The sequence below is a fragment of the Cydia pomonella genome, chromosome 3, assembly GCF_033807575.1.
Source record: "Cydia pomonella isolate Wapato2018A chromosome 3, ilCydPomo1, whole genome shotgun sequence".
Lineage (NCBI taxonomy): Eukaryota > Metazoa > Arthropoda > Insecta > Lepidoptera > Tortricidae > Cydia > Cydia pomonella.
Window position 1 is genome coordinate 12,606,236 of NC_084705.1, and position 72,089 is coordinate 12,678,324.

The 72,089-nt window shown below is 34.7% G+C and overlaps 2 protein-coding genes across 2 annotated transcripts; one reads left to right on the forward strand and one right to left on the reverse strand.

Moving 5' to 3' along the window:
• Positions 1 to 13,786: 13,786 nt before the first annotated feature.
• LOC133516073 (protogenin-like) lies at positions 13,787 to 37,312 on the reverse strand. The gene is made up of 15 exons (XM_061848786.1): positions 36,687 to 37,312; positions 25,483 to 25,675; positions 24,862 to 24,965; positions 24,612 to 24,765; positions 24,213 to 24,417; positions 23,672 to 23,855; positions 22,893 to 23,341; positions 22,417 to 22,708; positions 20,812 to 20,927; positions 18,535 to 18,746; positions 17,359 to 17,513; positions 15,971 to 16,102; positions 15,660 to 15,814; positions 15,099 to 15,527; positions 13,787 to 14,839 (listed from the first exon to the last, which is right to left on the reverse strand). Exons 1-15 carry the CDS (start codon positions 36,793 to 36,795, stop codon positions 14,819 to 14,821), a joined length of 2,910 nt encoding a protein of 969 aa, XP_061704770.1. The 5' UTR covers positions 36,796 to 37,312; the 3' UTR covers positions 13,787 to 14,818.
• A 15,715-nt stretch (positions 37,313 to 53,027) lies between these two features.
• Positions 53,028 to 67,990, forward strand: LOC133516075 (uncharacterized). Its single transcript, XM_061848787.1, has 9 exons — positions 53,028 to 53,435; positions 53,685 to 53,892; positions 54,446 to 54,761; positions 56,075 to 56,234; positions 56,314 to 56,459; positions 57,491 to 57,620; positions 59,943 to 60,164; positions 60,718 to 60,894; positions 63,572 to 67,990. The coding sequence occupies exons 1-9, from the start codon at positions 53,331 to 53,333 to the stop codon at positions 63,686 to 63,688; spliced, it is 1,581 nt and encodes a 526-aa protein (XP_061704771.1). The 5' UTR covers positions 53,028 to 53,330; the 3' UTR covers positions 63,689 to 67,990.
• Positions 67,991 to 72,089: the final 4,099 nt, after the last annotated feature.

Consider the following 72,089-nt stretch of genomic DNA (forward strand, 5'->3'; position numbering starts at 1 on the left):
AATTAAAGGGACAATAGGTGGTTTGATATTACATTTTATTTATGTCTATGTCGGCAAGTGATAAACCAATGCACCGTATCTGTTTGTCTGATTTCTGCGAATGAGTGCAATTAATTATGACCGATGTAGTCCGTGCTGGCGACCGAGACGCCTTTTTGCTTTTTGCGTGCCATTTGTAGAACAATGCCGGCGAGTGCGAGTTTTATCTCGAAACAAACAAACGACGACGCTTGTCCACTTTTTGTTCCACCGGCCTGTGTTCTCGCACTTTTATCTCCAATTTATAAGAACATTTTCAGAAATGTCTTTTGAACTTAATCGCCTCTAGTCCAGAAAGTCGAGTACTCAAAGTCTCAAAATGACAAATTACGGACAAATAGCTACGAGTATTTAGTGTTTATGTTTCTCTAAGTGACGGAATATCTAGTCGATGCATGCTTTATATTTCAGTGAATGTAAAACAGCAATAATGATTGACTCATTACTTATACCTACTTTTTTTGATCTTTAGATATTTATAGTGGTGCCTTAATGGAAAGATCAAAAGCGTCGGCAGTTAATTTTAATGTCTCGGTGTAAACGGCATCGGTGTAGTGCGTTAGATATAATTAGAAGTAGAGCCTGCTTTGCACCGCCGCTGGCGGAGCGTGCCGCAGTAGTTTGATCTGGCTGACATTTATTACGTCACCTATTTTCCACGAATTTTTGCGCTGAGCTGCCATGAATCAAAGTTCATCATTCCTGGGCCATTAAGTTCCAAACCTATTATTTATATTTGGAAACAGTCAACATTACTGTTCAGTAATTTGACATATTATTTATACAACTGCTTATAACGCATAGATAGACTTCACAGTATTTAAAAACCTCAACGCAATTCTCCAAGTATTCACGATTCTGGAAGAGCTTTTTAATGACTATGACATTTTACACCGTCTTTCCATGAATTGCCATTGCCATTCGTGTCTAGTTAGTACCTACCTACATGTATAGTTATAGTGAAGGTTGTATTATTAACTAGGCACTTTATTTTATATCCACAGGAAACTTCTGCGACGCGCTAGGGCAAGTCCCATCAACCTTAACGATCCATTACGGCTCACACTCGTCTACCGACCAAGGCTCGAGCCTTAGGGGGCGACGGGGGCTACGGGGCTATATGGGGGTTCAAGTAACATTCGGAAGTCGCGTAACGTGTAATTATTTCGGAGAGGGAGCCGATAACGAAACCGCAGTACATTTGTATGCTAAGGGTTTGTTACGTTAAGTAAAATTAAACTGTTAGAATCCTTTGATAGTAGGCTCTCATTTTATAAACTTATTTATTTATTTTAATACAGTAACAATAAATGGCTCAGAATCGATTTATTTTTGCCAACAAAACAAAATCGGTGAGAGATTTCGATGTCACCATTATGAATGGGGGTAATGAACGAATTTACACAGCCAACTGTTCAGCGCAGTGAGTTATTATTAGGGTAAAGCACAGACAGAGTGAAAATGTTTACTGAAGCGAAGCGTAACAAGTCCATCTGAAATAATTCACAGTTGATTCGACATGGACATTCTTAGCTATAGCGCCGTGGGCGACTGCAGGCATGTCTTAAGCGACGGCAGCTCACTAGCTACCCTGCTAACTAGAATAGGTACCTACCAACAGTTGGTGTAACTGACTACCGCGGTTATTTCTAAACCGTATCACGTCTCGACCGGATCGCGCGAACACTTTGATGTCGCATTCTCTTTTTGCTAACCACATTTCACTCGGCTAAAACTGACCGAATATTTTCAGGAACAATGTCTAACGACTACTTCGGCTACTTCGCGCATATCTTTTCCGCGTAAGTAGTTTTGATTGCGTTCGTCACCGTTATAAATTACTTATTGGGACTTAATTATATTCGTCTCATATCTCGTAAACAGTCATGAGTACTTAGAAGATGTGTGAAACCATAATTTGTAAATAATTGTGTTCCAATCATAAGTAAAGGATGGAAGTTTTGGTTCAGTATCGTTAATTAAACAGATTGGCCATGATTTCTATAATTGATTATTATTGTTTCCACAACTTATACTTTTTGTAATTATACTTTCTTATACTCGTAGTCGGTACCTACTCGCTTCTTTACAGGCTTGTAAAAACATTGTCTATTACTTATGCCTATAATGGAATATTTCCTGTAAATTACCTAAGTAAGAACAACTTATTTACGGATTGATAAACTTATACACAATTAATCCCCACATATAAACAACCCATGGGAACAACGTGAAACTATTAAGATGATTGATTTATTATTTGCTCCCTGCAAAATCGCCTCCATTTCAAATCCTTATGAGGCTTGCTTTAATTACGAGTGTATTTTTCTGTGCCACTACCTGTGAACATGGCTATGCTCAAGGCCAGGGCAACTTCTTTAGCGGCCTATTGTTTCATGGATTGCATGAGTGGAGGCCACGAATAACTCCATGTCGGCGCCCGCAGACGTACCCGCGCGACGCGAGATTATTCGTAAAAATTTAAAGTGTCGATAACATGGTGAACGTAGGGGTTGAAGCAGTTTATTTTCAGCCAAACCAATGTGGTAACAGATAATAGAACGCCGTAAAGCTGGGTCCCTCGTGGGCGCCGCGTAGATAACGGCTCGCGAGTCGCGACCGTATCTCTTAAAGCGGTAATTTGTTACCGTTCTTGCTGAGCGGACCTGATAACAGGAATAAAAACCTTAAATAAAACCCTGTTAGCAGTTGAACTTGTCTAAGCTATCAGGTATTTTTTAAAGTAATAACAGTGGTTTAAAATTATCGTTATAGTGGTTATTGTTTGACTCAACTGAATTGAACTGCAGAGCTTTATATAATTCACATAAGCCAGAAAAAATATCATGAGTAAAAAAGCACTAGGGCAGACTGACACATCAACGAACAAACGACTGACAGCCCAGCAAGCGGCATCACGCCCTATGTTTTATGATGAGGGGAGGCGAATCGAAATAAAAAGAGGAAATTCTACCAACGCACAAAAGTACGAAGAGCGAATGCCTTCGACAAAATTAAAATGCAATGATTTATTGCGAGCGTTTTTAAAGTGACACTTCTTTCAGCCTCAAAATTGCGTAGTGTCGAGTTCTTTTCGCATAAATAAACGCACTCACGTTTGCCTGTAAAACAACAAAATTATATTATTGTAATCAATTAATAACGAAGTTGGAGGTTTTAGGTTTGAATACAGGTAAGTGATTTTATAAATGCCCTCGAGATTCTTTATGGATATTTTCTATGTAAGTATTTATTTTATAACATAATACTGATAGACTTTTGGGATAATAGCGCGGCAGCGTCTATTAGAAAACTTAAACTTAAGTATAATATTTTTTATTTTAAACAGAAAATTGCATTATAATCAAATTTACATATTATAAGAATACGACTTAAATATTTAGGAGTAACTTGAAATTGACACGTATTAAAATATCAACTTAATCCAACAAAAACAACGCTAGCTAGTTTGGAAAATGTAATGTCTCTTGAACATGTTTAACTAATATTAGACTCGTTTAAAGTTACCTTTACACTACCCTCTATAATTGTCTTGAATTTGTCAACCCTCTGTTCTGCCAACGCGTGTTTTTGTGAAAGGTAATTAAAACATATTATTTTAAGCCCAGTCCAGTGCCATTTTAGAACAAACATGTTCTGCACATTGTAACCACTTGGAAATAGGTAATAACCGGAATTTTATAGTCCCAAATCAAATTTTATAAATTGTATACAAGTGAATGTTAGTATGTTTGGATGTTTATTTCTCCTCTCAAAAACGGATTTATTTTCTGAATTAATCAAAAATCCTAAGTTGTGTAAAAACACGTAGGTACTTTGACTTTCAATCATTTATATATTGTTTGACTATTATAGTAACAATGCAATTTTAGATACTTACATAATATCATTATTCTGTAACTCAATTACAGACACGTATCAAGTATACAATTTCAGTGTAATGTACCCAGACCCTTCACTTAATAGTGCTTAACCTTTGTTAGCCGACACAGGCTCTTCACGTAACAATTTAGATTGATAATACTCGAGGATCAGGTTACGACAACCCTAGCTTGAGTGCTGGAATATGGTAATAAGAGAAAAGCGGTTTTTATCAAATCCTACTAGTTACTCAAGTAGGTTCTATAAAAATAGATAGGTAGGTTGTTGTTACTTTATTTGTATATCGCTGGTTCAAGCAATTAATTTAGGATCGGTTACATCGAACTGCCTGTGTACCCGTAATCACTTATTGTTCCCAATATCAATATTTTTATGCAGTACAACTTACTAAGCCCGTATAACTATTAGGTAACTGTTAAATAGCGCTTATTTTAAATGTTTTTGCAGACATCAAATGTAAATATTGTATGTTATAAATATATTTCAAGAGGTATATTGTATTTTGAAAACATAAAGTGTGATTTGTTAATATGTGCAACGATATCATATATTTTTATAAATCAGTCCGCTGTCGCTTGTGAAAAATAAGCATTAAACCGCCATTCTTCCTACAGTAAAGCCAGACCCTCCAATAAGAATCCCGTAAAAGACAAGGGGAAGTGAAGCCTCATTGTAACCGTGAATTTTGTAATTAAACGCCTCGTCTAATTGCGACCTTCGCCGCGACTTCACAGAACGTTTCACGCTCCCTTCTACAAAATGGTCGTCATGCTGCGCCCTTCCTCCCAATTTTACCAAATGACTGGCAGGTTGTCTTATCTAGGTTACTCAAAGTAATAAAAAACGTGTAGGTACTACTTATTTCTATAGGTATGCCACACTTACAAAAATTTGTCAAGTGCGAGTCCGTTTAACTCGCGCACCGAGGGTTCCGTACGAACTTTCAATTATCTCATGTCAAAATAAACACGAAAGGCTTTTGAACTAAAGTTACTAAGGGCCTGTTTCTAAATGTCCAAGTAAAGTCCTGAATAAGCTACTTGCCACTTATCTGACGAATAAAGTCATCGTTGACGTTTCACAATTTTCAAATAAGCTTAACTGGTAGATAAATACCTTTAAAACTTCAGGTAATTTTATCTGGCAGTTAATTTATTTTTTTAATTAGCTATCCAATACTTGGACATTGTAAAAAAGGTCCTTAGCATAAGTATAACAGTGATCAGCGCCAACTATCGGTAAATTGGCGAACTAATTTGCGCGACCTGTATATTGTATGTTGTTTTTTTATGGGATTATTCTTTATTATGTAAACTGGACCGATTTAATTTTTTTTAGTTTTATGTGAAAGGTGTTTTTAATGTAATCTAGTAGAAATTTCAAGTATAATTCCAAGCAAAAGAAGGTTAAATTGAAAATATTTACAAATACAAAAGTTATCAAGTTAGGGGTGTGATTATAATTTTTTCCTGTTATATTTATAATAATGTTAAATGTTATGTAAAAAATTGATAAGTTTTCGTTGGTAAACTTCAAAGATAAGGCGGGAACGGTATTTTTTTCACATTTACCTTCAAAAATATTTGTTTTTCCACTATGAAAAAAAAATGTTTCGGAATGTTCAATTGGAGTTCTTTCAAACGATACTACAATTGACCTAGTAACTTTAAAATTTTGTTCCCTCTTTATATTAGGCATTTTCCATACATAAAAAAAAAACCTTTAAGGTTAGCGTTGTTTATAACTATCCCAAATTTCAAATCGATATATCTATTTAGCAATGCGAGAAACAGGCAGACGGCCGAACGGACGGACGGACAGAGTCGCACCCTAAAGTTTCCTTTTGTACCTTTTTGGTATGGACCTCTAAAAACGCAACTAGGTAATCTCCAAAGTGTGTCCTTGTTTTACAAATCTGTCCACACTTAAGTAAAATATGAGTAGATATGTTATTGATATGACCTGGACGTGACACAACTTGTAGTTAATTTCTCGCTAACTAATAAGCTCATAAATCTATATTTATACCTATGTATATCATACATTTTAAGCTTCGAATAGACTTCCAGCGTAATTACAGTTATGCGCTGTTGTTTCAAATACTAGATCATATCCTTGGATTGTTTACGTTTTGCTTTATGTGTAGATAGGTTAGCATTGTACGAAGACGAGATAGCGAGCGGCATTTATGTAAATTGCTTCCGCCTGGATTTCAAGAACAAGAACAATTAAATTCAAGCTACGAGCTCGTCGAATAAATTACCTGTACTTTAGTCACGACCGTCAGTCATCAAAAATCGTTTTGTATCCGGTGTTTAAAATAATCGATAAAATTCTAAGAAAAGTATAAAGCAATCAAAAATAATGACAGCTATATGTAGAAATATTATTGTTACGTAGTATTTATCAAATACTTTCCTTTTATCATAATTTGTTCACACTATGTTGAAAATCCTAATGGGATGGCTAAAAGAAAAATGTTAGTAACATCGTTAACACATCGTTGATTAGATTTGATATCAAAGCGGTCATTAATATAGTTTCACTGTTGTTGGAAATAGAAAACAGGTACAGGCGAGGCGGCTGATCTTTATTTCTGTCAAAATGTATTTATATAATTTGTTATATTTATAACCTATTGCCTAAATATAATATTTTTAGAAAAAGGGTAAAAGCAGTTTTTAATTGTACTTATTGGCAACCGGCAATGAGTTAATACGCTATGTCATTGTACCTTATGTCATGTTTTTTTCATTTTCAATTGGTTTATTAAAAATGCGGCCAAGTGCGAGTCGGACTCGCCCATAAAGGGTTCCGTACCATTTATGACGTATTAAAAAAAACTACTTACTAGATCTCGTTCAAACCAATTTTCGGTGGAAGTTTGCATGGTAATGTATATCATATATTTTTTTTTGTTTTATCATTCTGTTATTTTAGAAGTTACAGGGGGGAGGGGACACATTTTACCACTTTGGAAGTGTCTCTCGCGCAAACTATTCAGTTTAGAAAAAAATGATATTAGAAACCTCAATATCATTTTTGAAGACCTATCCATAGATACCCCACACGTATGGGTTTGATGACAAAAATTTTTTTGAGTTTCAGTTCTAAATATGGGGAACGCCCAAAATTTTTTTTTTCTATTTTTGTGTAAAAATCTTAATGCGGTTCATAGAATACATTTACTTATCAAGTTTGAACAGTATAGCCCTTATAGTTTCGGAAAAAGCGGCTGTGACATAAACGGACAGACATGACGAATCTATAAGGGTTCCGTTTTTTGCCATTTGGCTACGGAACCCTAAAAACCGATCAAGTGAGAGTCGGGCTCGCGCAACGAGATTTCCGTACAAACTAACATATGTAAATAATTCGATTACCGATCCTCTAACGACAAACGGTTGAAAAACGGTTGTCACCATACGTCGACATCGGTCGCGGTTAATTTACCATCAAACTAAATCACCGAAAATAATTTTTTTGATGTAATCTGCAAGTTTATGTTTTTATGACTTTTTTCATTATTAGTGCTACGTGGCATTGCGTATTGCCAAATTTCATGATTTTAGATCAACGGGTTTAGAATCCCTTGCGATCATTAAAATATACGCACTAAACGTTGTTATCTTTAGATTGCGTTTACTTAGAAGTTTGATCTTTTCGCTTCTACAGGGAGATCGGACTTGATATTAATTTTACCTTGATACCACCATGCCTCACTAAGGAAAATGGGCTTGACAGATGGACGACAAAATGATCCTATAAGAGTTTCGTTCTTACCGAATGAGGTACGGGACCCTAAAAATGGTTACACATGTTTTACAGGCCAGTTCAAGTTTTAGTCATTAAATTGGAATACCAATATGATTCTGATATGATATCTAAAGGAGATTGGAACCATCCATATGTTAGATCAGTATCACATGATATTGTTGAAATTGGCCTGGTAGTTTAAGAGCTGTTTTTTTCAGGATATATTTCTTTATTAACACCAATCGAAATAGAGCGAAATTCTGAACAAAGTCGATAAGTACACGTAGTCGTTTTACACGTTTTGTCCCTTTTCTCACCAACCGGCTGACCTGCCGCCTACCTAATCATAGTTTTGAACTTTTTATCATTGTACTTATTGACATTGCTGGAAAAATATATGCAGCTTAAAAATAATCTCAAAGGAGCAAATAAAAGTCCAAGGCTTCCACCCTAGAGCAGGAAGGTTACCTGTCCAGTTTTTATTGGCATTTATATTAACTTTTCATGTTGCCCTAATGGATTAGAGCGGGAAGGGGAATTCAGATCCCGGTTATAAATATGTCAGCTGAATTCTAGACTTGGGGAGGGTTTATGTTTGGAGCGGTTTGCTTATGTGCTACGAGTATAAAATATTGATTGTACCATCGAACTTATCATTTCACTTTGCATGTTTTACGATAACATGCTAGCCCAGAAAACGATTGGTCAAAAATTTTGTCAGAGTTAAATTGTCTATAGTATTTAATTTAAGACGAAAAATACTTCAAATATTAACATTTTATCTGTGATTTGTATCGTTGTATCATGTGTGTCAAAGAAATTTAAATAACAATACAACAACATGTAATCTTTTTGTCCAAATGTATTCAAATGAAATGTATAAAGGTATCTGTTGAACGCAACGAGATGTCGCATAATTTGCAGACTCGGCTTATTCTGATCACCGTCTTATGATAAATGTTTTCCCCACGGAAATAGCCCAGAAGCCGATAACTATTTACATAAATTATACTAACAGATTAGCTGAAGCTGAAATATTTATGATCCCGGTTGCGTCGCTAACAACGGTAGCAAAAGGTCGCGCATATTGCTCTGGTTAGGCAAATTCTTTGTAAAATCAAGCTTGTAATCTTCGACCAATTTTTATCCTGAAGCTATCGGAATAATGAAGATTGTACAGATTTAACCATAAAACATGAACATTAATATGCAGGATGAAAGTTAAGGAGTTCGTTATCATACTTATATTAAACGGTGTTATAAGAAATGTAGGTGCTAGGTACATTGCAATTTTTCTTCAAAGTAAATGCTGCCAATTCGTACCTAACTTAAGTTACTCCAAAAACTACGAAGAAACCCCTACGTCTTGTCAGGTTAATACAGATAGATACTTCAATTTTGTTTCCATTTATCGTTTTAACGTTTTAATAGGCAAAACGTTAGTTTAGTTGTATTTTTATGCAGGTATCTTAACAATGTTTATCTTATGTTCGACTTCAACTAAACTCGTAATAGTATGGATTAGATTGCTGATTTGTGTCAATATTATACTTGTTATGAGTAAAAAACAACGAAAAAATAGTATTAACACTGGCAGATATGGTGTCCGATATACAAACAGTTGATACGTTTGAGAAAGCTTCTTGGGTTTACACCAATTTGATCCTTGAGTGGGCTTTACAAATTTTATTAATGCCAAGGAGATCGTCGATCTTCAGCCCACTTGGTACTAGCGCGTATAAAAGTCCATTTAATTATATTAATCAATACGCATTTTAATACGAAAAATAGTCATAGGTAATATTGGGGATAATTGAAACGGGAATTAGAAATAGGTACATAGTAAAAAGACACTTAATTGTTCTTTTCCGTAATTAAATTGACGACCGGTTTGGCCTAGTGGGTAGTGACCCTGCCTACGAAGCTTATGGTCCCGGGTTCAAATCCTGGTAAGGGCATTTATTCGTGTGATGAGCATGGATATTTGTTCCTGAATCAGGGGTGTTTTCTATGTATTTAAGTATTTATAAATATTTATATACCTATTATATATATCGTTGTCTAAGTACCCTCAATACAAGCCTTATTGAGCTTACTGTGGGACTTAGTCGATTTGTGTAATAATTTTTCTTGTATGAGGATACGATTTCAGTTCCATTTAGTTGTCCGAATCAGTCTATTTTCTTTTCAAAAGCCATAATACTTTTATATAATAGTGTGAGTTGTATAAAAGCTTTTGCGCTTTGGTTTTCTTGTTATTCTTATTTATTGACTTATTTCGTGATTCTGTTTTCACCATATTAATCTAGCAATTATAACGATTCATTTCTTGTATATATTACATGTATACGTTCCACTTGACGAGGGGGCCCAAACGCTTAAGAAAATCGACGATCTCCTTGGCGTTTAAGTGTTATGTAAATGTAATAGTGGTCCTTGTTTGATCACAAGGACGCCAACTATCAACGACCAAATTTCAGCTAAATCTAAGTTGAGAAACCACTGGTCATTTAAGATAGGATAACTGTTAAAATCTTATCATTATTTACCGAATATCCCTTATGCTATATTAAAAGCCACTCAAATTAGATATATAAGGTACACTGATATTTTCACCAAAGGCTAGAAGCTCGTGAAAATCAGTTTTTTAAGCAAGTGGATGGAGTGGAGTGGATTCAATATTTGTTTTTAGCTAGGTACTGAGCATGGAGCTGTTTCAAATAATTTTGCCAATATCTTAAATTGGTTTTGTATAAATTATTAACCTTTAAATTTAAAATTAGTAGCTAAGTATCTTCTACATAACTAGTATACTAAACATTTACAATCACATCGTAGTCGAGCTATGTTTTTGAGACCCGCATGATCAAGTATGTATCTCACAATTAATTTCTTCATGGAACTTTTATATGGATTACGTCGAAACATAAAAATAATGGCCATTTTATTATGTCCAAACGTACGGGCCGGCTGTAAAATAACAGAGAACATCATGGGTGTAAAACAAAATAGATACGTGTTTTGAAATATTACATGTACCTAACACGAGTAGGTCACAATGTGAATAAAACGCAAACGTTTATGGAGAGGAAATTATTATTCTTCTTTATCCGCAAACTATAGATTCAAAAAATGTCTTTAAATTTTACACTTTCCAAAGTGTGAAAAAAAAAACGCCTCGGAAAGTACTGAATCTACATAATCTGTTCCTGGTTTGTACTTGCGGGCTATTCTTACTACAATAATTTTGATTACTGCAACATAAAGTCAAGTCTCCTCGTCGGCTGGACAGTAACTTCTTTGATGGTTGCTATGTAGTGTCGGAACTATAACTTACGTGCGCTTACATCCTCGTGTCCACTAAATGTGACATGAGCGTACGTTTTATGTGAAATGCAAGAAGGCAGAAAATAATATTCGCTTACATAAAACTTGAAGATGGTGACACGTATAAACTTTACTGCCCTACTTATTTTTATTAACCAACTTAAGAATTTTTCTACATTCTCATATGATATAAACGGTAAGTTTTACTAATATTAAAAGGTTCGTACTTACTTATTGCTAGAACCACATTTATTAGGGTAGGTATAAGCTTATACAAAATATCGAAAGCTAATATTTATTGCCTGAACAATAATCAAATAGAAACCACGTGTTTTTTCACAGTGATATATCTGAATGATAGAGGCAATAAATTTGGTATGTTTTTTATGCAAAAAAAAAAACCTAAAACCGTTCTTGTTTTAAATTGAATCGTCCACAAAAGCCATCAGGGTCGCCACCCGCAGGATTTGTCAGTTTACTCTGTTGTCATTTATAACTGTCTGCGAGCGTTTTAAAATGATATTACAAATTTCACATATTAAATGAAAGTGTTGAAGCGCCAACGTTTCTTAGTAATTTGGAGCTTCGCCAAGAATGATAATTATTGTATAGTTGCAATATATAACATAGTTCAACTTTACATCTCAAAGATGGTTTTTAATAACAAGTCCATTTCTCAAATATATTAAAATAATATATAACACGCAGAACTATTAGTTAGGTCATATTTTAAAAAAAATCCATGTCGACTGGCAAATCATATTACTTTTTGGCAACCGGGGTTTTTTACATAATTTGACGCCGCTGAATCCGAATTTGCCGGTTGCCCTATTGAAATCTTGACCGGAAGTGAGATATATAAGATGGCGTCCGTTATTACCCTATTTAATTTTTATTTTGGTGTTGCTATTGTTTGTATTATTTTTTTGTTTAGTTGTGTGTATTGTGGCAAGCGAATAAATGGTTTATCTATCTATCTATCTATCTATCTATATAATGAGTTCCTTGTATAGAGACTCACATTTTTTTAATATATTTATTTGTAATCATTGTTGAAAGAAATAACAGTAATAATAAGGCGTATATATTATTATAAAAAATATATATTTAAAAAACAAGAGTCTCCAGCCAAGGAACTCGTTATGTAGGGTAACAATGGCCGCCATCTTGAATATCTCACTTCCGGTCAAGATCTTGATCAGGCAATCAGAAAATTCAGATTCAGCGGGGTCAAATTAGGTTAAAAAACTCGGTTGCCAAAAAGTAATATCATTTGCCAGTTGCATCAAGAAGGAGAATATATTGGTAAGTATGTACATCGAATTATTTTTTCAAACTAATGATTAATAAAAAAATCTGCCCGGTACACGAAAATACTTACTTTTAATTAATACATTTATAAGTTATAACGATTATTAGATATAATAAAAAATAAATAAATAAATTACAATCATTCAAAATACTTAAAAACTAGGGAATATATTCATTATAAATGAAACTTAACCTAAACTAAACCCTAAAAACTATTCGAACAACCCACCCCGCATCGTTCCCGGCGCAAAGGTGCCCATTACGCTTGCCGCGTTTCCGCGTTGAACCGCGATGGACAATCTCTGCGCCAGGAACGACCCGGAGCGGGGGTCGAGACCTCTCTCCCGCAGGCGACGCCCCAGCTCCCTGAGAAAAGTTTTACCCTCCGCGCACCAGCACCCAGATGTCTCCACAGCAAGGGGAACGAACAAGTACTTCGATAACCCCGAGTACTTGTCCCTCTTTAGGGAACTTTTAATTATATCTTAGGTACCTATACTACCTGTCATAAGATTGATAGACTATAAAATAAAATACTTTATTCCAAAAACGTACGCATTAAATTTTTAAACTAAGTAATAATACTTAATAAGATTTCTAACTGTTATAAGGATTTCTAGAAGGCCGTTTAAGGTGCTGTGTAATTTGAATCGAATAGGCTTTTGTTCGTTTCGAAAACCTTCCGATAAAGGGAATCCTTGTTCTAAAAAGGCATCTATAAATGTGACCGATACGTACCTAAGCAAGACAGAAATAAATTGGACTACACGATTTATTGCCAAATGCTTTTAACTCGAAGCCTTTTGAAAATGGTAAGAATAAGCTGCAGATTTTGAACGTCTAGGCGAAATTAAATAAAAATATGTACCTGCAAAAATCATAATATTTATAAAAATAGGTACTATAGATGTTCCGCGCAATTAAGTAACTTAGTGTTATTTTTTGCATCTTTTCGTAATGTACCTAAGTAGGTACTTAGTTATTAAATTCATAGGTTAGCGTAGCGTTATGTCTTATGACACATTTCGCTATCTTTGCAGAACGCGAACTGGCTGGCTACCTTTCCACATTCTAAGAAGTGATAACAATTTGTGTATTTGAACCGGTTTAGCATAAAATAAGACATAACCATGACCATAAATAATTATAAATAAAATTAACCGTTTAGTATAGAGCCAAGAGCGGGTTGTGCAGCTTTACAATGTTTATGACTATGGTAGTGCTGTAAGCCGTAGGTAACGACGTGCTTCATTACTAAGTAGTTATTATTTACGTCGCCCTTTACATCAGTTTATGCCGCTGATACTGTAAACTCGGACACGCAAACCTTATACGAAAAAATATTATTTTTATAGCCAGGTTCCTTGAAAGACTTGAATAAGGAATGAGTTTCTTCGGGTTCATAGTACACTGCAAGGAGGTAGTAAAATAGTAATAAAACTAAAAACTGTATACATTAATTTGCTATATTTTGAGTGTCTGCTCTAAAACACAACGGGATTTAAAAATATTGAGATTACAGTTCAAAATGATTCTTAAACAGCATTTTTAGGTGCATTGTATTCTAATACTGGTTAAAATTTTGAATTATTGGAAAGTTCTAAAGTTACTTACACTATGATTACATATTACACTACAACACGAATTTATATATAAATATCACAGTCAAATATTTTTAAGCTACGAATTGTATTACTAAATGAATCTAATATGGCAGTGAAATGCGTGGCTAAATCTACTTTACAGATATTTATGAAACAACCTCGAGTGTGTTTAGGCTAGATTATAAAAATGTTGTTTAGAAAAGTACAGTACCTATTGTTTTTAGAATTGTATATACGGTAAGGCTAGTCTTAACTGTTGACTAGAACGTAGGTAGGAATTAGGAGTATAAGTAGGCATTACTTGTATTAGGTAAACATTCGTTAAAAGGTACAAACACTACAATTGTTCTACACCACTATTTGGCGCCTTTTTCTCTAAATATTTTTTGTTGTGTTGTCTAAGGTTTAACGTGACATTTGAGTTGCGACTGCATCATGGTTGCTGTTCGAGCGTTGACGCGGGCGATTTTACTACTTAATACTGAAATTTTTGCGTTTTTGTCGCGATTTGATCGTCCAATCAAATGGAAAAACGGTGCAACAGCAACGCTGATGCAGTGACCATTCGAATGTAACCTTTACAGTGATAGTTTATTCAATGGGAATTTGAGCTATGTAATACAGCTACGTATATTAACAGGCTAAAAACCTACTTAACGATTACAAAATTCGTATTTTAATAAATTCTACAAGTAAAATTTTATTGAAAAAGATTGTAAAGTTTATTTTTTGTACAAATGGAAACGTCATGTATTTTTATTGCTCAACTTTTTAACGGAAAAAGATTTTAAAAATCTGGACCTAGTCATTTCAAAAATAAATATTGATTTAAATACCACAAAAAAATAATGATTCTTCGGTTCAACGTGCAATTTAGTTTATTTGTTGTTTTCTGGACTCTGCAAAAGAAAATAAAAATATATTATATACATACCAAATAGAGTTGCATAGATATTATTTACTTCAGAACAAATCTTTAGTATGGATTGAGGAAACAAATCACTACAAACATTTTAAGATGAAAGCGTACAATGAGATTATCACAGGCAAGTGTATACAAAGTGGTACAAAATATAGTAAGTGAATAACTGTAATCGGCTTTTGATCGTTAAGTTGCTTTACTGTCACCAAGGGTTGTCATAAATATATTCAATTTACCTCATATGGTGGCGGCGGCAGTATGTCACACAGGTTTATTTGACAGCCTTGTTCCGAGCGCGCCACATTTGAATGTCTGCCTGTCTGAATGGGGATTTTGAAACTGTTCTCCCTCCCTAACCAGTGCCACTGCGGGTAGTCGTATTCTAAATCGGTAGCTGGACACACTTTACTTTTGTCCTGTCTGCTTCTTGATCCAGACCGATTAGTATTGCAAGACGCACAATCATCCTCCAATACATTTACATCATTATGAACATCATGCCTAGGTTCTCTGTAATCTTTCGTTGATCTACTAGAAGTACTATGGCAACAAGTAGAGCACTCCCCGTTGGAATACTGAATGCTCCCGTTGCACGATCTAACAATGCTATTGTTATGAGATCGCCTTTCTGAGCAATTCCTCAGGTCTCCGATGTCGTTATTGTCCTGTGGAAAACGATATTTATCGTTAGTGCAGTTAAATTTAATTCCAAGTATTGGATTCACATAGTAACAAATCGAGTGTGTAATCTTATCTGAGTCAACATGTGAGTTCCCACAATGCTTATCGGTGCATACCTTGAAATTGAGTTCGGTGTAAATAGCGCTGGACGCGTACGGTTCGGGGGGCCCACGTCGCAGTCTGTCCACACTTGACGCGTCTAAGCCCTGAATGGAGTTCTGCGGTAAACAGTATTCAGGCTCTACGTTGAGTATGTTGCTCGATTGTCCCGCTGTAATAGATAATCCAACGTGATTAAATGTCGCAAGGAATCTAGGACACACTTTTTGTTGTAAATGGAAATGATAAGTATCTAGTGCAGATTTCACTGTAAGATATTAAGCAACAAATTCCATATAAGGTAGAATATCAATTTTAGTATACTTACTATGCAAAAGACTCTGATGACAACTGCTAACTTCTAACGTCGGGTCATTTGAAGGAGCGAATACCGCGCGATCCCGGAGCCAGATCGTATCTTTATTCAATAGACACTGTTGAGCCGTGACAATCGATTGACCTACAATTGGGTTCAATGTTTAAATTATTGCTGTTGATATCAACAAGTTAGGCGGCGCCGGATCGGTAAAGCGCTCCCACGATACGGGTATAAAACGAAAGAGTACGTGGAGCCTTAGACAGAGATATAGGGAGACTGAGGTAAGTAGGTTAACACAAAGATAAGTTGACACAGCGTCCATATCTCACAAACTATAGACGCTAGAAGTATAAAGTCCCAAGAAAAAAATGCTTTATTTTCATTCTAACCAACTTCATCATACATGGTTTAGGCCTCAGATGAGGTTTTACAGTGGTTTGAACTACAATAATGATCAAAGTATGTTTCTCGAAATTTTTTCTTTAACAGTTTTGGCATTATTTCGACAAATGTTTGAAGCAATCTAGCAGTGCTTTTTATCATATATGTGGAACTATCAAGGTAAGTCCATGTTTTGTAAACTATTTTTTTTGTTTGTGTTTGCCATAGGCTGTTCGTATCCCGTGGAAATATTTTTAAATTTTATTTTAGCATTTTTGTTATAGTCCGTCCGTTTTTCTAAGATCAAGTACGCCATTGTAAGTGTATGGCGAACTGGATTTTGAAATCGGACAGGATATACCACTCTTAACTAACAATTAGTTTATTCGAAAAAAAATTGTTAATCATGTAGCATATTTTAATTTTTTTAATTACAATCAGCTAAGAGACTAAATTGAACATCAACATTCTAAATTGACCTGCGGTTACCGGTAAAAATATGTCACTGACACTAGTTTTCTATTTATTGTTGCAATTCATAATTTATACCTATATGTGTCAATTACCTCAGTACCTGTTTCAAGTTACCTCGTTATTAGGAGAGTTGAAACAGACTGGATTGATATGCTACTATCGATACTAAGAACTATTTAAAACATTTGTTTTGTATGTTTCAATAGTTCTTAGTACACTATGGTATTTCGGTTCTGGGTGGTTATAGGTTACGAAATTTGCAATCAGATGATACCAATTTCATAAATCTAGCTTCTAATAAGAAAGAGTTATGACCGACAAAGTAAAATTTGTTTCAACTCTCCTTGGTCTGCCCTATTTGACTTATCACAATTACCTACTTCTAAGGGGAATGTGAAGTTGCAACGCAACTTGCAATTGCATTGCAAATATATGATGTTTTTGTGGAGACTTTAATGAAATAAAGTGAATAATAAATGACATAAGGTAATTATTTCAGTGCCTTTATATGTCAATGAATTAATTAGTTACTAGTAGCTTACCAGCAGACTTCTTTCTTTGGATTCCGTTGCGTCGCCTGATATAATACACGCTGAATACACCAATCACAATAACAGAAGACAGAATTAGTCCAAGTGCGATAATCCAAGTCTCATGGAAGATCGTCGATATATTCGAACCTTTTGGTGGCTCAGTTCTGAAAATAACAAAAAGCTGTATAATACTTGTATGGATATTGAATAAACTAGTTGAACTCGAACTTTCGGACAATTTGCGGACAAAAGGCATCACTATCGAGTTTTTATGGCTCTCGTAAAAGCAACATGAGGATGTGGTGTAGTTTATGATTAAACTACGCGTAAAACTTAAGCTCTTGACTCATCGTAATATAGTAAAAGCAATTCACAGGGCCCTTCCTGTGAACTTTACGTATGTTACCACTTGATAAACCACTTGAGAACAAACTGGGTAACCGTATTAATCTCATCGTGGCGAGATAAAAAGTAAAACTAATGTTTTTGTTGTTTAGGTACTTGAGCTGAGGTTAATGTGTAAATTTTTAGAGCTCCGTACAAAACTTTGTTGGCGGAGCTCTTATGGGATCACTTCGGTCTTGCAAATCGATTAAATGCGTTTTTTTTTTTATTTCAATCGAATGTGTAGGTACAGAAAAGTAGGACCAGATATGTCTCAACTGATATCTATTTCTTGATTGAAGATATATAGGTATCTTGGACTGAGTTAATCTCACTAACGGTTCAAGAATGTTAAATTCTCTAAATTCCAGATTGGAAGTCTTGTGACAAAAAAAATATTACTCTTTTTGTTACTTGAGTCAAGGTATACATATTGAATAGTAAACCATTTTTTTTTTTCAATTATTTGTTATTGCATCAACAAGAAAGTAAATCTTGACCCAAAATCTAGTACAAGACATTTTATGTTTTGGATTAAGACCTTTTTGACCTTGCTTATATCGAAATTCGAAAACATCTAAACAAATAATATACCTTGGTTTAAGTCAAGACCTTATAACAATAAAACTGGGTCCAGATTACACGCGGCGGCGTAAGTACGCGGCGCGTTTACTCTTCTAGTTCACTCGCCACCACGTGTAATGCCTAAACATAAAGTTGAGGTTTGGAACGAGGGCTAGCGACAGTAACTAGTCATATATCTGGTTTTAATTATAACTTTGTAGTTGTAGTAGTACTTACTGCACGTATTGTCTCTGGGTATGTGTGGGCAGCATGTGAAGATGCGCGGGCGCACTGAAAGGCCCGTGGCCGCGACGTGTGACGGCAGCGGCGCGCGCACTGTAGCGCCCGCCTGGGCGCAAGGAGCTGGCCGCAGCCGCTCGCGTGCGCGCGCCTAACGACATTTGACCTACCACCCGACCTCCAGCAGCCCCGCCGACCCGGATTTCAATCTGTTTAAAAAATTTGTATCTTGATGTCTATTAACCTTTAAGATCTACTTCAGGTGGCGTTTCTATTGTTTTATATGAGTGCCGCGATCGGTTTTAAAAAAACAGGCTCCGCGCTGCTTGCGGAAAATACTGGAATGGTAATGTTCAAATGTTTCTTTACAGTAGTTACGTAATACTACTCCGTTAGCTAAAATATGACACCGAATTAGTGTAGGATTTTAAACTTTTAATTTGACATATAATATTAATATTGCTGCCATCACTTTAATATTCATTGACATTCATTAAATAAATACTTATTATAATACTTTGACAAGTTAATTCAATCAGCATTATTGTAACGGTGCATTGTTAACGTTACTTTTGTTAAAGTTACAAAATTATTTTATGAGACTCACTAATAGGTTACTATAGGTAAAAAACTTAAGTAATTCACCTGTTGTATGTAGTTGTGACGTGTTCGAATAGACATTTGTTTTGTTTGTGTGTGTCTTTTAAACATGTATTGTCTATTCGAACACGTCAGCACGTCACAACTACATACAACAGGTGACTAACTTAAGTTTTTTACCTATAAACTACTGATACGTTAATTTTATTATGTTACCTTAATTATAATATGTAGACTAGCAGTAATACAATAAAACTGTACTATTATGTGCCCTTACAGGATGTCATGAACTGGCTATATGAAATGTAGCACCTGATTATGTAGGTACATGACAATGCATTATTGAATAAATGACTTACTCCCTTATTCATAAACGTCTACTAAAGTTACGAAGCCGCTAATAATCGTTTGTCCCTTTCCATCATACCAATACGTCGGAAAGGGACAAACGATTATTAGCGGCTTCGTAACTTTAGTAGACGTTTATGAATAAGGGGGTAAATGACTAAATGACTAATAGTAAGTGGTTCTGTGAGCTGTAGACCTCGCGAACACTGAGTTCTACATTTTTATCGAATCTGCTCACAAAATCGAACATCAAATAAACATTAGGATATACAAAAAAAAATGATAGCTGAAACGGAGATCTTTGTTCCGCTAGATCAATTATGAGCTTGCTTGGTAGCTAATTGTGTTGAATAAAAGTATGATATTAGTTGACATCAATGTTAACTATTTGTTCATTTTCGGGTAGTTATAACATTTATTGGTTAACCAACCAAATACAAAACTGCCTGGATCTGTCACTGAACGACCTGACTTTAACTTGTATAATTTGATCATGTAATATTTTCATCTACCCTTAACTGGCTTAAGGAGCCATTTGAGGGTAGATTTTGTTTACTTTTATATATGAATACCTAAAGATACAGAGTTATGGTTATATTTTTTTACAAAGTGGCGATTATGCAAACACACTAAAAATATTTCAATAAATAAATAATCAGTAAAATCACAATAAGAGGTCAACGATTACACTTCCGCCAAATTTAACGTTGTTATAAAGTTAGATTGATTATTTCCGATAGTTGATTTATTGGTAATTGCTCAATCAAAATGATCAAACGATTGGTGTCGGTAAGTGAAGGTGCTTGATAATAAATGATTATACTGTTGGTTGGGCAGTACACGGCTCAGCGGGTTAGGGTGTTTGAGAAGTCCTATGTACAGTATGTATAGTGGGTAGGTATAGGTACTGTACCACTTAAAATATAGTATTTAAGTACATGCTGCATAAATAAATGACTATTTATGATGTAGGTTTGCTTTATAATTACGTTAACATGCCCTATTCGGTTAGAAAGACCATAAAGAAAAGAAGTCATTACTTCACTTTATCTTGCTTACATTAAAATGAAATTACCATATTTGTCAAAAGCTATCAAATTGTGAGACACGCTTTAAAATCTTTCATAACCATAATGAGTTGTAAAGTGGCACATATTTCCTAAACCGTCGACTTATAAAATTAATTAATCATCAATCTTGAAGCCAAAAAAACATTTAATAGTCTACCGACGAGTAAGCTTCCACTGTAATCGAATTGATTAAAAATTCCTAGTCTAACCGGCTATCTAGTCTATTCTAAATAATTGAAATAAAGACAGTGTTTACCAGGTAGCCAGTGAGTTGTCCGTTCCAGGTTGCCGCAGGTGGTGGCTCCCACCGAATCCACGCCGAAGTCGCGTTTATGACTCCCGCCGTCACCGCCTGAGGAGCAGCCGACGGCACTAAAACGGTAATTACCGGTCAATTACCGTAACTCTATTGAAATATAGAATAATTTATCTTTGTATCAGCGCTAAATGCATTACTGGAAAGTTTGTCGTAATAATTATAATCTCTGTTAGAAGTAACATGAAATAATAGTAACAAATATAATTTTACTTTGTAAATTAAGGTACATTGCAGTGTTCTAAAAAACAGGACAAGATATTTGACTGGAAATAGCGACAGAAAGTGGTTTGGCTTTTGTAATAATCTGCAATGTCACGATCGAACAGTTAAATTTAGTGATAGTTAAACATGTAGCCTTATACAAAATCTGGTATCTTTATAAAATGGGTGCACTACATTTTTTATAATTACTTTTCATATATTGTAGTTTGATATATCGTTATTTTGAATAACGTAATAAATGGCATACTAACGTAATACTTAATTAATGGCAAACATAATGTTATTATTGGTATAATGGTCATAAGGTATATTTACACTTCGTCTAATATACTTTTCCATAATTATTACATACTCTAAAGCATATTATTTGTTCTAAGAAGTGACATCACATAATTATTTGTGTGGCATAATGAGTGCATGACATAAATGGGTTAGGTTAGGTTGGAACTGCGACTCCGCACGAACGAAAACGGGGTCAGAATTCTTTTCGTTTTCTTGTTTTTTGTCCCCAAAAAAGGTGACGGATAAAGCCTTTGAATGTAGTTTTTATAATTTTTCATGTAAAATATAATCTACAGATTTTCTATCTATAGATAGACATACAAATAGGACTCAACTTTTATTTGATAGAAAACATAGATACAAGCGTGACAGACTATTCAGAAACAAGACAACGCAATTAATTTGGACCCAACTACCTAGCAAAAGGAGGGTTAGGTTATGTTAGGACTTAGACCCCCCGTAGAATAAAAAACTTCGCAAAAATGTGGTTTAGGTTAGGTTTGGACTGCGGCCCCCGCATAATCAAAAACCTTGAAAGAATAGGTTAGGTTGGGTTAGGTGGGATGATAATCTGTACTTAGTTATACGGCAAGTAGTACACTTGTTACCTATAAAAAATATGTAAAACTTTACATTATCATTAAATTAAATATGACAAAATATGTTTTACAATATAATATGTATTTATACTTGATAAAATTATATAAAATATAACGTTATACAAAAATATAATATAACAAAAGTCATTATAAAAGATGTCTATATTATTCTTAAAAATTATATTACAATAGGCATTATATCACTGACAGTTTAGATGAAATCACAGTAGAAGAAAAGAAACGTATAATAAAAATTACATTATACCATATAATATTTTTTATAACTATAATAAGCATTACACACCCGTTTAAAATAAACATTTCTTCTGTAACATTGCAACCTATTAATAATGTAGTGTTTTGTTAACCACCTTTTGGCATTTTCTCAAGTCAAGTTAGGTGCTTAAAACGTTTGTAATAGTTTTAAAACGGAAATTACCATCTTCATCGGTGTATCCAGGCATTATGTTCGAAGGTTTTCCCAATAAATTCTTATAGAATGGCAACAAGAACACATCGTACTGCGTATAAGGTAAAAGTCCAGAGAGGATGTAGCTTGACGATCCGCTGTTGTCAACATCTGTTAGAGTACCATTTGAACATATCATGGACTGTGGAAAAGACGTGTTTAATACTATGAATTCATCATCAGTAGCGTTACGCCAATTTAAGGAAGTGCTGTTATACCAAATTTTAACTCCCTCTAAATACTCGTTGTAGTCGGTTAAAACCTGAAAAATAAAGACAAGTCAGTTATTATAATAGCTTAGCTTGAAAATTAGTGCTTATTTACTTATCAAGGTTTTAGAATTCATGTTTAAATCATACTGGTTTCATAATCCGTAAAAAAACAATTAAAATGAGTTTTTAAGATTACCCTTTAATTAATTCTTCATAAAAGTTATTGACACTTACGTCCCAAACGACTTTAAGTGAACTTGAAGATACCGTTTCTAATCTTTTCAATACCAAGACATTCTGTTGCAGAAATTTCCTCGCTTGCACTAGTTCATATTGCGTCATATGAGTGCCTCGATGAAAATCATCCTTAATTTCGTCTTCTTCAGATTTCAATTCGTTATGTCCTTTTCTCAATACGGTGAGATATGCTTCCTGCATAGTGCTACCAGCAGAATTGACAGCCGTGCAAATAACTCTGCCACTGTGTTCAGCTTTCGCTCCATCTAAGTATAGCAAACTCGAGTTGCTTTTCATGCATTCAGGAAATAATAAAGAATCTTGGTTTCCTTCCAATATCCAAAACGTCGTTGGTGTGGGCAATCCTTTAGCCTCGCAAGGAATGGACACCACATCGCCTTCCCATGCGGTAAGATTGGACGGTATCTGTGTGAAGTGGGGTAGCGCTAAAACAGACGGCCGGATTAAAATAGCTCTAGACATTTAATGATGCAATAAAATTTGAAATAGACAGGGTCGAGACGTATAAGTGCACACGCATTTGATCAAGGAAGTGAATGGTGTCCTAAATACTTGCAAATATCTTCTAAAGGTTTTACGACATAGGTAACCGCAAGCTCTTTAAAGTAAATTGGGACATAATACAATTATATAGGTATAAGCATCTTTTGACATCGAAATGTAAAATTAGATAGGTTGTATTTGATGAAAAAAGAACGTTTGGTAGTTGATAATAATTTCCGACACCCCAGCTAACTCAGGAACACAATGCTTACTGTAAACGGTTAGTGTAGCACTAGCGATGCTGGAGCCGGCATGGCTGTCGGCCCGGCACGAGTAAGTGCCCATGTCTGTTGCCGACACGTGTTCCAAACGCAACATCCCGCGCGTTACAGTCGCATGAGCGGGTAAGATGCCATCTTCTTTCACCCATGATATTTTAACATTCGAGTCGAAACTCTGAAAAGAAATAGTACATTACGATTTAATTAATGCAAAATATAAATTTATATTTCTCTTATACATATTTAATTTAGATAAATGTTTTGATACATTACATACTAAACGCCCTAATCAAACTAAGCAAAGCATTTAGGTACTTTGATAGTACGTTACGATAAAATTTATGAAAAGTATAAATTTAAATTTCTCTTAAACATATCTAATTTAAATAAATATTTTGATACATTACATACTGAACACCCTGATCACACTAAGCAAAGGGTGTACTATGTACCTATGGGTTGACGACAAAAGTCAAAATTAAAACATTAACATGATATTGATTGAAATTGAAAGCAATAAACGGATTTTTACCTGGCAAGTAAATTCGACAGTCTGCCCAATTAGAGCTGTAATATTACTTGGCTTAACTACAAAGTGAGGTCTCCTTAAAACTATTAATGCTGCATGTCTCGATTGCCTTTCGCCGGCTATGTTGGACGCCACACATCTGTACAGCCCGCTGTCGGTTGGCAGGGTTTCTAATATTTTTAAATTACCACTTTCCGTTACGGTCACCCTAAAAAAATGATAAAAAAAATAAATCAACTTTATTACATATACCGACTAAATCGTATCCAACTTACAAAATAAATCTTCTTGCTGAGTCACGGTTATACATTTTTATGATAATTAATTTACTCATGCACAATTTTTCAAAGCACGTTACACAGCCGCATTAGAATCGCATATCAAGTAGCATTTAATAAATACCTTCCGTTGACTTCCACGTCATATAAATTCCCATCTTTCAGCCAATGCACAGATGGCTCTGGAACTCCTTTAGGGGGAGAACATTCCAGGACCGCTGGCTCGCCGGCTGCTACGTGCACGTCTCTAGGTTCCACTCGAAAGTCGTCACGAATCACTGAAAAAATACCTTCTTTTTAGAATCCTGCCTAATTAAAAAATGTTCTTCATTCAATATCAAACCTACGAGACGAAGCGTTAAAGTTTTACTTACCAGCAACGTTGAGAGAGGCATTGCGACTGACAGCCTCGCCTGCCAGGTTCCGTGCCACGCACCAATACACCCCCTCATCGCTTTCCTTCTTGCCTCGATTTACTCTAAGAAGGAAATATATCTGACCTGTATAATTTATTAGAAAAGTACTACCTACAGTTTACGATAAAAATGTAACAAAGTATAAAACAAATATAAGGAACAAGTATTTGTACAGGGAGGGGACTAGTAATAAGGGGAGTTTTTGTCGAAAGGTAAGTTATTTGTACATTCTCTAATTGTATTGACCCAAACCAAACAAACAGATGCGTATTAATTTACAAAGTTTACTTAGTTCAACAACAACGTCAAAGTTTCCTTCCACTTACAAGAGACTAGTACTTTACTTATAATTAGGTTATATCGCTCATTTGAGTAGGACAGACACAATGACTTGCAAATACAAGAAATTATTGCTTACAAGAAATTATTTAGAACGGGTCATTACAGAAAATATATAAGTTCATCCACTGATTTTGAAAACGGACAAGACCATAACTAAAATACACAAGACCAATGGAAAATGGGTCAATTGTGTGTTTATACATTACATGCATTTCTAATAATAAAAATCTTTGGTACCTTAGAAATAGTAGCCCGTCTTCCAATAGTACTCTATGGCCATCTTCAGCCGGCGGTAGAGGGGTGCCATCTTTGAACCACTGGACTACAGGTTTGGGTCTTCCTTCCACCACGCATCTTAGCGTAGCGGGCTCGCTGCGGCCCGAGACCGTGTTTGAAGGGTGCTCCTTGATGCGGGGTGCACGGTTTTGAGCTAGGAAGAAATGATAAAGAGGTTAAAGATTTTATTGTTTAAAAAGATTATATGGTTATTGTATACAGATTTTATTTAAATTTTATCGTAAGAACTTCAGAAGTTTTATAGCTAATAGATTATTTCAAATAAATATAATGTGAATAAAACAGTAATGAAACGTTTGAAAACATAAGGTGGGGTAAGAGAAACTATGAAGGAAAAGAAACAAAAAAAAAATGTAAAGATCTTATAAACTGAATTAAAAAATGATAATTTTAGAAATAAATCTAAATCATAAATAAAAACTTAAAAATACTTAAGAATTAAATTTAGCTACTTTAAAGAAAACTGTTACAAACATATAATATTTTTATAATTTACACGAAAATGAGGTAGAAAGCATCCAATAAAGCTCATTCAAAATCCTGCATTGAATGTAAAGTAGAAAAACGCCTCAAAACCAATATAAAATATATTAAGTAAAGTCAAAATCAAAACATCGACATTCGAAAGAAAAAGAAGATAAAAGTGGGGTAACATGTTCGGATTTAGTTTTACGACGGTAACATCATGTTATAGTTAAGTTTGAATACAAAAGGCCTACGCATAGCCCTAACTTCTCCTTTTAGTTGATGTTATCTCGCGGATGACGGTCATGTATTTGGAGATGACCCTATTGTTCGAACATTATGGCATTCGTTCGAAAGGTCACAAAACTCGACAACGTGGATTCCAATAAGTGATATTCTGAGAAACATTCCTTGTTTAAGTGCAAGATGTCTCTGTGCAACATTTAGTTAGGTTCAGGAGGTCCTGATTTTTTTTCGCGATTTCGGGCTTGGTCCCATAACTCCCATACTAAAAGTTGTTTAGTATGAACTACATATTCACCCCTCAGATTTTGGTCAGTGATAATAAGAACATCCTGTATATTTTGTTAGGTACTTTTATTTTCGACTTAAGTAAATCGCTCTAAGCCACAACATATACTTGGATGTCTTCATAACCTCCCACGGACAAACCTATCTCGAATGCCGCTTTGACGCCGCATTTAGATTAAGCACAGATAACGCCAGGTGTATTGTAATAACTTGTGATTTATTTTTTCTGACCCTCGAAGCGCGGTAGTTCCTTTATTAATACTTGTCAGTGTCACTGATAACCCTTACAATGCTGCTATCTTGACGTGTTTGTCTTTTGTATAATATACGAGGATACGCCTGATTGCGAAGTTTTATGTAGGGACATAAATATGGGATTTTTAAATACCTATATTTTTTATAATAATTATAGCATTAACACTTGTAAATTGGTACCATTGACGCTACCTAGAAACCCACCAAATTAGGTACCATTTGTAATAAACTCTTCACTATTTATGAAATTTAAAACAGAGCCAACACACGAAATATCAGTTAATTATGTACTTGAAATAATTTTATATACAGTACCTACTACTGTTCGTACACCTATAGGCATCATTTCATATCCACTATATGAATGAATTAATCTATAATGTGTCCATGCAAAGCACCTATCTACTTATACACATCACAAAACACTTAAAATGAAAATTATGTATTAATTCATATGAACATTAATAATATTATTAGATATTAAATAAATAAATAATTGATTGATTAAACTTTGCATATTCTCAAAGTTAGTGTAAGACTGTCCTGGGTAATAGTAATATTAAAATGTTTCGTTTGTGACGAATTTTGACCAACTACAGCCTAGTTAATTAAATACACACAGTAGTCCGAGAATTCTCATTCTTAAATCATCAACTTCCTTGCATTATCCCAGCTTTTTTGCCACGGCTCTGGGAACCAGAGGTCCGCTTGGCAACTAACACCAAGAATTAGCATAGGCACTAGTTTTTGAGAAAGCGACTGCCATTTGACCTTCCAACTCAGAGGGTAAATTAGGCCTTATTGCAATAAGTTCAGTTTCCTCACGAATTCCCATTCCTAAATACCTATCATATAAATAATACACCATTGATCTGCTTCCATTTGTTTGATTACGGCATTGCATTATAGCGGCAAAGTTATTTATAAACCATATACCTAATACGTAGTTTGGCAGGGTTATTTCTTACTTGGGAAAATAAATCCAACTGTATTTTCTATAAGTTACCTATTTTACGAGCTTCGTAAAGAACACTAAAAACTTAACCAAATATACCTGGTGCTCGTAAAATTTAGCAGTCGTCTACGTATAGTGATATAACATGGTCTATTAAACTTAGAATAAAATTTGTAACTTATGCGACAATGCGACGCAAAATACACAACGCAACAATATGATTCCTACTAAAGTTAGTATGTTTAATGGGTTTCAAAGATTCTTCGTCGCAGATGGCCGCAAATTACTTTACAACACTTAATAAATCCCATACCAAGATTATTTAAAAAAACTTCGTAAAGAATGTCCACACGTGTCTTTGACTACGGTCGATTTGTTAAAATGACGCCGACTCCTTATCGGGGAAACATATGTGTTAATGTTATGTTACAAAAAATGCAACAGGAAAGTTCACTTTGGGATGTAAAACGACTTATGGCAGGCACTTATTAATAATTCGGACTACATTTCGGATTTAAAAAAAAATATTTCAAAACTTATTTACTTTTCTCAAAATATTGCTTCAATAGTTATTTATTTTTACAAGGGGGCAAAGTTGTTATTAAACCGCTCGTGCTAATATTTATACCCGTGATTACTGATGTTATAATTCAATTGTTTTGTTGTGTTAATTTTAATGCCTGTTTTACCACAGCATAGATGGAGCATTTCAATTTACAGATGCGTAGTGAGTAAATACTTAAATCCACTAAGCCAAACGCCGAGTGTAACAGATTAAAAACTTACTTAAAAATTTAGGTACTCAGTATTTACTCACTACGCATCTGTAGTAACACCTACAAGTAGAAAGAGATCGATGTTGAACACTGGTTAGGTAATAAAAAGCATTTGCTTTTTATTTATGTACCTATTTAGGTACATATCGAGGAATAAGGGATATACCTACCTACTTTTTATAATTAAGTAAATAATTAATACCTACTGGTGAGGTAGCACGGTACTACCATACAACATCAATGAAATGTAAATGTTAGTCATAACTTCAATTGGAAATAGATCCATGTTGAACATCGTTTAGGTTGTTTCCATTAGACAGTTGCCGCATTCGGTTCATAATTAAAGTACCATGAACCAATTAACAAAATGTAGTTTCGTAGTGTGCGTTAACAACACAATGGTGTTTTTTTATTATTTAACGTTCGTTTTAATTAGTGTTAACGCTTGCGTTAAATTGGTAAAAATGAAACGGCTACTGTTGTTGTGGAAATCCGAATAAAAAACTAGTAGCCTAGTACGCATTGGTTAAATACATGTATATTAGGTATGCATATTGATAACATTAAAGTCATTGGATTAAAAAGTTTTTATTGTAGGTAAAGTTGACGAAATATAAAGTGAGTCGATCTTGTTCAAACTTGTTCGAGAGATCGGCTCTCTTTATATTTTGTCAACCTTACTTTAAAAATGTAAAATAATCGTAAAATTAAAACCTTTAATGCTGGTAATCTATTTATTCAATTTTTAGCGAAAGACGAAAAAGTTACCTCAAGACTACACCAAAAATTATACGTAGTTTCAAAAGTTTCATCCATAAGAACTGTCTAGTTTAGTTAGATGTGTTGCTTTTAGCATGAATTAATAGTGAAGCAGACCTTATTACGTGTTGCTTTGATGATTCATTTGTGATATTGTTTTTAAATTTGCATTATTTATTTACTTATTTAACTAACACCTTTCACTACCTTACGTGTCACATTTTTGTGAGGCCTATTTGGAACATAATCGGAATAAATTAAAATCGCTTACGTGCTTACATCAATTCGATGTCTGGTAGTCTGATGATTAAGAGGAATTCCTAGTTGCGATTTTTCCATACAAACGCTCTCGACTGATTCCTCCCTGGATTTTTAACCTAGAGCAGTGATTTTTTCAAATAAGATCAATATCATCAATATCTGTGCCGCTATGTTTTGCTTTTTTGGATTATTTTATTTTGAAGAAAGATACAGCGCCTCGAAAATCGCAAAAACAGCTCAATTGAATTGGCTGTAAAAAAAGGCTCAGTATACAAATATGACAAAAAATATTCAAAAAATCAAAACATAGCGGCATAGATTATTTCTTCCTCTTGCAGTTTCCAAAATTTCATAAAGATTGATTGCGTTTTGGAGGAGGAAACAGTCGAGAGCGAAACCTCGATTTTTGAGTTTTTTGCGTGTGAATTTCAGTCCGAGCTGCAGTTGTCCTTATCGCACGAATTGGAGGCGGAGACAGTTTCTAAATATACGTACACAGAAGGAATAGTGATGGGCATAACATGTTAATGGTTAAAATGAGAAAAAATATACCAACAACCAACAGTCGATCGCCCTAATATAACCAAAATACCACGTAGTTCTAAGAAAAGGGTGCCATGTGTTTTCACAGTTTTTAATGTAACAACTATTATGTACCATGGTTTCGCAATAAAGATTTATATTCTATTCTATTCTAAAATGTACCCGTCATGGCCTGTCACTTCAAACCGTTTTTTTGTATTTTTTTACATTGCAGGCCATGTAGTGCTTATGTTTAGTAATGTTTACTATTTAAAGGCCTGTAAATAAAGCTAAGTAGGATAATAGGTACAACCTGCTTATTTTGATTAAAACATCATAAATACCCATTAACAATTTTATTGTCGTGCATTGCTCACACTTGTGCGTCACGAGTAAACCACTAGATAGCAAATTTACATTACGGCTAGCATAAGGGCCATTTTGAAATGCGGCGGTTCAACGATTACGGTATGTTGGGATAATACCGGATGTGGGTGAAGAACGTAGCAAATTCATTTCTCCCTAATTTGGCTTTATTTTTTAATGTTGGCAACATTGTGTAAGGCGCCATTTCATTGCCTCGACTGCCAGTGTCCCTCCGCCGCTCAGGGATGTCGGGCTTGTGCTATGCGCAATCACATAGAGCAAGGTAAATTTCGTGTATCCGATCTTCGCCCTGTAATTTATTTTGTGTATTGTGATGAAAATGTGTTTGTTTTTGTAATTGTGTTAATGTATAATTTCGTTTTAGATGTTTATTTATAAAACAATCCAATCAAAAACAGACCTAGGATTGCTGTAGACCGATATTTGATTTTGACCCTTCCAGGTAAAGATCGGAAAGAAACAATACGATCTTTACCCATTTAAAAAACAGCAGTGATTGTCAAACTTTCAATTTTATGTTTCTGTTAATTAAATAAAGAGTATTTGTATTGTATAGGGATGATTATACATGTTGAATTTTATAACAAAATCTAGTAAAATAGATAGCAAATAAGCAATTTTTCGCAATAAAATGAATATTTAAATACTATATGGAAATGATTAAAAATACAGGACCTAAAAGTTTTAATAGTTTAAATTTTTTTTTAACGTTCAAAAAGGAATTAAGTAATAGTTACATACGATCAGGGGGGCGACACTTAGAAATGTAGTTAACATTAGTAAAGATGGCGGTGACTTCTATTAATGGGATCCGATAGCATACTTTTGCGTAAAGCTGACTTCCGATTATGCAAACTACATCACCAGATATCACTATAAGATTGATAAAATTTAAAGGCATGAATACAACATTAAGAAGGTTACATATACCTCGTATGTCAAGAGCAAGACTTATCTTTATTCATAATGTTGTTACCTAGCAACTGTTGTTTACTGTCAAAAAAAAATTAAACAGATATGATTGATATTAACTTATTATTCCTCTATTAATTTTAAAGTGCAGAGCATAGTAAAGTCGGAGCAAGCATTAAACACGAGTCATATTGAAATAGAGAAATTATAAACCCAATAGTTCCAACGTTACAAAACCTGGAGGTTTGAAAAATTTACAGTATCCAAGACAATGCAGAGAGGTTTAGATATTTTCGAAGATAAGAAGAAAATACCATCATCATCATCAGATAAAAACAAGCGGTGATTATTTTAATTTTGTTTACGACAAACAAGTCCGATGAAACTCTGATAAGTTTATGCAATCTGATTCTCGAAGTAAGACGAGATAGAGTGTATCTATGGAAGTACGTGTGTAGACAAGACATACACCCTATGCCTGAAATTCATTAGTACAAGAAGAAACCGAATAACGACATCATTACTCATGTGTTTATTTTAAAGAATATCTGGAGCAAATTGTTTACGGAGCTAGAGAGCGAGACGAAATTACCAGGAATTATCCTAACATACACTATATCTGTCCTTACTTTACCTCCGGAATATCTCGAATTCACGTCCAGTTGGATATTAAAGTCAAAGAAGAAACGCTCAGTTGAGAACTAGCCAAGTCAGTTATGAGCACATGAAAGAGTTCTAGGTCAGACTGAGACACAAGTCACAGAAGACGAAGCTAATGCAGCTTTGTACATAAAGATGAACATAGGTAAAAAAAGATTAATTCCAAACAAAATCAGAAGCTGAAGTACTTACAACACCTAGTCTATTACTATCTTGTATACAAAATTGAAAGCAATAAACATATTCTTGCATTACTATAAAGTATGTTTTTTTTTATTCCATTCTTTTTAAAACTTTTCCACCTAATATTAGATCTACTTGGGCGGTTTACAAGTTAGTATTTTGTTTAATATCTTGTAAACAGAAAAACTATGAAAGTTACAAGAAATCAAACAAAAAATAACATGTACACCGCCGAAGTAGACGTAATATTATGTAGTACGAAAGTACCTACACATACGGATGCATATGTAGATGTGAACGCACGCATATAGTTAGTTTCGGATACAAAATAGAGATAGCACTTCGAAATTAGTTTCCTTAAAATGCTTCAAGAGGGCTCTCTTTTCCTATATATTGACTTTACTTTTTGCATATGATCCTTACATTTTATCCAAAAAAAGATTGTATATCAACTATATATATAATTGCCATATTTTACCGTCAAAATCGCAATTGTTAGCACATTGTTTACTTATCAAATTGCCTTATGACAAAAGTATCAAAGTTTGAGAGCCCCAATTTTACCAAATTTTTGTATCAGGGTTAAGATCGGATACAAAAAAACGAAAAATAGAACATTCGATGACAACTTTTAAGTTTGTATTGTTGGCTGCAATTTATATACGTAGGAGAAGGCTAAACACCGGACCTATTTCTTTGTGATACTTTATTCTCTTTCCATTAAAAGCAACTTTTATTCACCATCCGATGTTATCCCCTGATGGCAAAACACTCGTTACCTTAAAAAAAAGTATGTCTCATCTTTACACATGTACAAAACTAAAACCTTTATATATTGAAGATTACCAAAATTCAGGCCGAATTTACGGTTATTATTTAACGATTTGCTCCGTACTTCAAGAATCTGACACGATCTAGAAAATAAAATTAGCGAGTTCTCTTTTGGTCCCAAAATTGTCCGGCATTAACCCAACATACCTTACCCAGATTGTCATTGCGATACGTTCTTCAATAAGACGGCACAAGTTTAGCCCCATCGTACTACTACTACTATTTAGATTGTAGGTTAACCATACCTACTTACAAAATTTCACAACACACCATGATCACACCCAACTTATTAGATAGATAGATAGATAGCATTTATTGGTAAAAAATAATATTTTACATGTCAAGTAGCAAAAAAATACATTAGTTTTATTTAAAAGTAATTACATTACTAAAAATTACATTTTATAAGTATTTACGTTTTCAGGTAAACCCATTTCACATATAATAATAATATATTTAAGTAAGTACTTCTTTAATCAAAAAAAAGTCATATACTTGTAGACATGGAAAAAATTAACAAGAAAGTATATCATATTATATAATTGTGGTACAGTATTAATTTATATCGTTACAAATAGGTACAAATGCAATTACAAATGAAAAAATCAGTCTACATGTTGGTTGTTCCCTGTGAGGAATTCGTCAATAGTGTAATAAGCTTTTTCTATGAGTAGCTTTTTTAAATTAGGCGTAAATATTTAAATATTGTCACGGATAGGTACGACGACCGAAGCAAGGACATCATTCTTTTTTGCAGTCTTTATCTAAATAGTAATTAATAGATACAGTATAATATAATAATTAAAAACAATATTATGTGCTAACATCAAAAACAACTTGCATCGAGCAGCGCAGGATGAATTCCGGCCGGCTCGCCGGCAATGTCAACGGAACGGCGCGCAATGAGTGAGCGCTCACGTCTCGCATCTGTGTGCGCGCACTCACACTTAGATAGCTCCCGCTCCCGCCCACCGCAGCGCGACAGAAACATAGCTTCAAAAATTCGAGATTTGAAAAGTTGCTCAGCTAGGAATTGCTCTTAAGAGTATAGGGGACGACGGATCATGCAAACGTAGTCCCCTTTTTCCTCCCTGGATATTGACATAATGGAAAATATTTTTACACAATTCATTGTAAGTTTATTAACATAGTGTGTGAATGTTACCGGTAACATTCCCAAAAGATGGTAACATACGAAACTCATGATTTATATTAGATAAAATAAGGCTCAGAAGTTATTTTCTTAGTACAACAAGTTATGTACGGTCATAGACTTTAATCGTTGAACCATTTAGGTTAGGGTTTACTTTACATTGGAGATGTCATAGCGTTAGTATTGACAGTCAAATTAGCTTAAACCGTAAGTGGGTCAACAATTAAAGTATTTTAAACTGTGCCTACGTTAACGCCTGCTTTCTTATGAATTTCGCGAACCGATAGGTAATTTTTCAATTGTAACAGCTGCATGACAATACTTCGGTTTGTGGATTAGTCGGGCCGCTTCTGTGCCTCAATTTTGAAACATCTTCAGGCCTACGATGCTCTCTAAATGTTTTTATTATTTGGTTCACGTTTGACTTCGATAATTTGAACATATTATTTATGATTTTTCTTAGAATACGAGTACATTTTACTTAACGTTTTTTTGTTAAACTTGTTTTAGTTTGTACCATCTACGCAAAAATACGGTTTGTACCATCTACGCAAAAATACGGCCCAATAGTCCATTGATATTTTATACCGCAATTTTAATACGTCTATAAAAGTTTCGGATTCGGCCGAAACTAGAACCAAAACCGAACCTTCGGTTTCGGTTTCAGCAAAAAAAACATGGTTCTGTCGGACACCACTAAATATGTACCTTTATTCTTATATAAAAATGTAGAAAGCTTATTTTATATTTGAATAATTTAATTTATATTTTTTTATTAAACTGTGATCATTGTTATATAAAATGTTGATTGTCATATTTTCACACTTAACTTTCACACATTAAACTGATGTATACGCATATTTTATTTTATTTTAAACAGTTAAACATTATTTTAATTATTATTTCCAGTAGGTAACTTTGGAAAAATACCTGGGAATATTACCGGTAACATTGGGAATTTACTCTATCAGAGAATCCTTGACTGTTTTATGTAAATAATAGCATTATTATTTATTTAAGTATTTAACACGAAAAAAACGTATACAATTCTAATATATTTTTTTTTCAAAGTTTCTCAATGTTACCGATCGGGGGTAATATTACTGGTAGCAATACCAGGAATATTCTCACTTTGAGTAAGTTACCCTTTACTAAATTGACATGTTAATGTCATGCCGGACAGATAGTTCGAGATACTAAACGATTTTTTTTCTTTACAACTAAAAGTGCAAAATTTCCATACTTTATTAAAAACATCTATTTTTGATAATCTTTCGTATTTTTATTGATATCAATAACTATATATATGTAATATTGCATTTCGTTGTATAAGAAATAAAATACAATCTGAACAATGTATATATTGTCAATTTGAATTTAAATTTTCGTTCTAGTGTTCCAAAATTTCAACCCTCAATGTCAATTTAGAATGTTGAAATGAACAAAATTAAAGAAAATGCTTTTTTCACTCCACCCTAATATACATACGAGTCATACGACCATCCGGTCATCGATACTTACGGTTAAAACTATGACCGCAAATTTAAAATAACTAAATATTGTTAGGTACTTTTCCCCTACTTCTTTTTTTAGAATATTTTATTACACATTTATAACATTTCCCAGGAAAATAATCACAAAAAAGGCGTTTCATAAAAAAATATTAGGTACGTTAATGCCTATCTATTATGTTCGGAACTTATGTACGAAATATCATCTGATATTTACCACTAGCTTTTCGGTGAAGGAAAACATCGTGAGGAAACCTGCATACATCTGCGAAGAAGTTCAAAGGTGTATGTGAAGTTCCCAATCCGCATTGGGCTAGCGTGGGGACTATAGCCCCAGCCCTCTCGCGCATGAGAGGAGGCCTGTGCCCAGCAGTGGGACGTATATAGGCTAAATTATTATTATTATTTATTATTATTTAATGCCTAACTAAAAAAGATAACGTTTTTGCAGCTAGATTTTGCCTACCAACAAACAACAAATAACATTGTTCATTTCAAATGTATTAAATAAACTGATGGGTGCAGAAATTTGTAGCGGTAACTTAGACTATACGAGTAATATAAGGTAATCGGAAATGAATTAATAAACAATACAAAGAATATTTATTGATTACCTATCTATAAAGCTTGCTTAATAAAAATATCGGTGTCTTATGCGACCATTGTATTACGATACCCTTAATATTAACTTAGTTTAAAAAAAAAACACAGCCTAGCTTAACTTTTTCTCCATGGTTGTAGAGAATGCTAGCCCTGATGCGTGAAACGTTTTAAAACTCCATTTAAAGGTTTCAACAAAAACGGCACCAGCACCGCCTCACTCCGTCGGCTCTAACATAAACGAAGCGGTTTCTTGAAACTTTACTCCATAAACTACCAACTCTTTGTTTCTCGAGCTCAACCTAAGCAAACTTTTAATGTAAACCCATATTTCTTAGCGTCACCAAAATAATAAATCAAAATCCAAATAAAAAAATATTTACCATTGGTTCCGTTCAGTCCAATCAAAAGCAAATGCACAAGTACAAAGAACACGAATTGGTTTCTTCCATTTATAGTGTTATCGCACTCATTAGCACCAACATCCACCATACTGCCACTGAATTACACTTAATTTTCATACCATCGATTAAATTTACATGTTTATTATTACACTAGTAACACTTTTCTCACTCGCATAGTTACTGCATTAATAGTTACTTTTTATTCCAATAGGATTCCAATTTCAAATTTGAAAAGTTCGGTAAACAGACGCGGCATCGCGTTCGAACGCGGCGATCAGTCGTTGACGCGACCAGCCAGTTACAAGTCTTGCGCCGTACTATCGGCCTCCCTCCCTAGTTCGGCCATCCCATCTCTGTTTACTCTCTCCTAAATGGGGGGATACAAAGGCGCCAGCCGATGGTTTTTCATGAACTAATTCCACTCATCAGAAGGAAAACAAATTCATTAATTCGTGGGAAATGGCTTAAAGAATCGATATTGGGCTCCCTCATACTACTGAGATAGGGATGACCTTATAGATTTATACGGGCTGAATTGAACTTTTTTGTTTGAAGTAACGTCACTTTTGACACTGATATATCCGATCCATACCGTATCTAGACCTAATATTAGACGTATCTTAAAGTTCGAGTCGGACTATTAGATAGATACGAAAGGAAATCGTGAGATTTCCTTATTATGTAACTTCATTTGACTGAAGAAGGTAGATAAATTAAAAATAATTATACATATTTTCAAACTTGTGTCTTTATACTCTTTAAGGAAACTTCTAATAAATTGTTTAATTTAGTGTTCGTTATTAACACATAGAGTTATTAACACCCGCTTGGCAAGTTCTCTTTCGGTAGTCGCTTTCCTCTATAAAGCGGGAACACGCTGGGATCGGCTACAAGCGTAGCGCTACGAAAACATTGGCAGCGAACGTGTTAAAATATTTTAACTCTCTATTTATATAATTAATAAGTAATAGGTTTATTACACTATATTTCTTGCATTTCAACATCAGTGGGATGCAGTACAAGAAAATTAATTTCATATTCATATCCTACATGAGGAGCAGATCGAATATGATAATGAGCAGAATGTTTTGTATACCACAAATTAATTCTAAACGCTATGTCAAAATGTCTATTCAATGTGAATAGAAAACAGCACCAAAAAAAGTAACCCTTAAATTCAATAGGTAGAGAATCAGAAAAAGGAAATGAAATAATATACGGCTTATTCGACGCATTTGTCGAGTTAGCGCATGCACACCGGGCGGGCGCCGACAAAGGCCAAATAACGAATAAAAAACGTTCTAATTTCAAACCGGTCACCCCTCCCGGCGCACGCGCATCCCTAGCAGTAATGCTAGGGATGCGCGTTATGCTGAAGAGGTCATTCGCAGCTTGCACAATAGCGCATGAGGGGGAAACTAACAACAGGACGTGTGATTTAATTCTAAATTTGCGAGGTGATCTTATGAGCGCATTATTTGTAGACTTCGTGTATCAATATAATATATTCCTCTACAAATTGAAAAATGTTTTTTAAATAATGAATATAATAAAAAAAATCCCGACCTATATCGTTTACTTTATTGGGGCAGCTTTACGTTTGTATGGAAAAGCAGTCGTCCACTTGACTTCTTAATCATGAACTGCACAAAATGACTATTCGGAAATATCGTTATAAGCAGGAACGTGCAAATTTATAATTACTTGTGGCTCTGTGAGCTTTGCTATAGACCTTAAAGCCCAGTCCTTAATTTCCGCCATTTTGAAAAAAAAAAAACGCTCTTCGCCCGCACTTCGTGGTCACTCCGTCAATAGAATCGGATCATGCTTTATTTTTCAAGTCGGTTAAGATAGTTTTGTTTTGTAAATAAAAACTAAAAACAGACCTTTGTTAAATATAGTTTACTTGTAATATTCTTCTATATATGTTATATGGAATATTCTTCTGTATTCGAAATAAAGTTAGGCTTCTTTCATGAAAATCGAGAATAGTAATAATATAAAAAAGGATAATAGGTTTTTAACTAAGAAATAATTTCAGAGCACACAATAAATAATTAAAATGGAAAAAGCTCTTAAAACGGTATAAACGCATTACACGCTATAACTCTGCCCCAAATTATGATACTAAATATGCTAATGTAAAAACCTCCGGTATTAAGTAAGTTGGAACTTCAAAGCTACGAGTAAGAGGTCGACAGCATTCCTCTGTTTAATTTACACAATCTTATCAAAATCCGTTGATTGGTCCCTGGTGAGGCAAATTACTTTAAGACATAATATTTTTGAAAGTGACGGAGTTATTGGGACATTCGATTTACATTTTGAAAGGACTCAAAGTCAGCCCGTCGAGATTAAAAGATAATGGTGTCAAGTCGTATCGAAATAAAGGGAATGACAAGGCTAATGGAGCAGTCCTCGCTGCAGCGTTTCTCTTTAATTAACCGTATCTATTAATTGCCAGACTGGTCTCCGATCAGAATCCGTAGTATGAATATTACGTAGCCTTAATGCTACATTAGTATGCAAATAATAGAATTAGTGTCGACAATCATAACTTCGAAGAAGTTTTGTATTCAAGATTTCAACATTGTTAAATGATAATAAGGAATATCAAAATTTTATATTCATCAAAGAACAATAGTAAAAATAGCAGTCTACAGCAATAAAAGACATCTGAAATGATACTGAATCTGAATTCATCCTGTCTCTTACTAAAATGATTATGCAACAATGTAAATATCAAATCGTTATACAAATAGCTTACATTTTGTTCGAATTGTAGTATTAAGGAAATTCAGTGCATATGAAATCAGTGTGGAAAAAGTAGTAGCCACATGGATGTCGTCTATGCGCTACGTGCCTATACTAGCAATTGAGAAAACTTGGCCATTGTACGTAGAGCTTACGAGGCACAAAGAGTGCCTTATTGGGATCCTATCCATATATCTAGTAAGAGCGGTGAGGGAGGTCATGTGAAACTAGTTCAGCTTAATATTTTATAACCCGTGCTACGCTGTTGGGTCTATAAAATGAACCAAACTTTGCATAAGTAAATAGTAACTGAGTAAGCAGAAACAGTTTTCTAACCTTGTTCGAATTTAGCTTTTTGAAACGCATTCATTTAAACGTGACTAGCCTATGATATTGGAATACTGTATATTTTTGCTTCACTCCATGTTTGTGAAAATGGCTTTGTCAGTATTGTTTCCCAGGATTGTGTTTCCGGGAACTGTTTGGTGGTCGTGTCAATCGGCGTTTATCCGCACTGTGGACAGAATGTCTTCTGTTTAAAACGTGTGAGTTTAATAGATCACTTGTATACTTAGAAATTTCAAATACGGTTTTCATGGAAAGCATCAAGTGTTCTATTTTCAAATTATGGCTAAAACAAATGAAATTCATTGTACAACGTAGCTGTCGCTCGACAAGAAATAAAATGAGTATAAAAACTTTTTACTAATAAAGTAAACCGACTTCAGAAACGATAAAATAAAATATTATCCATTTTTAAGTATATGCGTGACCAACTGATATGTTTGAAGTCGGTGCTAAGCCACATTTATTGGATTGGATTGGATTAAGATGCGGCTATATAAGTATGTACAATACGTTGGATTGCCTTACTACGACAGCTATGAACATACTTTCTGTAGGTAGATTCCTAAGAACACACGGTCGAACCTTCTTAGCGCAGTCCGTACCATGTTTGTCGGTATTTTAGTATATATCCAATGTATTTATTTTTCGTCGTAATTTAAAGAGCTATTTTCAAACTGTCCATAGCACGCAAGTGTGGAATTGAGATTGAGTTATTTCCAGTCCCTTATCCAGAGAACTTCATTTCAAAATATAAAACAATTCAAGTACCGTCTTCCGTACCCCTAGTGTAAATAAATTCGATTTTGAAACGTGACGTACGCGTTTGCGTTTAGTCTCATTTTGTATTGGATTTAGAAAGAGCGCGCCAAGAGGGACGTTTTGGAAACTCAAAATCCTATACAAAATGAGACTTAACGCAAACGCGTTCGTCACGTTATGATGTCGATAAAATTTACACTAGGGGTACAGGACTTAAACTTTTTACCTTCATGCCAAATTTCAACTAAAATAATTCAAATGTTTAGCCGTGAAAAGGTAACAAAGAGACAAATAGAATTTATTCTACGTTTATAATACCTAATGAAATGTGATAATGTGATGTTGTAATGTGATTTATGGACATAAAGCTGTTTATTTTTTAACAGCATTGTTACTATTTGGCTTGGCACCGACTTCAAACATATCAGTTTGTAACGAATATCCTTAAAAAGGATAAAATTATATTTTATCCTTTTTGAAGTCGGTTTACTGTTTTTGTATAAAGTTTTTATTTTTCCATATTTAGTTTTAAGGCATTGTTAAGAGCTTATGATATGAGTGACGCCTGATGCATGGATGAAAAACACATGTTTAACAGTAAATTCTGTAACTTTAATAAATAGTCAGGATTTTCCTCGAGTCCGTCTGGGAAGTAATTCTTGCCACTACTCTAGGTAAATCTAGCCTCCGCCCCGCTACTGACCCAATTCCTCAACCCTCCGATCACTCAACCTTACAGAACATCAACCCCTGATCACTGAAACCCTTGACCCTGAACCACCAAACCTTCAACCGCCATTCCCCGATCCCTTAACCTCAGTCTATTTAATTCCTAATCCTAACCCCCGATTCCTCAACTTCCAACCCCCGACCACTCATCTCCCCCTCAGTCCCCGACCCATCAACTCACCACCCCCTCAACCCCCTAACCTCTAAAACCCAACCTCAGAAACCCGTCTACCTCACACACCTCTCACACCTACCCTTCACTCACATCTTATTTCAGACACTACCTTCATCAAAAATCATAATACACCCAATTATAAGAGGTAAGTTCCACATATCGCCCGTTGTCTTCATAATCAATAAGTAGCCTTACCACGAGTTTGACACTGACATATTCGCTAGCGTAACTTACTTTCTATGCATCTCGCTCGTAATGGCACTCACCTATTAGTGCGAGCAAGATGTATAGAGAGTAAGTTACGAACACGTCAGCTAATATCTAAAGTCAAATTTGTGGTAAGGGGAAATGCTTGAGTTGCTTTAGAATAGTAAGTAAGTAAGTAAGTAATCATTTATTGCAAACCATGGTACAATACAAGTTGTTACAAGTGATAAAAGAGTTCACATAGCACCCCGGTGGGGTATGGAAATTTCCGTAGAACTATATTTTTTGTTCCTCCTGCATAGCAACAGTTCACCATTCCTGTTATGCCATAATTGTGTTAGTATTCGTCTTCCTCTGATGCTGTTTTCATAATATAAAAATCTTGTAAATTGGACGCTCGATATTGGTCTGGTCTGTCATTGCCTTTTAGTTCGTATAGCTACCGTTGGCGCTTGTTGCGTATGCAGCTGTAATGTTCAGCCAAGGTATGGTTGGACCGGACCGATACAGTGTTATGTTTACGATGCTTGATATATAAAATAATCTTTACTTAATTTAGTCGTTATCTTTTATCTATTTTTCAATTTGTTCACCCTATATTATTTTATGTCGTTATCCTTCTTGTCTGTTACCTTTAGTGATTTTTCTCACTTGATGGTCTCATCGGAAGATCAGCGCTGGAAGCCACCAGCAACATACTGAGATGAGGCCATTTCGTGGCACTTTATACTTTATTTGTTTTTGTTATATCATGTAATTTAATGTGTCTTGTTTGTGGTTACGAATATAAATTAATCTAATAGAATAGATTATTCTATTCACAAATCTGCGTATTTATATATTTACAATCTGTTATTTTTGTCGGTGCCAGCCTCAAACAAACTTGAGCACCTTCCTTGACGCCCCTTGTATTGGGCGCTTGGCGGAGGTTGCAGTTTTGGAATGTGTTGCGTTCAACTCTTCACTAAGGTGCTCAAGTTTGTTTGAGGCTGGCACCGACTCCAAAAATAACAGATTGTAAATATATAAATACGCAGATTTGTGTGATTGATTACAGAAGTATGTATATAGTTCATACTTTCTAGATGTAATTAAATTGATATAAGCCTAGCCATTGTATTAGGTATATAGAAAGTGTATAGAAATAGATTATAATTGTAATTGTTGGGTCACTTGCGTTATTGAAGACAATATTATTATTATTTTCTTTTCAGTGCGCTATTGTTTTTTTTTGTTGGTCGATTCGTATCGTTTTATTTTTTTCCAAATTCTTATGGGACCAACTTTGAGGTATACCCTATACAATAAAAAAAGAATTATCAAAAAATCGGACTACTCTGTAAAAAGTTATGCGTGGTCATACATAAAAGAAAATATAAGCGGAAGCGCTGGTGGCCTAGCGGTAAGAGCGTGCGACTTGCAATCCGGAGGTCGCGGGTTCAAACCCCGGCTCGTACCAATGAGTTTTTCGGAACTTATGTACGAAATATCATTTGATATTTACCAGCCGCTTTTCGGTGAAGGAAAACATCGTGAGGAAACCGGACTAATCCCAACAAGGCCTAGTTTACCCTCTGGGTTGGAAGGGCAGATGGCAGTCGCTTTCGTAAAAATTAGTGCCTACGCCAAATCTTGGGATTAGTTGTCAAGCGGACCCCAGGCTCCCATGAGCCGTGGCAAAATGCCGGGACAACGCGAGGAAGAAGAAGACATAAAAGAAAATATATACGCATCGACTTGAGAACCTTCTCCGTTTTTTTCGTCGGTTAAAAAGGAGGGATATATCGTCCGCGAATCGGATACATATATGGTTAGTGACTTTTGGGAGGTCGTTGATATATATTAAGAATAGCACGCATCCAAGGACACTGCCTTGGGGGATGGAGTTGTTAATTGTAATCCACTTAGATTGTATTTTTTTGCAGTTGTCCAGAGTCTGTATGGTAATGTTCGACTTGTACGAATTGTTGTCCGTTTTTGAGGAATGATTTAAGCCAGTAGTAGGCATTGCCTCGGATACCTATTTCATATAGCTTCGTTAAGAGGATTGGATGGGATACTCTGTCATACGCTTTAGACATATCCACTCATATCCAGCAGAAGACCGAGAGCGTAATGTTTATTTTTAAGGTATTCTAGTATAGTTTGTATGTATGAGTAAACTGCGAGGGTAGTAGAGGTTTTTTGCGAAAAGCATACATAAAATAATACAGTCAAATCACCATACATGTGCCTTTACAAATTTAGGAGTTCCCTCAATTCCTCATAGATTCCATCTTCTGATCAGAACAAAAAATATTATGGGACCACCTTGAAGGTAACTCCTTTCAAACAAAAAAAGAATTACTCGAATCGGACCACGGATGTCGGGATCGGAGTAATCAGTGAACATAGTGCATTAAAAAAATCATCATTATTATCATCAAAAAATCATCATCATCAGAACCACTTCATCAAATAGATGGTTTTTGAAAGAAAATACTTGATTTGCTTAAGAAAACGCCCAAATCAACATACACGTGCCTTTAAAAAATGAGGAGTTCCCTCAATTCCTCATGGATGCCATCAGATTAGGATTAAATTAAAATGGAACCAACTTGGAGGTAACTTCTATCAAACAAAAAAAAATTACTCAAATCGGACCACGGGTATCGGAAAATTGATGAACGTACATAAAAAAAAATAGCCACAACCGAATACAGAACCTTCTATAAAATTGAAGTCGGTTAAAACACAGAATTTAATTAAGTAAGCACTTATTAAAATGGTTGTTTTGATACGCTTTATTAAATTAAACTACCGTAGAGTGAATATAAGTAAAGTTAATATAAAGTAAATTCACCATTGAAACTTTTAAATATAATTTGTATAGATCAACAATTATTAAAAGAAGATCACATACAATAATTATTAGAAGTTGTTAAATACAAAATTGCAATACTTTATTACATTGTTTGTTAGGTACAAGTAAAGTTAAACCTCTGGATATTGGGCCTCAGTGTTTACGTTGAAGCTCGCGAGACTTTGGAGGGAAATACAGTCGGCAATAAAAGCTTCAAATATATATTTTTAAACTTATTAACACATTAGAATGCCCTATATAAAAGGGTTACGTGCAAATATTTAATTCTAATTGAAAATATTTAACAAATGCTAAATATTTTCAATTAGAATTAAATATTTTAAATGAATACTTTTATTCATAATTTAATGATGACTTTCAAAGTATTTTATAATCAATTTTAAATTCGGTTTCTTTATCGGTGGTTAAATTCGGTCTCGCTCGCTCGCTACCGGTATCTAAGCCCTCGCGTCGCCTATTGATTGATGAGCAGACAACTGCCGTGTTTTGCATTCAGCTATTTACGGGCATTTCCTCCGCTTAACCCGACTGTCGTGATTAATGGCTCCCGCTACCACCTATTACGCGGTAGAGATCGACTGATACTAACTAAAATACTAACATTTTTCATCGATACCGAATTTGCCTTGCGTTCTATCTGTTTGCAATCCTTGGCAATTTTTTGTTTTGGAACTTTCTACTCATTTAAAATAGCATAGGTATTTAAATATGTTCCTATTCCTACCAAGGTAAAAAATGTGTGACTAATAAATATCAGCAGCGGTATCATGGTCTCATTTTTATCACCTGTCATGCCATGCGTCACTGCACTTATATACTTGTTAGAACGTGACAGGCATATGGTGAAAAATGATAAAGACCCGACCATATTAGCCCTACAGTAGGTACCTAAACTTCAAAGTGGATAATCCATTAATATATTTTAGATAGTAAATGAAAATACAAGGTTATCAATATAGCATTTATAGCCCTAGTAAAAACCGAAACCAAAACCTGTTAACTTTGTGCGGCTCTATTTTTGTCGCTGAATCGACTCGATGGATGTACTTACGCTTCAGTTCAAACGTGGACAGCGATGTATTAACCTCGATTGTGAAGCCAACTTAGAAGTTCTACTGACATAAAAGGCAAACACTTTCTGGCATATTATGTTGTGTCTTTTTAGGGTTCTGTAACGGAAATGCCAAAAACGAAACCCAAAAATTGTAGTTTAGTCATGTCCGACTGTCCGTCCGTCCGTCTATCTGTCCGTATGACACAGCCATTTTACTGGGAAGGTACAAGGTATATGCTAATGAAATTTTGAACATTGGTGTACTTTGTAAGTCCTACATGGTTCAGAAGTTTAGATAACAATAAAAATAAAAATGTTTAATAATAATATTAAAGTTTTTAAGAGCGTTTTTTGACTTAGTGAATACTTTTGGAATTATATAATCGCTCTGAGAGTCCGAAATAATATGTCCTCCCTATATACTTTTGTATCAGGCACACAAAATATATATATATATATAAAAAAACAGAAATATAACTTTAAAAAATGCCAAGATTTTTTTTTAACATGATTGGTTGAGCCATCTATGAGTTTTTTTTCTAAAAGTTTTTTCTTATTAAGGCAATGTAAGTGCCACGAAGATATGTATAAGTCCCTTTTTGCTTATGTGGGTTTTGTATCATGTAAAGGTGCGGAACCCTCCATTAAGCGTGTTCCGACACGCACTTGGCCGGTTGTTTTTTGTTATTTTCTTTGTTTCGTTTATTGCAGATAATGGTTATTGTCAGAAAAATAGACTAGTTGATTAAATTATCAACTATGTTAGTGATTGGAAATATAATACGAGCGTATTTTATTCTCAAATATTATATCACAAATTCACTGTAAGTGTACGGTAAAATTAAATTGATACCTATACCTACAGAAACATAAAGCAATCGTAATTTCTTGGTACACATAAATTTAAATGTAAAATACTACGAACAAATAATAAAATTTGCGTACATATGTGACATCTGACGCTTCAACAAGAACGCCTTCACAGTAACTTCTTGTATAAAAGCCGCAGGTAGTGTATAGAATAACAACCAAATGTTCTAAGAAATGGTTTCCAATTAAAGTTCCCCGCGATGTAGGCGCTCGGTAATTGCATCAATTTCATTTTACAATGCCGTTTGAGGTCATAATTACTTTACGAATTGCTCGCTTGGAGCGCAATATAGGTAAGGTTTATAAATCAAACACACTTTTGATGTAAGTGGTTAGTCGTTTGTGCCGCTGAGGCTGGCGCCTGCGCCCACGCATGGCCTAGCGCCATGAAGATAATTTGCAACCTGCTAATAACTATCGTGATAATGCACTTGCAAAAAATACGGATTTATTAATGGAAATGGAGAAATTGTGCGTCTAATCATAGCCTCAAAATATATTTTATAAAGGCTAGTTAGGTATTAAAAAAAGATTGACCTCGATTTCGAACGAAATTTTATTTATTCGCTAAGAAAAAAAAAAGTTTAATTGGTATTTATGTTGCTACAAAAAAACAGAATATAAACACTACTTAAATAGGCAACTTTTGTCGTAAGCAATATCCTTATTGCTTAATATTTTTGGCCCAAATACAATTCTGTGGCCCTAGTGAAAAAGGGTACAAGTCTCTGGCAGCGCAGGTGTAAAGGGGTGTAAGTTCCACGTAACACTTATGCCCTTATACACCTAAACTGCCAGAGACTTGTACCCTTTTTCACTAGGGCCACAAAATTATTTCGCTACAAAAGAACTAAAACACAGATAATCACAAGTTATCTACTGCGACAAGTATTGCCACTTGCGCATAGTTGTGAAAAGTGCATTAAATTATTTAATAACAGCTTGCTTATCCCTTAGGCTTGACCTTTGACATCTGTCTGTATGTGTAGCTCTGGCGCTGCATTAGCGACAAACAGTTCAATCTGATGATCTGGGGGCCTACCGGGAAAATCGAAATTCGCAAATTGCGGGGATCTTTCTCTTTTACTCTCACTAAGACGTAATTAGAGTGACTGAGAAAAATGCCCGCAATTGACGAACTTCGATTTTCACGGTAGGCCTCCAGGGCCAGAATTTTCTGCAATTGTTTCATTTAAAATATATTAAATCGATTCATCCAATGAATCGTAACACACCAGATTTTGTAGATTCAAGAATAGACCTTCAGGTTATATTCCATACATTATTAAATCTTGTAAATTCTCGTCGGTATATTTAAAGGCGTTGATGATGGGTGTTAAACATTTCATGTAGCCTTTTTGCTCGCCCGCCATTTAATAACGCATCGAGTGGCGAGGTGCGTGGGTCCGCCAAAGTTTTAATACGGGCTTTTCGAGCTCCAACTGTGAGCGAACACTAATTTTCGATATTTAAGCCACGATGACGTAAATATTACTTGAGAAGTTATAAACAGTACATAATTTTTAATGAAAATTGTTCATTCAATTAAATGCTATTTTTACATAAACTGACTAATTTTACATGAACTTATTCATTAAGATATACACGTATGAATTTTCTACCAGAAGGACAGCACCTTCATCTAAAATTATCCTTAATTTACCTAAAGTCTGTTATAAGGAAACAAATACATTAAAATCCAACAAAATACAAAACCAAAAAATCGTTGTATGATAATATAATGATGTTGTATGATACAATATGGTCAAGTTTTGATTTGTTAGTATCATTTATAATTCAATTGAATTCATAAACAAACGTGTCTTCAATCTTAAAATCTAGGTACATAATGCGTAAGCGAAATAAAAAAAAAAAACCGCCTCTTTTATTAAGTGCAAAACTATAGTGAAACTTTAAACGGAGTAAGGCAAGCTGTTACAACCTTCACAACTTTATGGTTCGAGAACTTTAAACTGATGGGAAGTACCCCTCACTTTGTAACTGGCCGCCTTGGTTCTGGTGAAAAAGAAAAACACTTTTTTTTCTTTAGTTCTTATTTCAAATTCAGTTGGAATAAAACCGTCTGGCAATACGTCGCCGTGTCGGCTGCGCTTTTTACGACGGCCGCGTTCGCAGACGCAGTGAAACTTGTTCGCTAGTTTAGAGCTTTATTTTAATTTTCCTTGCACATGCCGCCAACGGTCTCGAGGTAAAAAAACGTTAACTGTTTTACACGTAAAAGTAATATATTGTAACCAAAGTTTTTGTGGCAAAAACGAGTGTTTGAAAAAATTAAACATCGATAAATTTGTTATCGATGTATAAGTCAATCATACTCGTAGATTAATAATTAAAAGCTGTAACTTCTACTGCTGTAAATTACCCAAAAATTTCAAAAATGTAAATCCATTACAAATCGGTAGGTACATAATTTCTTGATAACATATATTTAGTAGGTACTTAAAAGTAAAAACATTAACTGTAGTACTATACAGTGCCAAAAGGAGAGAAAACTACCAATATATTAAAGAAGATATCGAACGTGTTGTGTATTTTGCGGTAGCTATCTTATTATACAATGTTAAAAATATTATTATATAGGTAACATCGATAAGAAACATGTCGGTATTTCATTTTCCCAATCACTTTTTAAAAAGTTTAAAAATTTCTTACATTGTGCAACGAGGGGGGGCAAGTAAAATTTTGCAAGCGAGGTCTTTAGATGCACGACAGCCGCAGGCTGGAATGCATTAAAGACTCGAGCCTGCAAAATTCTTACCACCGGAGTTACACACAATGTTTTTCATCACACTTGTGTAGAAAAAACTACATTTTAAGCGAAATAATCCTTTAATACCGTGACAATTCAAACTTTCGTCCGCCATATTGTCATTCTTTGACAGGTTAGGCCGGATAGGTCTGTGTATCCGGCATTCAGCCACGATTGAAAATTGTGTAAAAATATTTTAAACAGCTATGAAATTAATGAAATTATTATTTTTTTATAAGGAATAATAAAAATAAATTAAAAACATCAGTATTTTGCAAGTTAAACCTTATTTATACCTAATTAGTGACACAATTTAAAAAAAGATTTTTTTTCACGATCTATAACTCCCGGGGGCACAATACATGCCTTTGTCCTTCCGTATACCTGCATGAAATAAGATCTTTTTCGAGCAAGTGTGATGAAAACTTCTATGTCTGATTGTAACGCAGTGCAAAAAGGGTAAAGGGTAAGGTTGCGTAGGTACCTTATTCATTTAAATTCATTTGAAATAACGACCACTACATTTGAGTTATTTTATATATACCTATTCATATGTACCATGTGACAGTTTGCTGCTTACATCCACTTAAATTGCTACATTCTCTCTGATGTTTTCTCTTACTGAGATGTGCAAAAATAACTACACAAGTACAAGGAAGGAAGGAAGAAGAAGGAAGAAAGGGGGAGGTAAGTATAAGTAGGGGAAGGGGGGCATAACGGGGACGCGAGGCACGACGGGGCCACCCACACATACAAGTAACTATGCACACTAGCCGTGTTTTGTTTTCGCCAATAAGAGGGCATTTCGCATCGGCTTTCAGTGCGGCAGTGACCAGCGAACAAAATGCACGTGTTTATTTTTGACGACCAATTCTTTTTTCCGACGAAATTTCATCTAAATTTGAGTGGTTACCAAAACACGTCTAAAAAGGTAAGTGTTTAGATTACTACTATAGTTTTTTTTTGTGTTTTACTGCTAACATGAACTATTGATATGTTTTGAGCAAAATCACTCTGACCTTCAATTATTTTTTTTGTTCGTTATTTAAAATTCTGTTAGACAAGGGGGTATAACGGGGACATGGTTATGGGGCACAATGGGGTACCCCGTTGTGCCCCATCCCCATTATGCCCCTGAATGGTCTGCTCATTTGATAATATTATAATAATATTATTTATTTTATTTTAGTATATAAAAATAGTACGAACTTACAAAAAGAGAAGTTCCAGAGGCAGTTGGTCTGTAGAAGCATGCAATTGATGTAGTTGTAAGCAAATCAGCTGGTTACAGAAAAGCAGCTCAATTGCACGGTGTTCCACAAACCACATTGGAAAATTGAAATTTACATTGGACATCCGAATGATCCCCGGTTGAAGAAAAAACTCAATAAAACAGAGGAAGACTCAAAAAGCTCGCTCTTATGGAGAAAATGTTAAGGAGGATGTCTTATGTATATTTTGTGTTGACACAAACCACACTTATTTGAAGTCTTCGGAGCGTAGGGTGGCCTGCCAGCTATGTGGACAGTAGACCCATACAGCCTGTGCAGGATGATGCTGTGATGATGGAGATTTAGAAGACATCCACATCCGCTTATTTTGTGACAAATAAAATAATGTACCCCGTACTGCCCCGCAATGGGTACCCCATACTGCCCCTACCCCGGGGCACGATGGAGTTTTCATGAAGGTTTTGTGAAATAAAAATAAAAAATATTATTTGATTACTTACTTCACCAAATTCGGTGCCAAATGATAATTTAATAATTAACCAATGAGTTGTCATTAGTTGTCATTAAAAAATATTTTATATTTATTTTTTATTGTTTATTTCCCTTAACGTCCCCGTTATGCCCCCCCTTCCCCTAGTGCATTTTGTCGACCTGCCTGTTGTCTGTCACAGGTTCAATTTCTAGTCAGGGCATTTATTTGCGTGATGAGAAATATTGTCTGTTCCAGAATCATAGGTGTTTCCTATGTAAATACATAGGAAACACCTATGATTCTGGTGAAGGTGTTTCCTATGTAAATACATAGGAAACACCTTGGTAAGAGTATTACCCATATAATATATACATATTAATAAATATTAATATGTATATATTATATGTATATATTATTGTTTAAGTTCCCACAACACAAGCCTTATTGAGCTTACCGTAGAACTTAGTCAATTTGTGTAATGTTGTCCTATAATATTTATTTATTATTAATTAGCTTTTTAAATTGGTTAATAGCAGTGATCAGCGATCCGGTTACCACCAAGAGTAAAATACAAAGTTTTATTAAATGTTATTTATAGGTAAGTAAGTGATTATTTATCAACACTACTTAAATAGCGTTTACTGGTGTGTGGTGGTGATGAGTATCATAATATAATAGATAATATATATGTATTATAATTACATCGCACGAAACGGCAACCGCATCGCCGATCAATGGTTATTAGCTTTGCACAAGTGTCTTTAGTCGGGAAGGGTGAGACAAGGCCTCTACGGACAACGTAGAGTCTGTAATGATTGTGTAGTATTTTAAGAAATCTATCTTTTATGGTAATTATTAGCTATCTCTCTTCTTAAACAAAGTATTTTAGAATGTAATAATTAATGTTATAGAAATGTAGTCAGCAACAATGCTGAAGCAGTAATGCTGTATAGCCATACTGCAGATTGAGTTGCTGCTGAAAGTGTAAATATCAAAGTTCCGTGTGGCAGCAACGGTGGTGCAGACTGAGCAGGTGTAGCAGTAACGGTGGTGCAGACTAAATCCGAATGTTACCTTTTTGCCCAATATCGTGCTTAAGGATGGGCAGCTCGCTGCCGCTGACTAGTGGTCATAATGTCAGCCTATTATCACATGTGAATTCAATTCAGATTCCCTGTTTGATATATAAAAGCGGGCCGTGCCCCGCTCTCCCCTACATAAGTATAAACAGTGAATATGTATAAGTGAAATATAAACTTAGCAAGCGTGTAAACCGTCGAAGAACACAGCCTTATTTAACAGCTAATACTGTTAAATAAGGCTGGCCTAGACTCAAACGAAGATATAAAACCTACGCATGCTATGTTTGCATTGAATTTCTACTGAGTATATTTTATTAAAGCCGTTGTTGACACATTGCTTTACTGTCGTTGCTGTATAGCGCGATCATAACGCTTAGTTTATCACTCATTTTATTATAAAAATTCACAGCAATATCGTCGGTGTCAACAGTAACACTGCAGCATGATACATTACATTCCTCTCATTCTTAATAAGGAAGGAAATTTACGGTAATGTTGTGCCACCAACGCTGCAGTGTTAACATCTTTCATCAAAAGTGATCTTGTCACCTTAATGGTGACATTCTGATGACGACTGCAGCATAATCACTGTTGCAGTCGTCGTGATGTCACAATCTAATTACCCTGAAATTGAGATGATGTCGTTGACGCTATTAATTAGCAGGGCATTAGCCCTGATTATAAAGTTCCACCTTCATCATTTTATCTAGAATATTGACAGTAACATCGCACATTTCTCGCTGCAGGAACGTTGTACCAACAACGCTACTTCAGTGAGCATCAGAATGTTAGCTTAAATTTACCGTTCGGATTCAAACTACACTACCTTTACTGCTGCAGTAATTGTTGCTGCAAATGTCAAAAATTCAGTCAGAAAAATTTATTTTACCATTTTAGCCAGTCATTTTAAGACAGTCGGCAGTAATGTGCTGCAATACTGCTGCAGTAATGCTGCTGACTCCATTGCTGCAGGCAACGTCAAAAAAGTCATTTTATCGAGACAGTATTGCTGCGCGAAATTACTGACGCCAAATTTCTGGCCGAGGTCATGCTGGTGTCGCCATTTAAATGTAACCTTAGTTGTCCCACGAGCAAAGTGACCCCAAAACTTGTGTAAAATAATATTTACTTCAAAGGTATTTGATATAAAGCCACTTGTATCTACAACAACTAAGTAAATATCGAACATGAAGTTTGCCTCAATAACACCACCAATTTGACTTAATCATTATCTATATTACCGTTACTGAAGAAGCAAGTGACTATTTTTATTTTGAAACTTACAATTAGTTTCATTATCTTCTAGATATGATTATTTCTGGTGGTCAAAATATTGAAATTCCAAGCCATGCACACTTCGGAAGGTACATGTTATCGAACCTACGAAAAGCAAACGGCAACGATGTGTGCCTGGTAAGTAGATGGTGTGCAAACTGAATCATAAATGTGACGGAAGGTGACGTGGTTACTAATATATGGGTATTATATCGCTACTTTTCTGACAGATGGCGATGTCACAGCATACCTGTCAAATTAATGAATGACGAAGCGATGAGTTATCAATGTCACTTTTTGAGACTTTTTCCGAGCCGAAATGGGCTCCAAGTTCATTAGTTTAATTTAAATATCACGAGTCAATAAAGCAAAAGAGACTTTTTGCAGGAAAATGGTATAACTCGAGAGAAATTAACATACAAAGAAGCCACACAATATGCCGTTAATCTGTCTGTGGGCCTCTCCGAGCTGGGGGTTAAAAGAGGGGATGTTGTTGCGATTGGATCCGAATATTTTCTGCATTATGTACCAACAGCTCTAGCTGTCACATTTACTGGGGCAGCTTACACTACCTACGAAATGGGTATCGGAAGAGGTTTGTAAAACATAATTAAATAAAGATATGCTACAGTTTCTTGCAGCATATCTTGTAATTAAAAGGATGCAATCAGGGGCTTTGATTAAAAAAAAAAAATTATAACTTACATACGACGGTCCGCCCATACGGCGATATATTGAATACCAAAAATTAACAGTTCAGTCGTGACACTGCCATCACGAGAGTAGCGATGTGGGAGTCACGTCTCTTCTATTTGTTTTTCGGGTTGAGGTGGACCCCAATTCATTTCGTTCGTAGTTACATTACAACGTAGTATAGTATAGTAGTTATATAACCATAACTATGTACATATAAGTACTTGATTGTTGGAATTGATTTTTATTAAAATTAATAAGTATTATTATTTTTGTAATTATAAAATGTCACGGTACCTTTGAATTGTGTATAAGGTCTATTTGTATTATGACTTTCAAAATTATAATACCAAAATTATGTTTCTTTATATTAAGATAAGACCCGATTCAAGATGTGTTATTGTGTAACAGTTTTATTTTATTTTATTATTTTATTAAGTGTCTTATTTTTTTAGCTGTGCTGAAACACAAACTACAGTTAGTAAAACCAAAGTATTTTATTAGCTCTGTCCGATTTTGGCAAACATTTAAAGATTTACTGAAGAGCTTCGACTGTATAGAGACGTATATAGCAGTAACCGATATTCCAGAATTACCATATTCTTTAAATTCTTTAATTAAAGTGGACGTAGATGTCGAAAGCTTTGAACCAAAGGAAGTTCAGGGCAATACAGATACAGTTTTAATTTTGTATTCATCGGGTACGACAGGAATGCCCAAAGGAGTGCAAATGACCCATTATAGTTGTATATATAACTCTTTGCCGGATGCGTAAGTATATTTTCATTTTTTTTATCGTATATTTTATGACCACATATTTTAAAGGTAGTTAGTATAGCCCCAAATAACTTTAATATATTTTTGAAATAAAACTATTTAAACGGATTTTATCGCGTGTAATGAATTTAAGTAGTCTATCTAATAAAAGAACATTTTGTGGACATTTTGGTATAGAAATATTACTTAAAATAATTTTGAAGTTATAACTTATTGAGCTTTATGAGGGAAATTTTGCGAATATGACTAGCCTAAAAATCTTTTATATATTATTTCTATATCTGGATAATTTTGCACATTGTAATTTTGAGGTAAATTTGAGGAGAGGTGAATATTTTCCCTCAGTCGCCCGTTGACCACGAACGCTGTAAAGAGTTCGAAACGTCAGGATGCATTAAATAGGTTATCGCAGTAACCGAAAATATTTTCATATATATTACTAAAATACTTTAACTGTTCCTTACAAAATAATTCAGCACGCAATATATCAGTCATTAATTATATTGTTTTGAATCAAAAGTGATAACTATGTACGCAACCTCCGCTTGAAAAATATTTCAGGAGTTAATTGCACATTGTGACTTGTTAAGGCCAAAAATAAAAAGTCCTTTTAAATAGTACATTACGATACAAGTGCGAAAAATAGGAAATTCGAAACGAGTGGCGATAAATTAAAACACGACCGAAGGGAGTGTTTTAAATCGACACGAGTTGCGAATTACCTATTCGCACATGTATCGTACAACGTTTTACAGTACATATGGCCCTTTAAATGTTCGACACAGTAACGTAATATGCTACTTCTCGCACTAGTGCTATAAAGTAGCCCCATATGTACTGTAAATATTATTTTCAAAACTCTAATACTTACCCCTCGAGTCGATTTGTAGCAATTTGTCAATTGATCCGCGCAAGATTCACTCATGTAATAATGTAGCATACTTAATGTAATGTGCTATGAATGTACATACTTAATATGAAACAAATTTGATAATTGTAGTTTGACTAGGCCTGCAAGACGTTTTCATTGTCCGTTATAATATAGTTATTTTCTTGAATTAAGACGCTGTTTTTACCTTCCTTTATTTTATTAACTTTGTGTTGAATGAACCTTCAGGTCTATTTATACCATTTCTCAGTTTCTGTACATTGTGTATAACATATGTAACATGTTTATTATGACTGTTTGTGTTCTAAATAAATAAATAATAAAGTCTAATCGGTTGATCGGCCATGATGAACCAGTCAAGCTAGACCAGTCTTGTCCATCATCGCCATTCATCGCCGATGTGAAAAAGGATTATTAGTTTCAGACAAAAGCCATCGCTTCAAACTGCATTCATATTAGTGGCTATCGGTAATATTGTAACATTCATGACCTACAAATTTCTTGCCCTCGGAAGAAAAGTTGTATTTACAACTGATTTTACGCAAGAGAAACTTCTATTACTTTTGAAAAACAATAAGGTACGCAACTTTTCAGAACAGCAGTGAAAAAATGTGTCTAATTTTAAAAATGCCTATTATAACATTTAAATGATTTTAGATCGACGTCATATTTACTTTACCAAATGACATTCGCCAACTAGCATTGTCGGTTACGCCGGAAAATGATTATTTTGAATCTGTGGAAATGATCTATTCTCGGTCAGCGCCACTGCGAGAACATACTATCAAACAATTACAAGAAAAGTAAGTACCTTGTTAATTATGTTCATTGTGTTACGTATAAATAGATTCGTCACATTTTTATTTGTGTTTTAATTAATTTTTATGTGATGGAATAAATATTGTATGAATTAACGTTAATCCCATTTTAAGTTAAGACTTATTTTACTCAAAATTAAAACTTCTTATATTCCTTGGTTTAAACTAGCTTTAACTGTATTTCAATACTAGTTTCTACTGCAATATATAAACAATACTTGAAACTAATTTTTCTTAGGCCCTAGGCATACTGGATGCGGGTCGCACGTCGCTCCGATGTGCGAGCGGGAGGTCGCTATAGGTAATACGCGCATAGCGTTGTCTCGCTTAAACATCGGAACGACGTGCAAATCGGATCCAATAATGATAAGCGCCTTAATCAATGTTTTTAAATACAAAAAGTTGATAACATCAGGCTTTTTAGTCACGATCGTTTATTATATATGTCAAAGCGTAAGAGAGATTTAGGTTTTCAGGACTGGCTAGATGCACTAGGTAGTAAGTACATCCCTAAGGCGTAGGTATTAACGCGAGATTAGGTATACGCGAGATTATTATTACAATGTATACATGGATACGAGACTTGTTGTTATAGACTGAGCAAAGACCACTTAGGCGAAACGTGCTCTCACGGATGCGTGTTTCATGCGCTAAGTTACATTAAAGAATGTCCACTCCCTCGGCTCCGTGATACAAATAGTATGTTTAAAAGAATGTAAAAAAATCTTTGTGGTATGTTTAAAAGTGCCATACATTAGAAAAAGACAGCATGAGATGTCCCTGAATCGCTGTCAAACTTCGGTTACGTAGGAAGTGTCATTTCTGTACGGTAGTACTATTATTTATTCTGTGCTTATATATGCGGTCTTCTCCACATTGAAAACTAGAAAACAAGATTTAACAAAGACGTGTAAAAAACCGTTTTAAAATTTCTCCAATTTTACGTATATACGTTTAATATATAATACACGTAAATCGCTCCTATATAAATACGTATAACGCATTTATTTTTACAGGCTTCCAAAGGTAAAATTTATAATCCAAGCCATGGGATCGACTGAATGTGGGGAGCCAATGTCAGAAATTTGGGCTCAAAAACCGAAACCAGGCAGCGTAGGTGTAGTAAGTCCCGGAGTGCAAGTGAAAGTAAGTACCTACTATATTTAAAATGGAGCACCATGCAGTTAACAATTTTTTATGTAAATGTTATGATTATATAAAAACCGGCCAAGAGCATGTCGGGCCACGCTCAGTGTAGGGTTCCGTAGTTACTCATCCGTCACAATAAGCTAAACTGGAGCTTAAAGTGTAGTAAATGGTACCTTTCACCCGAGCTAAACAAATAGGCAAATTTGCATAATCAGTACCTAATTAAAGTAAGTCTTTTTACTATGAAGGGAAAACTTTTTGCGATAACTCAAAAACAGCTAAACTGATCATGTCCGCTATAGTTTTCATTAAATGTCTTTCTTAAGCTCTACTTTCACGATTTTTTTTCATATTTTTTGGACCTATGGTTCAAAAGTTAGAGGGAGGGGGGACACATCTTTTTTTTCTTTCGGAGCGATTATCTCCGAATATATTCACTTTATCAAAAAATGTTTCTTGAAAATCCCTATTAGTTTTGAAAGACCTTTCCAACGATACCCCACACTCTAGGGTTGCAGCGAAAAAAAAATTCACCCCCACTTTACGTGTATTTTTAGATTTTATTGCACGACTTTGTCGGCTTTATTGATTTATATATCCATGCCAAATTTCAGCTTTCTAGCACTAACGACCACGGAGCAAAGCCTCGGACAGACAGACAGACAGACAGACAGACAGACAGACAGACAGACAGACAGACAGACAGACGGACATGGCGAAACTATAAGGGTTCCGTTTTATGCCATTTGGCTACGGAACCCTAAAAAGACAGATAAATAATACAATGTTCAATATAATATTGCTTCTCCGAATGATTCTAAAAGAAAACCGTCTTCATAAATGATAAAATAAAATATTATGTTACATTATAGTTATGTGCTTTACCAACTGATATGTTTGAAGTCAGTGCCAAGCCACATTTGGTAGGCTACCATGACTTTGGTGCGATTTGATTTGGATGCGGCTATATGTACTATGGAAGTCCTCGAACAGACGAAAATGGTACGAACTGTGGGTTCGGTTCGGTCATCATCAAGAAATTGATTTCAAAATGGAAAGTAATTCAATAAGTACAAGCTACAAGACTAAAGCTTCTTAACTACATGTCAAATTTCAACAAAATCGGTTCAGTTCTTTAAGTTAAAGGTGTCACAAAAAACAGAGTTACTTTCACGTTTTATAATATTAGTACCGATGTATTGTGATTTTTAGATATAGGTAAAAGCTGATTATTATTGACCGTTATTGTTACTATTTGGCTTGGCACCGACTTCAAATATATCACTTGGTATAGTCAGACCAAGCTAAGTTGGCAACAATGTTGATAGCCCAGCCTGTGCAAGTGTTAAGTAAACGTCATAATTTCATGGAAGTTTGACGTTTAATATAACATTTGCACTGTCTGGGCTGTCAACTTACCTTGGTCTGACTCTAACGCATATACTTAAATCTCAACAACCGCCTTCTACATTTAACCGTTTTGGCAAAAACCTTTGTAAACCAGTACTTTGGAAAATTATAATATATCAGTCTTCTACAAAATCGATGTGTTCTTTGAGTCGGCGAGCTCCTGACCTGCACGGCTGCTACAAGGATAATATTTTTTTTGAAGTCATTTTTTTCTGTATATAGTTTTTATTTTTCCATTTTTAGTTTTATGGTACCTATTGTAAGGAGCTTACGAGTGACGTTTGACGAATGAAAAACATATAAATATTCAACATTGAATTAATAAACTTTTCTAAAATTCAGATTTTCCTGAGTCCTTATGGGTAACCATTCCTGCTAATAAATCCATACTCCGCCCTGACCGCTGACCCAATCCGTCAACCTCCGATCCCACAACCTCCCAACCCCTCGACTTCTGGTCACTGATCCTCAACCCCTCAACCGCTAATTATTTTTTTCTTCGCGAGTGCGATGAAAAACATTTTGTATCACACGGAAGTATTAAAATCGGAAATTTGAGTCATAAGACTCCCTGCGCGGCGCTTCGTCCGCCCTCGTACCGTGTTTCTACAACTGATACTCTTTCGAGCTTCTCGTTAAAAATTTTGCCCATACCTCCCTTATTGAACAATGTATTTCGTCGTTTTTGACAAAGTCAGAAAAACTAATTAAGAACAATGAGGTAAATTCACCTATTGGTTTAATAATAAAATTTTATCAAGTAGGTTCATGTATATTTTTATTTACTTATTTAAATAATTTAATTTTTAACAAGCTGAAACGTCTGCGAACGATGCTATGATATGAAGCTCAGAATAAATTCAAAAGTGGAAAAATTACTGTCTTGGGTGAGACTTGAATTTATTTCAGATTGTAGATGTAAATACACGAAAATTTTTGGGTCCCAATCAACAGGGAGAGATTTGTGTGAAGGGTCCAATGAATATGAAAAGCTACATAGATATTGATCGCGTCGATTATTTAGACGAAGACGGATACTACAAGACTGGCGACTTGGGATATTTTGATGAAGAGCATTACTTTTACATCATCGACAGACTAACTGATATAATCGATGTGAATGGGTGGAAGGTAAGAAAAATTTAAAGTCACAAAAAATTATCATTCCCAAAAACAATTTTCTCCAAACATACAGATTTACACAATTTATTACCTTGAACAATGCCCCTGCGTTTGACCTTTCCGATTTTTTGATTATCATAAGATTTAGAAGCGAAAAAGAAATTCCATACAAATTTTAAAAAGCTCCTAACTTTCATAATAAATAAAGAAATGTAAAAATAAATTAAAAGGGCATAGCTGTGGTTATATTCATCACACTACGTAAAAATAACTTCTATAATATCTAGAGAGCAATATATGCACTACGTTTGTGTGGAGAAGCATTCACGCGAAGTCGTCCTCTTCCCTCTTAACACATATTCCTACCAATGTTGTACTTTTGACTGAAGTGTTGCTTCATAAATCTATACTTTTGAATTTTGTAGCTTTTTACAATATCTACTAATGATAATAGTTTTGTAATCGTTACATAATTTTATTCGACATGAGGGTGCAGCTGATCAAATATAAGTAAATATACCTCTGCTTTAATTAATCGTTTATTAATGATGACTTTGACTAGGTTTCGCCTGTGGTACTTGAAAATATTCTACTGCAGCACCCTGAAGTCCAAGATGCCGGAGTAATAGGAAAACCGGACCCGATGGCCGTGCCCACTGAATATCCTATGGCATTCGTTGTTAAAAAGCCAGGAAGTCAAATCACAGAACGAGAATTGATCGAGTTCGTTGCGTCTGAGGTACGAGTAACTGATAGCTTTGATATAAATAAATAAATCTTTATACGACAATTAATTTCACACAGATAGATCTAGTCCTATAGTAAGCTCAATAAGGCTTGTGTTGTGGGTATCAGACGAAGATATACATAATATATAAGTATATATATACATATATATATAGTAAACATCCATAGATTAGGAACAAATATTAGTGATAAACAGAAATAAATGCCCTTACCAGGTTTCGAACCCGGGACCTACTGCTTCGTAGTCAGAGTCACTACCGACTAGGCTAGGAGACTGTCAAAATACCGCCGCAAAATGTGAGAGCCCTCGGGAAAAGGTTCCTTATGAGGATTTCTAGTTTCGGAGATATTAAATGATTTGTATGATAAAAAGGTGAAAAACATACTCATTTTTTATTGTGTGATATCAAACCCTAACGTTTGTTTACCTGGTTTTATAGTTGTTATTATAAATATGTTATAAGCCTAGTAAGGACGTCTTAAAGCTTAGTAGAAAAGGTACCCTATGGCGGAGTGATTGGGAATTCCCAGAAAGAGCTAGTCAATACGGTAAAAGAAGTCTAGTAGGGAACTGTGCTAGCATTCTGAAGGACAAATTTAATAATTTCAGTTCTAGTCGGGGCCGTCGGGGGGCCTAGCCAATATAACTGTACATCGACTGACATTACAAATCTAAGTAGCCTGTTATTACCTGTACCTGTGTGTAAGTTGCCTGTTTTGTACTTATCCCCAAAATTTTATTAGTTTTTCTTTATATGTAAGTAATAAGGCAGCAAACGAGCCGACGAGCCGCAGTCATCGCCGCCCATGGACATAAGTAACCTTTGAGAACCCTAAATATCTTGAAGAACCTCATGTCATAGCGCAAGGGAAACACCTCAGAAGGAAGCTCATTCCACAACTTGCACGTTCTGGGCAAAAACGAGCGAGATGCCCGCTTGTTCTTGGTTTGCCACGTGTCGAGAAAGTGAGGATGAAATTTGTTTCTTTGGCGGGAGGTGCGGTGATAAAAATGCGACGGTAGCACCAATTCAAAAAGTTCTTCAGAACATTCCCCATTGTACAGACGGTAGAACAGGCACAGAGAGCCAACGTCTCTCCGAAGACTGAGAGGTTCCAAACCGACTGTGAGATTGGGGTCACCAATAATACGAACGACCCGACGTTGGAGGGAGTCAAGTGGAAGAAGTTGGTATTTCGGTGCTCCAGACCAGCGGTGAGAACAGTACTCCATATGTGGTCGAACCTGCGCTTTGTATAATGAAAGCCTAGCTTCTTAGAGGCCAGTTTGAAACGAAACTGGACTTCGTTCGTAATGTCGACACCGAGTATCCCGATATTCTTGGAAATGGTAAGGGGAATGTTCTGGAATTTTGGCGCCAACAAATGGGGTTTTCTTAGCGGAAAATGCGCAAACTTGTGTCTTACTGGGGTTAAACTGGACTAGATTACGTTCACCCCACTCGGATACCTGCTCAAGAGAGGCCTCGATTTCGGACACAAGTTGCATTCTGCTTTCCAACACCTGCTCACGAGAGGCATTTGCAAGACCTGTATTAGAAGCTATCACCTGTGCTGTTATCCGCATAGCAATGGATATTGCTAGTCAATAGATATCATTGATATGAAAGATGAACAGAGTAGGTGACAGTACAGATTAGTTTATCCTAGCTGTTCCATCATAATCGTGCTTCATCATGTAACTTAACCACAAGGTACCTTTTCTTTAAATACATATTATTGGTATTTTTTAAAGATTATTATGACGAAGAACTAATTATATTAGTGGCAGTTTAATGTAACTTAATATTTTCCATTGCTTAAAAGATAAACTTCATGTTAATTGATTTCTTGTAGTGATGTGTTACTAAATTATTTCCATAAGGTACCTTTCTTTAAATGTATGGAGCAAAAACCGTTATTGATATGTAAGTTTAAAATGGCATAAAAAGTTAAATATAGTATTTAGTGACGATTTTAGGATTTATTTCATATGAATGAAATAACTTCTTTCTTATGACTGTGCTCTGAAAAATTGATTGTGGGTTACATTACATTGTAGTCAACTATGTAACTTACTTCAACAACATAATTTTTAGGTGGCTCAACTTAAAACGTCTCTCGTAAAGTTGTATATATTAAAACATTATTTTCAAAAAATAATATCTCCGCAAGTACAAAACATAGGTGGTTGATCTTTTGTGTTCTCGATAGCTTATTTATTGTAACTTACTGGGATATGCATAACTGAAGCGCTGGTGGCGGGATTCAAACCCCGGCTCGTACCAATGAGTTTTTCGGAAATTATGTACAAAATATCATTTGATATTTACCAGTCGCTTTTCGCTGAAGGAAAACATCGTGAGGAAACTAGACTAATCCCAATAAAGCCTAGTTTACCCTCTGGGTTGGAAGGTCAGATGGCAGTCGCTTTCGTAAAAACTAGTGTCTACGCCAATTCTGGAGATTAGTTGTCAAGCGGACCCCAGGCTCCCATGAGCCGTGGCAAAATGCCGGGACAACGCGAGGAAGACTGGGATATTCATAACTCTATATCACCCATAAGGTACCTTTACCCATGGAACATCACAAATATGGTCGGCATTATATTTATATATTGCAAAAAACTACATTTTTAATAAAAAAAACCGTGTTTGTACATTAAATAGGTTACGCCGTATATGCAGTTGAAAGGTGGATTACGATTCATACAAGAAATACCTAGGAACCAACGAGGAAAAATTTTACGAAGACAACTTAAAGAAATGTTATGCGATTCTTTTTAAATCATAGTTTATGTTTTCTTTATTCACCTTCTCAGATTTGTTAAATACATTTTTTGCGACGAATATTATTATGTATAATTGCCTTATGTGTTATATTTTTCATTTAAGTATCGTTCAAGTTTATGTTTTATTGTTTGGTGAATTTGTATGCTTGCGGCTTTGTTTGTAATTTGTAATGTAATAAAAACTATACAAACCCAAAACAATTTTATTTTATTTGGTTAAAATGGAGACATTTTATTGAATCATAGATTCTTATCATACAGCGGGGGTAATGATTCGACTACGGACAATGGAATGGTCCAGGACATATCGTAACTCGCCGACAACAAGCGGCTGGATCCCGAACAAAACGGTCACGTGCTGCGACTGTGATTGTAACCGAGTAAAAATATCCAACGGCGGAGAAATAAAATAAACCTGAAAGAATGTATGGCTTGCATTACCAAACGACAGGTTAGCTGATACACATAGGTAATATAAACTGAACTGAAACAACTACGAAATGCAGCAGTGATGTTGCATAGTGACACTGATGTAGATTGCATTGTTGCACAAAATGTCAAAATAGTTATTTACGATACAAGTGGTGGTAGAAGGAGGTAGTGGAATGGTGATAAATTAAAATACGACCGAAGAGAGTATTCTAAATTGACACGAGTTGCGAATTACCTATTCGCACAGCTCTTTAAAGTTTCGACATATGCACGGAAAGTAGGTACTCATTCCCGCACCGGTGCGGGAAAGTTGCACCATATGTACTGTAAAGGTAATTTTATCAAGATAATTATATGACTTTTTCTGCAGCATTGCAGACTGTAGTTTTATTTCGCAGTATTGCTGTTGTCTACATTGTGGCTACAAATATTAATGATTTAAATGACAGCATGCCTTTTCTGCGCCGTAAGTAAATCGCAGAGTGGCATAAAAAACCAGTAAAATCTAAGTAGCGTCGAACGAGCATCGCCTAGCTTGATTCATCTATTACCAACTAAAAGATACACAGCAATAGCACAGATGATTCTTTCTTGATAAATTAACTATTAATAAAAATATAATTTACTATGTTGCAATCGAACAGCGGTAAATCGGTATTTTTGTCACGTAGTACAAAAGTTGGGGCCAAGTAACAAATGAGACGTGGAAAAATCGTAGAAATATGTGAGCTGAGTTGATTCTTCCCGAGTGTTCCTGATGTCCAACATATGTATGCGGGATTAATGCCACGCGATAAATCTTTCGCGCAAGTATCACGTAGAATATTAGTCACTTACATATAACAAGTCACTGTATTTATTCCCAAGATAGAAAATTGCATTATATATTAGTTTTTTATTTATTTATTGTATTCAACTACCTTTATACTCCGTACAATCGTACATATCTGCTCTAATATAGTAGTAGGTGGTATGTTTTTACCAAAAAACGCAAGTATTATCACTATATTTTACCTAACATTTTAATGCTTTTGTTAAACAAGGAAATAAAAATGCAAACCCATCAGCATCTGATTACACAAGTTATAGGAAACTTCATTTATGCTTCTGCGACTGAAGTTAATTTAAAAGATATCAATATATTTTAATAAAAAGAGGACTTGTAAAATAATAATTTTTTCGAACAGTTTAGGTAATTTAACAATGATATAGACGTTATTAATATGTTACCAAGAAAGTTATTGAGTTGCTAAGTAGTAACATGTTCTCATGTATCGTTTTTTAGAATAGGATCATGGCAAGATAAAAAGAAAATTTAATCTGATATCGCTCGTCAAATCAAAATTACTTCAAATGTATAAAATTATAAGCGTCACACAAGCCGGGCCAGAACAAAATTTAATTGCATCCCTGGTGCATCAGGCAACCCGCAAAGTTTCAAGGAATTTTATTAGCTGTTTCATACTACAATATGTTTACGCGTTAGCTAGCGTAAATATATTTTCCAATAATCCCAACTAAGTAATTCAGTTGGTCACAAATTCGTCCTAAAGTAAACACAGTCTCATTAGTGAACTTTCCCCAACGACCGCTAAAGAATTGACTGCGGAGTAAGAGCTCTGCTAATAGGTCGTATTATCCCGGGACTACTAACTGGATACTTCGAGGCTATTTTACTCTATTTACATTAAAGGTCGTAACTGACAGGGCTGGATTAATAAATTACACCCTTTGGTTCTAGCAGGGCAGTGTTTCCCGCAACACTCCCAAGGGCTTCAGAGAGTACTACGTTATCCCAAGAGGTCAGCCGTAATGCAAAGCATTGTGCATAATCTTTACTTTATTTTATGGTACATGAAGTACTTACATGTATTTCCACTTTCATTGGTTTATGTGACGGTGATTATGAATTGAATACTTTCTAACTTATTGATCACTGTTGAGTGTTGATGCGTCATGGATACGTTTAAATTATATACAACACAAATGTGTATAATGTGGAGGCCTATTCGGATCCGTTATCAATTTTGCAATTAATTTAAAATAAGGGTTTTTAGGGTTGGCGTATTTTAATACGTGCCCTAAATTCCCCTTTAGTGCACAACTTCGACTGAGGTAGCAACATTAAGGATTTGGTATAAGTTTCAGTATATTTTATACATTTAGTTATTTAACTAATACAACAGGGTGTAATATAATATTGATTTTATTATTTAAAAATATTTTTACACAATTTCATTTATTGGGAACGCAATGGCAGTATATCTATTTCTTGGTAAAATGATCATGGTAATGTTTTACTTGGGCGAAGTTGGGCACCAACGGTAAATTTAGGGTTCTCTGCGGTAGATAGTTTTGACAACCCTTATTTTCAATGAATGAACAACATTGTTAACGGGGTTCTTAAATTAGGTACGCGGGAGAATATGTGACTCTTAGTAAGAGGCATAAAAATGGCGTATAGTTTCCTCTTATCTACTAGACTCACTATCTCTTCTGAAATTCTTATTTTAGTGAATGAATTTTTATTTTCCCGCTATTCAAATTGTGGCCATTACCTATTGCAAAATAAAAAAAACTTTGAGTTAATGCAACTATCAAACTGCATCATTATGCCCATCTTATTAACAACCGTCAAAGCAAGATCGGCAGGGCTATGATGCTTTGGTCACCATATCATTAATCATTTAACGCGTGGAATGACGATTATCATATAATGACTTAAGAGGATACGGGAGCTGAGATTTAAATATTTTACGTGAATATATCCGTCTACTAGTGCGATGAGGACAACGCCAGGTTAGGCGAAAAATCTTGCGTAATAATCTCAAAAAACGATGTTTCGTACTCGACTGTTTCCTCCTCCGAAACTTAACCAAATGTAACGAAATTTTGAGATCTAAGTGTTAATGAAATTATCTGTGTCGGAATGTTTTGCTTTTTAGGCTAATTGATGTCAGTTTTGAATACCATGCTTCTCTATGCCGTCTAGAAAATTAGGTTATTTTTGCGAATATTTGAAGTGCACTAGCGTCATAAGAAACAAAAATATGAAAAAAAAGCAAAACAGACCGACACAGATATTATTAATAATAATCTGTGAAGAAAAATCATTGCTCTAGCTTCAAAAACCACGGAGGAAACAGTCGACTACCTTTGTATGGAGAAATGACCACTCCTGTTGCCTCTTAATTCGGTATAAAGTCACGAGGATATAGGTAGGCGACTAACGATAGCGTGACAGTGTTAAGAGTTTGAAAAATTTTTTTTTAACTCGATGACTTAAAGCGTATTTTAAAGAATAGATGATTGAAGTTTGTATCCACAAGTGGATGTAGATCAGATAAATATAATGTGGTAATGCAGATCAGATAGATATACGGGAGCTGCATACTTGACTTACACATATCAATTTAAAATTTTATATACCTACTCATGTAAGATATGAATACAAAAAGGTTTTATTACAAACATCCTCAAAATTGGCACGCTGGCGTAAAGCGAGAAATATCAAATTTTTATGGTCACGAATTAACATACAAGGCGAGCAAATGCAAGTATGACGAGGAGGAAACTTTTAATATATTTTTATGAAAGGCCTTTTTTCGCGAGAACCCTGAATGATTAATGTCTGACACTTCAGCGGGCTCCGCAGCTAATTCCCAGAACTTTTCATAGATATATATATATTTTATAATTAAGCCCTTAATTTGTTGATCTCTGAGATTTGTATTTTAAAGAAAAAGAATTTCGTAATCTGAGCACTTTAGGGAAAAATAATTGAGATAGATACATACACTAATTAAGGTATAATAAAATAATTGTTAGTACTCTTAATATAAAGCGCATTTTTTTAAATAAACTAGCAAACAATTTATTTATTTGATTAAAAACACCAAATTTTTTTCGTTAGTTCAAAGTGATTTTTAGTTTTTTGTATAATTTATATGAATGAACTTAATACTTTCCTAGTTCACACTGAAATAGCACATAATATAACGCAAATATGTTATATTTTGTTCTATAAATTGATATTCTAAAATGACCACAAAATAGTTACAAAATCAAAGGTATATTTTTAGATAGTACTTTTACTTGTATATAAAACTAGCCTTTAATGGGCCTTTTCAAGTACTTAAATAATGATAATAAATGACGGTTCAACGTTTGCCGTATTGTTTTTCCTCAAAGAAAATGAATATCCGAACCGCTACATCATCCAGGGAAATGCTCATAACCGAAATTCAATACAAGCGTGGGCTATAAATTTCAAATGCCCTGTAATAAATCGGTTATCCGATTTATTTCCCACTGAAATAGCCTCCAAACCAAATTGGTTTTTGAATAACGATTCCAGTAAACACAATTATATATTATCGTGAGCTTACCATTGTAGTGAAGATTGAATGTTGATTTACATATTTAATTTCGGCTTGTTTATTTGGAGTAATTCCAACTGTGTATTAAATCAATTACCGTTAAGCTCAAATTGAAATTCGAAGCTACGCTAACAGCAGTTCGGAAAAAAACTGTATATCTAAATGAAAGCGAACAAAGCAAAATGTATTTATTAACGATTATATCTACGGAACTGTTCACTGAGGAAAGGCTAACATGCTTTTGGTCGGTTCTTCTTTTCATCTCATATAAGAGTACTGTGCTCTGCCTCTAATTATATTACAATGATATTAAAATTATTTCGTTTGTAGCTGAACTGTTCTTTAGGTTACTGGGACAAAATTAAAAGTATATATATATTTTCATAGAATATATCAATTTCATTTAGAAATATATTGTGGTGACTACATAATCTGCATAATGGAGCACGCTTTCCAGCACTGGTTAGTTTAAGGGGGGCACAGAACTGCACACTCGCTAAAAGTTGTGGGCAGTTGATGTGGTTCGAGCATATATACGTAGCATACATGTATGTGGTAGACATTGCGTACATTAAACTCCCAAAACTACTATACATAGACTCATTATACAAATAAACAATCGTGTTTATAAATATTATTACGTTTTTCATTTGCTCTGAAAGTGGGACGTTGTTGCTCTAAATAGTGTGCAGAAAATTATACGTTTCTGCACTAGAGCATTTTACTTTTCCAGTACGTTTTTTTCTTTTAGATTACGATAAGCAATTACAATTTGATATTATATAGATTTGTAGTAAAATTTCCATTCTGATATTTAACTCCCTATTCCATAAATCAAGATACTTTTACCTAAATTGTTAATTAACAGTACTCTCAAGACTCTATACAAACTCTAATAATTATATACTCTATTAATTATAAGTACTCTATATAAGTTGCTTAGTCATGTTTTTAAATACACATATATTTTACTTTTCTCGTATTTATTTCAAATGAAAAGTAGAGTGTTTAACTCGGGTGAAACGCACTATTTCAGACTCGGATTATTGGCGCTCGAACGCACTCAACAGAAATGAGTGTATTTCATCCCTTGGTCTTGGTCTTGGATCTACTATTAAATAAGTAGTACCGAAAAATAATGTAAAATTCTTATATTTAAAATACCTCCTCTCTAAACCAGCCCGGAGATAAGCAGCAGACGGTGTTAAATTCCACTCCATTATTGCTTCACACACCGATGCTAATTTGGCCGAACAATGTCGCTATATTCAGACGATTTTATTCAGCTAACATAAGCTTCGTTTTTGCCCTTCTTCCCGGCAATCAGGCCCCTGGCCAATTGATAAGTGGCCAGTTTATCAAACATCTTTTCCCGGTAATCACTTCGCAGATCTTAACATAAGCCAAGCAGCTGCCGTTTTATGGTAGCATCTAAATTACAACCTAAGGGCTCAAATCTCATCTCAGGTTTTAAACGCGATCCTTCTAAATTAATATATTGTAAAATATACGATAGACCTGTCTCGCCATATTGAATATTATGGACGTTGTCGTATTGATAACGGATGTCTTTAATCTACCGTTTGATTAAGTGTTAGCTTAAGGGTATGAAGAATAAATAAAGCGTTCTACAGTTTATTTGCAATCTATATTAGATATTTGGATACGTATCGATGGCTATAAATATTTTTATTATAAAATCAGTCGCAATAACGCTCATTTGATATAATTATTATATGACGTAACAACACTTAGTATATTTACAATTTTTATAAATGATATTATTATCGTTTTATATAATGATTAATTGATCTAATAACATTTAGCATAACATTCTTGAAGTATAATGCATATCTCCTCTACCGACCTTATAATATAACGTTTATTTCATCTAAAGTAGAATTGGTATAACCTTTTTTGATATAATGTATTAAATAAATAATCCCAGACTTACTACACACTAAAACAATTCATCTTCTACACATAAAGAACTGCTATTTATAACTAGGTTAGGTCAGACCTGCGATCCCTACACAAAACAAACCACTACCAGAGAAGTAGGTTAGGTTAGAACTGCGACCCCTATACAAAAGGAACCGTTATCAGACAAGTAGATTAGGTTGGGTTAGAATTGCGACCCTTACACAAAACAAACCGCTACTGGAAAAGTAGGTTAGGTTAAGTTAGAACTGCGACCTTTACGCAAAACGAACCGCTACCAGAAGGATACGTTAGGTTAGAACTGCAACCCTTTCACAAACTGAAAGAAAGGAAGTTTAGTTTAGGTAAATGAAATACAATTTGCACACAAAATATATTTTTGAATTAAGCATTGGATCATATTTAAGATTCAAATTAAACGCTTTTATATTCGTATTTTAGTCCTGGAAAATTAAACAGTGTAGTACTTCTCACCTCGCTGCCATTTTAACGCGAATTAAGAGCCGCCATAGATAAAAGAAAAAATCAGCAACTGTCAGGATGACACTTTATATTTTTTCACGCGCGCTTCACGCAATTGTTATTAATTTAAATTTTATCGAGTAATTCGCAGTTTTTCCCATAATAATCGATGCAGTTATACCTAAAAAGGCGTTATGCAGTACAAAGTGCAAATGGGGAGTGAAATGTATAAATATCGGGACGTAAGTCAGACCTTGTACATTTGATTTAAGCAGCAAAAGTGTTCCCGTGGGGAAAGTTAGAGGTCTGATGTAATAGTTCATACTTTTTTTTTTCTCATGCTCCTCCAAAATGATCGGAGACATTATGTTTCCTATGCTACTCTTTCATTCCAGTTCTATCTTTTATGCATCTCGCACTTTTATTCCACATACTTTTTCTTTCTTTCATTCATCTTCTTTCTTACTATGAATGGGTGGGATTCCCAAGTAGTCTACCGATTCTATCTTTATTACTTTCTTTACTTATTTTAGGGTGTAGTCAGTGAATTGTACACAAGGGTGGATTGTTTTTATTTTTCATTTTACACAGTTTTGGTCACAGTTTATTTATGTTACATTTTACCTTACATATTACTTTACGTGTGACATCTTATATCTACTTATTTCTAGCATTTTATATTACATATGCCATCTAATACATTGTTTAGGACACAATTGATATATACTCATTATATATTGTTGTGTTCCTATTGACATCTATTTGTTTCTCTTTACAACCTTTGCTACTATAGTTTTACAAAATGTTAAAAATGTCGCGTTCATGTTTTTGTCCCTCATAATGCTCGGTAGGTTTTCGTAACTTATTTTAACACTTAGTTCTACTTCTATGTCATTTCTCTCCTTTGCATATACAGGACATTCAACTATGGTGTGGAGAGCACTTTCTTTCACCTGTGGGTCGCATATGCACGCCGGGTTGTCCTTGCATTTAAACCGATGTAAGTAGTCAGAGAACCCGCCGTGTCCCGTTAACATTTGTACCGCGATGTGGTCCAGCGTCATTTTTCGGATGACAGGATACGCCTCTATGGCGTCCGGGAAGAACGCTTTTGTGGTTGAAGCTGTCTCCCCTGCCTTGTACCGCCGATTCCATTCTTCCTTCGACTCCAGGCGTATCTGC

Coding starts and splice junctions, on each gene's coding strand:
- LOC133516073 (XM_061848786.1), bottom strand. CDS start 36,795: ATGGTGGATGTTGGTGCTAATGAGTGCGATAACACTATAAATGGAAGA. Junction 25,676..36,686: donor TGGACTGAACGGAACCAATG/GTAAATATTTTT, acceptor ATTTCTTCCTAG/CTCAAAACCGTGCACCCCGC. Junction 24,418..24,611: donor GACGTGGAAGTCAACGGAAG/GTATTTATTAAA, acceptor TCATTTTTTTAG/GGTGACCGTAACGGAAAGTG.
- LOC133516075 (XM_061848787.1), top strand. CDS start 53,331: ATGATTATTTCTGGTGGTCAAAATATTGAAATTCCAAGCCATGCACAC. Junction 57,621..59,942: donor GTCCCGGAGTGCAAGTGAAA/GTAAGTACCTAC, acceptor AATTTATTTCAG/ATTGTAGATGTAAATACACG. Junction 60,895..63,571: donor TCGAGTTCGTTGCGTCTGAG/GTACGAGTAACT, acceptor TACATTAAATAG/GTTACGCCGTATATGCAGTT.